Source organism: Desmodus rotundus, chromosome 3 (genome assembly GCF_022682495.2).
Source record: "Desmodus rotundus isolate HL8 chromosome 3, HLdesRot8A.1, whole genome shotgun sequence".
Classification (NCBI taxonomy): Eukaryota; Metazoa; Chordata; class Mammalia; order Chiroptera; family Phyllostomidae; genus Desmodus; species Desmodus rotundus.
The window spans coordinates 5389142-5454697 of record NC_071389.1 but is presented as its reverse complement, the minus strand read 5'-3'; the positions used below and the strand labels follow the sequence as shown (position 1 = coordinate 5454697).

The 65556-nt window shown below is 46.0% G+C and overlaps 3 protein-coding genes and 1 long non-coding RNA gene across 4 annotated transcripts; 2 read left to right on the top strand and 2 right to left on the bottom strand.

Moving 5' to 3' along the window:
- Positions 1-6564: 6564 nt before the first annotated feature.
- Positions 6565-14060, bottom strand: RBP7 (retinol binding protein 7). The gene is made up of 4 exons (XM_024554861.3): positions 13928-14060; positions 9096-9274; positions 8878-8979; positions 6565-6804 (listed from the first exon to the last, which is right to left on the bottom strand). The coding sequence occupies exons 1-4, from the start codon at positions 13998-14000 to the stop codon at positions 6754-6756; spliced, it is 405 nt and encodes a 134-aa protein (XP_024410629.1). The 5' UTR covers positions 14001-14060; the 3' UTR covers positions 6565-6753.
- Positions 14061-20680: 6620 nt separating this feature from the next.
- Positions 20681-43434, bottom strand: NMNAT1 (nicotinamide nucleotide adenylyltransferase 1). The gene is made up of 5 exons (XM_024554206.3): positions 43276-43434; positions 28281-28451; positions 27234-27417; positions 24993-25135; positions 20681-24675 (listed from the first exon to the last, which is right to left on the bottom strand). The coding sequence occupies exons 2-5, from the start codon at positions 28393-28395 to the stop codon at positions 24263-24265; spliced, it is 855 nt and encodes a 284-aa protein (XP_024409974.2). The 5' UTR covers positions 28396-28451; positions 43276-43434; the 3' UTR covers positions 20681-24262.
- LOC139440779 (uncharacterized) lies at positions 34810-37255 on the top strand. Its single transcript, XR_011650942.1, has 3 exons — positions 34810-35042; positions 36049-36179; positions 36599-37255. It is a non-coding gene; the product is annotated as an uncharacterized lncRNA (long non-coding RNA).
- LZIC (leucine zipper and CTNNBIP1 domain containing) lies at positions 43375-54896 on the top strand. Its single transcript, XM_071220836.1, has 8 exons — positions 43375-43444; positions 44048-44205; positions 46667-46775; positions 47824-47959; positions 48283-48381; positions 49660-49755; positions 50185-50266; positions 50749-54896. The coding sequence occupies exons 3-8, from the start codon at positions 46675-46677 to the stop codon at positions 50805-50807; spliced, it is 573 nt and encodes a 190-aa protein (XP_071076937.1). The 5' UTR covers positions 43375-43444; positions 44048-44205; positions 46667-46674; the 3' UTR covers positions 50808-54896.
- The last annotated feature ends 10660 nt before the right edge of the window (positions 54897-65556 follow it).

The following is a 65556-nucleotide window of genomic DNA, read 5'->3' as shown; positions in this document are numbered from 1 at the left end:
ATTAAGTTAGGTCATGAGGGTGGGGGCCTAATCCAATAGGACTGGTGTCCCTACAAGAAGAGGGAGAGACTCCAGGGAGGCCCACTCACAGAAGACAGCCGTGTGAAGAGGAGGCCATCCGCAAACCAAGAAGAGAGGCCAGCGGATGCCTTGATCTTGGACTTCTCCCCTGCAGAACTGTGCGACAGCGAATTTCTGTTGTTCAGCCATCCAGGATGGGGTATTTTGTTATGACAACAATAACAAACTAATACATCAGGGGACACGCTCTTCATCTTCACTGAACCTGGAGCAGCCGATGGCTGCCTCTTTCTCCCCCAGTGTGGGGTCACCTTCCTCTTCAGTCCCCACTGCTACCCCGTTATCATCAGTACCCCATTATTCCATAACCCTCATTCCCTTCCAGGTCCATCTTACTCTGCTCTGCTCACGTGTAGACATCCTGTTTAGTCCCTTCATTTACTGAGGGCGTTGGCCCCTGGAACCACCATCTCTCTTCTTTCCATCGAGACAAGCAAATTATTCCACTAAATGTTCTATCAAAGTCTGGTGCTTGACAGCCCAGGGGTTTCAAAGTGTGGTGCTTGACGGCCTATGTCAAAATCCCCTGGGCCGCTTGTTAAAATGACAGGTTCAAGGGCCCAGCGTCTGACCTACACTCACTCTCTCGGGGGAGCTTTTCTGTAGGATGAGGTGTAAGTAAGAACTGCTGCTCCAATAAGAGTGACGCCTCCACGCTCTAAAAGGTGAAATTCACACAATAAAATCAACCATCTTCAAGTGCGCGATGCAGGGGCCTTCAGTACATTCATAATGTTGCACCACCTCCTCTAGTCCCCACACCCTTTCGTCACCCCAGACAGACACTCTGTATCCATTAGGCAATGACTCCCCATTCCCCTCTACTCGCCGGCCCCTGGCAAACTCGAATCTATTTTCTGTCTCTGAGTTTTCCTATTCTGGATAGTTCTGTATGAAAGTGGAATCATATAATATGTGATGTTTTGGGTGACGGGCTTAATTCATTTAGCAGAAGATTTTCAAGGATTATCCACATTGTAGCATACATGCGAATTTCATTCCTTCTTATGACTGAATAAAATCCTATTGTATGAATATACCATTTTAAAAAATATTTTACTTATTTTTAGACAGAGGGGAAGGGAAGGAGAAAGAGAGGGAGAGAAACATCAATGTGTAGTTGCCGCTTACACGCCCCCTGCTTGGGACCTCCCACGCAACCCAAGCACGTGCCCTGACTGGGAATCAAACCAGCGACCCTTTGGTTCACAGGCCCGCTCTCAATTCACTGAGCCACACCAGCCAGGGTGAATATACCCTTTTTGTGTATCTAGTCATCTGTCAGTGGACACTTGCGTTATTTCTGCTGTTAGGTTACTGTGAGCAGCACTGCCATGAACGTTTGTGTAAAATAATTTGAGTTCCTGCCTTTAATTCTTTTTTAAAAGATTTTATTTATTTATTTTTAGAGAGAGAGTAAGAGAGGGAGGCAGAGGGAGGGGAAGATCAGTTGGTTGCCTCTCATAGGCCCCCAACCAGGGACCTGGCCTGTAAGCCAGGCATGTGCCCTGACAGGGAATCAAACCTGTGACCTTTCGGTTTGCAGGCCAGCGCTCAATCCACTGAGCCACAGGGGCCAGGGCCCAGCCTTTAATTCTTTTGGGTATAGTATCTGTGTCTTCTCTTCCCTAGTCTCCTGCAACATTGTTCACTTTTTCCTGTTTGGGTGTTGGTCCCTTCACTGTGTCCTGAAGAGTTGGGGACCAGCCCGTGGTCAGGCCTTTCTACTTGGCACAAGTGCTGGTTTGCACGTTTTAAGAGGGAAAAAAGATGCAGCCTCAGGCAGCCTGACAGGATCCAGAGCTGCCTTTGAGCTTCCAGCCTCTAGTCCCCTCACTCTCTCCCCTCTTCCTCAATCCTGTCATGGAAGGCCCTGCTCTGAGGCCTCTCCTGCTGCAGAAAAAGGAAAATTACTCACGCTGGGGAAAGGTTCCATTCTGACTGTTTGGAGAGATATCGATTTAAATCTCTTCCACTTAAAAAAGAAAGCTCCCCAGCCTCTGCCCCTCCCTCCTCCTTCAAGGTAAGTAATTTGAAGTTGCTATGTCCTTGCTGTCCAAGACAGACAGATAGGAGTTTCCTGGATCCTTTCGGGCGTCCTCATGCAGCTTCTCTAGAGCTAAATGGCCTCTCTCAACTTGTCATATGAGATTTTAAAAGACAACAACAAGCCCTGGCTGGTGCAGCTCAGTTGGTTGAAGTGTCGTCCCATACACTGAAAGGTACAGGTTCGATTCCTGGTCAGGGCACATGCCTAGGTTGTGAGCTCGGTCCTGATTGGAGCATGTATGAGAGGCAACCGATCAATGTCTCTCTCCCTCTCTCCCTCCCTTCCCCTCTCTCCAAAATCAATAAGCATTTCTTCAGGTGAGGATAAAAAAAAATTAAAAAGACAAACAACAAAACTATACATTTATGTTATTCTCCCATCCAAGTACTAACCAGGCCCGACCCTGCTTAGCTTCCGAGATCAGATGAGATCGGCACGTTCAGGGTGGTATGGCTATAGACACATTTATGTTATTCTTAGTCACATTTTCTACTAGTTGATGCTAAACGCCTTTCTAGCTGATACAGCTCTCTCTAGTTTCCAATAATATGGTCCTCATTTCTGTCCGAGACCTCGTCAGTGTGGCCGTTAACGTCTGCGTTTCTACCAGCAGTCCCCTCAGAGCGATCCAGGCTTTATCTCTCATGCGCCTCAAAGCTCTTCCAGCCTCCACCCATTTGCCCGGCTCTAGAGCCATTTGCACACTTACAGTACTTGTCACAGTAGCACCCCATTTCTTGATGCTAAGAAGTCAGCTCGGCCGCCACAGCAAAATCCCACAGACCCAGCGGCTTAAACAGCAGCCAATTGTTTCTCTCGGTCTAGAAGCTAGAAGTCCAGATCAGCATGCCGGTGGGTTCCCAGTGAAGCTCTCTTCGTGGCTTGCACACAGCCGCCTGGTACTAACACGTCCTTTCTCCCCCTCTCCCCACCCCTGGGTATGTGGAGAAAGAGAGTGAGAGCTCTCCGGAGTCATTTCTTACAAGAACACTAATTCTGTTGGATCAGGGCCCCACCCTTATGGCCTCATTTAACCTTAACTAGCTCCTTGTAGGCCCCATCTCCAAATACAGTCACATTGGTGGTTAGAGCTTCAACATTCGAATGGCAGGGAGAGGGATGGAGTGTGGGGTGGGGGTTACAGTTCAGTCCATAGCAGCCACACATCCCCAGGTCAAATAAATTATTTAAAAATTTGCAACTTTATTTCATCTATACACCTAATGTTTTGGTTTTGCTTCTTCTTTTATTTTGTGGAATAGTTCAAGGCAAATTTTAAACATATAATTTTACCTATAAATATGTTGGTATGTCTTTTTTTTTTTTTTTTTGAGAGGGGAAGGGAGAGAGAAACATCAATGTGAGAGAGAAATGTCGATCAGTTGCCTCTCGCAGGTGCCCTAAGCAGGGACCAAACCCGCAACCCAGGCACGTGCCCTGACCAAGAATCGAATCGGCAACCTTTCGCATCGTGGGACGACACCCAACCAACCAAGCCACACCAGTCAGGGAAACGTCGGTATGTCTTTAAAAGGCAAGCTAAAAACACACATACAATACCATTAACATGGAGAAAATTGAATCTTTTTTATATTCAAATTTTCCCAATTATCTGAAAGACATATTTTTATGGTTAGTTTATTTGAATCACAAAATTGATATAAACAAGGTCTACCCATTGCGTTTGATTGGCATGACTCCTACTTCTTTGCCTCTTTTTATAGAGAACAATCCTCCTTCCCCGTCTGTGTCACGCCATGCTAATGGGAGAAGCCACCATTTATTCACTCCCCTTCCAGAACTGAATGCTCACATTCCAGAACTGACTGACGGCGTCGTGCAGCTTGCCTTCCCATCTCCCCGTGTGCCCTATAAACAAGCGGTTAGATTTATGGGCTGATTGGGAACCTGTGTCTTGTCTTTTTTGAAAAGGTCTCACAGGTGCTACTGTTGTGCCTCTCATTGTATCACACACAGTGCCTGTCCCCACCTTGAGTGACAAGACTGATCCTTGGTTCCTATGGGTGGTGTCGGCCTGACCCATTCATTCTACAGAACCAATGAACTCTTTGTCTAATGCTTTTAGCAGCCACTGATGGTCGTTGCCCAAGTCCACAGTTTCATTAAGAATTGTAAAATGTTGCCCTGGCCAGTGAGGCTCAGTGGGTTGGGTGTTGTCCCGCAAACCAAAGGGTCCCCATTTCAATTCCCAGTGGGGGTGCATGCCTGGGTTTCGGGTTTGGTCCCAGGTCAGGGCACGCACGAAAGGCAACCTATCAATGTTTATCCCTCATAACGATGTTTCTCTCCCTCTCTTTCTCCCTCCTTCCCCTCCTCTCTAAAAAAAATCACATACAATAAAAAATGTTAAAAAGAATTGAAAGTGTTGATCTTTTCAATCTATTTACCTTTTTCATATCTATTAGTTGGCATTCTTCTATTAACAAGAACTTCCCTTCCTTAACTATTTGCTTAATCTGAGCTATGGTTTGCACTAAATAGGCAGAGATCTATTACTGGTTACTTGTTGCTGCTTTCAGTCACGTCCTAAAAGAGAAGGATGGATGAGAGGCAGCCAGACTACAGCTGGTCAGTCTGCAAGAGGGGGTGGGTAGAAGGGAAGACAGCTTTGCTAAGAGACGCTCTCGTACTGTGACCTGAGCCATAACTTGGCACCTTAAAGGAAAAAACAATCAACTGCTTCTGTACCCTAAACTGAGTTAGAACTTCCAGGGCTACAAAGCAGCAGCCTAGCAGAACAGGTTGCTCAAAGCCCACTGGCTCTGCCGAAGACCAGCTTCATCTCCTCTTACTCTTGACCTTGCTCCCTCTGCCTCCTGGCTGCACCTCCAGCACATCACACACCCACAACCTCAGGGCTTTTGCACTGGTTCTCTGCCCCCATATGTCCACAAAGCTTGTTTCTTCACCTTAAGACTCTGCCTGAGTGTCACAACTTCCTGCGACTTTCTTAACCAGCTTAAAAGGGCACGGCCAACATCCAGCTGCTGCTTCTCTCTCCCTCTTCTTCTTTTTGTAGCTCTTGCCACCTTCAAGGAATGACACCTTGCCTTCTTGGTACCAGGGCATCGCAGCGGTGCCCAACTCTCCCTCAACCCCGAAATGCTTCTTTCCTGGCTTCCCTGACGCCACCCTGCTTCTCCAGGCCTTCTGACCACCCTTTCTCTGCAGGTTTTCTAAAGAAAGGTTCCTCCTTTTCCACTTTAAACACAATGTCCTGGACAGTCTTGTTCACTCGCATAGTTTAGACACTTGACAACTCATATGTGTCTGCGGACCCATCCATCCTGACAGCCTGCCTCTCACTAGGCACAGACACTCAAAATCGAACACTCCAGCTCCACTTCCCCCTTCTGCCTGTATTCCCTTCTTTCTGATTGGCTCCAACCTTCCTGCCCTTGCCTGCACCCCGAAAAGGCATCTTCCTTGATTCCTCCCCCTTCCATCATCCCTACATCACATGATCACTCTGGACCATGGATTCTGCCTCCTAAATAATTGGTGCCTTGACTGGTGTGGCACAGTGGGTTGGGTGTTGTCTCGCACATTGAATGGTCACAGGTTCGATTCCTGGTCAGGGCACATGCCTGGGTCGTGGGCCAGGTCCCCGGTTAGAGGTGTGTGAAAGGCAGTACATCTATATTTCTCTACACATCAATGTTTCTCTCGCTCTCTACCTCACTTCCCCTCCATCTGAAAATAAGTAAATAAAATCTTTAAAAAATAATTGGTTGTTTCCACCCCCAAGAGCCTCGTCCCTCTGTCAGAGACCTGGGCTCCCAGTGTTCCTGACCCACATCAGTTCACACTGCGATTCCCAGCAAGATTTTCTAACAGCCTCCCCGACCTCCCCTCTCTTCCCTCTGCAGCTGCAGTTCCTTTCTAGGAGCCAGAGCCCTTGCTTAATACCAGTTGCTATCTTCCCATTACTTTGGGGACAAAATCTTACCTCTTAACCCTGGCATTCAAGCTTCATGATCATACCCCTGCCTGTCATTCCAGTCCCCTCTGCCACCTCTCCCCACCCACCCACCCACCCACCCACCCACGCACACCCGCGATCCAGCTAAAGCAATCTCTTCAGCTCTTCACACACCCCTCCAACTTAGCCCCAGCCTTTCACCTAGACTGCTTCCCAATGCTTCCTGCCCACCTGTGCTTCAGGTCATAGCTGAAGACCACCTCTACTGCCCCAGAGCCCTGCCACCACTTGCCCATGCCCCAAGGTCAAGCTTGCCCCTCCCACAGCTGCCTGTCCTTAACTCCACTGTGCAGAAGGCTCATTTCATCCATTGTCCTCACCAGACCTTGAAGGCAGGAATTACATCTTATTCACTGGTGTGTCTGTCCACCATAGACCAAATATTTCTTAAAATAGTGGAATATGCTAACATTGAGAGGAAAAAGCCAGAGGCATTGGACAGTTTTATTGAAGCGGAACACTTTTCCCACAATGCAAATGGTGTCTGGCACAGGCTGTGTGGCTGGCTGCTCTCTGACCACAAGGCCCCGTCACCAGGTCAGGACAGATGAACACCTGTTCACTCCGGAATATACCCTGGCATTGAGCTGCAGCCCGCGTGGCTCTGGGCTGATCCGGATCAGGCTCTCTGGAATGTCTGCTTGCACACTTGGCCCTCGCAGAACATCTCCTAGGGGCCAGGAGGGAGGGGAGAAGATAACTTGGCGTGGGGTCTACTATTATTCGCAGCCCTCTGACACCAAATATGTGGGGCTTTTTTCTTCCCGACACCAAACATGTCCTGTCCTTTCCAACCCCCTTCTCCAACTCTTGACACCAACTGCTGTCCAGTAAGTCGACTCAGTTCTGACACTAACAACCCAGAGTGAATGCAGAGCCCACAGGTTAGGGGTTCCCTGCCCCCACTTCAGATGACAATTGCAAGTCCCAGGACACCTCTACTTCTGACCAACCAGTGACAAATTGGGGTTCCCATGGCTCCCTCTTCAAATTCAATAATTTGCTAGAATGGCTCACAGAACTCAGGAGCACACTTCAAATACAGGCACAGGTAGGTGTTTGATAAAGGCTGTGCCTCAGGAGCAGCCCACTGGAGCAGATGCAAGGAGAAGGTACAGGGCGGGGGCAAGGGGGGCAGTATGTGGAGAGCCCACGCCCTCCCCAGGAGTTCCGCCCTCCCAGCACTTCAATGTTTCCACCAACCCGGAAGCTCTCTGAACCCCTTCATTTAGGGGGTTTTATGGAGGTTTCATTACATAGGCACAATTGATTGCTTGAATCATCATTAGCTATTGATGAATAACTCAATTTTCAGCCTCCCTCCTCCTCCTGGAGGTCGGGAGCTAGACTGAAAGTTCATACCCTACTATCATGCCTTGATTGTTCTGGTGATCGGGACCCCTGTTCTAGGGGGTCCCCATTCACCAGTCATCTCATTAGCATACAGAAGACACTCGTGTTGCCCTGGAGATTCCAAAGGTTTTAGGAACCGGGTACAAAGACCGAATGTTTATTTTTATTATATCACAGAATGGAAGAATTGTCCTGTGATCCTCAGAGCAAGGGTCTGCTTGGGCAGAGCTCCTGGAAATGCCCAAGGAGGACTTTGGACATTTAGGCGATTTGAACATTACTCCTTACAGCCAACTAACCTGAATTCTCAAACATATTTGTATCTTCTTTGTGACACTATATTATGTTTTTGTGAAGGCGAGTTTCCTACTTTGTTCTTACTGTCGGAAAATTGAGAGCTTTGTCAATCCAGAATCAAAATGTCTTCAGTGCCTTTGCAATCGAAGCCTCCCCAGAGGCTCCAAGACCACCACCAACGTCAAGATTAGCTCTCTAATTCTGTTTGCACAGGTTTCACCGAGATTTCACACGTGCGTTCAGGTGAACAAGGCGTAGAGTTGAAGGCACACATTCTGGTCAGACCCAGATGTGAGTCTCCCCTGTGCGGCCTCGGGGAATTTCTAAGCCTCAATCTCTCGATCTGTAAAAACAGTGTCCCTTCCACGGGACTGTCTTGAGGACTAAGTCAGATGATCCGCTCAGAGGACCTACCACAGTAATTGGAAACAAAATCATAACTTGAAAAATGTAAGCATCGTAACCTACACGGCAGGAAGGAATTCTCATTGAAAAAGCTAGCATTAAGCCTTGAGGTACAATATCATACCTTCAAGATTATATTTAGAAATATTGCATTAGGTTGAGCTATAATTTGCATGTTCAGGAAGGGCTCGTGGGAGCATGGGACTTTGGTACCCATTTTGGAAGTGAGTAAAGCAACAAAGTTGCACGAGGCAAGAATGTGTGGCCTGGGACCACAGGGACCCCCTCTGTGAATTCTTCCCAAGGGAGTAAGACGTGGAGGAAAAAGCTCTATGCGCACAAATTTAAGCAACAGCAGGAAATGCCCTGAAATACAATACTTCCGGACATCTGTAAGAAAATGTTTTACTAAAGTGAGATTTCTTTAACCCAATGGAATGTTAAGCGGCCATTTTGCTACCTTATTATATGTATTCAATTAATATATAACTTCAACAGGAAAATTATTTAGAAACCTGGAATATGCTTTTATATGAAATGAAAAGGCCGACTATTCTGACGGAGACTGGAAGATAACACACCAAGTAGAAAGGGTTGGAATAATGGAATTGCTGGTCGTGGCTTCCCATTTAACATTTTCTTCAATATTATGTCACCTTACTAAAAATAAGAACAGTGTGGCAAGTACCAGGTGGAGCTTGTCGCCTTCAATCCAATGGGTCCAGCCTCTGTTCTTCTTTTCCCCCTTCTGGACACAGGTGAGTCTGTCATTGTCCCAGGTGACCAAGCTCTGTGCGATGGAAGGGAGAAACCTTAGCTTGTTCTGGCAGGATCCTCGCGTATTCCTAAGTAGAATGCCAATTAACGTGCCCAGTGAAGAGCTCATGTTATTACTTCAACTTTTACCTTGCATTTTCTGTTATCCAGCCCTTTGGTATCTTCATCAAATTCTTCTCCAACTTTAAATTGAACAAGGTAGTTCCTTAGGCTGCTGTACGTGTGGATGGTGAAAGAATCCCCACTTTGCTCAATCACTTTCTGTGGCTTCAGCATCTTGGCTATCTTACGAGTGGCAAAGTCAATACCTTAAAAATAATAATGATAATAATAATAATAATAATAAGAAGAAGAAGAAGAAGAAGAAGAAATCTCAACTTTCACTTGAGATGTAAAAGCGAAGAACTTGGCAACTAACTTCAAAATCACTGCATTTGATTGCTAGTATTTCTTTTACATTGTCAATGTCATCTGTCACCGCGATTGGATCTATAAAGAAAGCTATCCCAGCAAATCTCCATCCAGAGGCTGATTACAAAGGTTCAACAGCTGCCCCGGCTGCTGTGGCTCAGTGGATTGAGCGCCAGCCTACCAACCAAAAGGTCGCAGGTTCAATTTCCAGTCAGGGCACATGCCTGGGTTGCGGGCTAATTTTTCTCCCCCTCTCTTTCTCCCTCCCTTCCACTCTCTCTAAAAATAAATACAGGAAATCTTTTTTTTTAAAAAAAAGGTTCAACAGCTTTCAGAAAAGACTCACTAGGCAGCTATGTGTCGCAGGTTGTGCCTCAGGTGATGGATTTGAAGCCGGGCACAGCAGAAGCCGTTCTCAGAATCCCTGCCAGAGGCTGACAAGGGGACAGGAGAGCGGAGGGGACGGGGCTCAGGCCCCTAACCCAGCCTTGATGACAGCAACTCTGCCTTTTTCTGCTTTATGTATTTACCCTTCAGATAAAGACAGAATGTGAACAGTTTCTGAACAACCACTGGGGGGAAACACCCTCAAAAACTGCTGCAATCATTTAGGAATCTTGAATAAGCTTTAAAAAAGAGTCACACACAAAACCATGAAACACGGAGACCAGGGTTTTAGTGTAGAAAGTAGATTTGAATCCCATTGCTTATTTATTAGCTGTGAACACATTCTGTGGCTAGAGATTGTCAATGGCTCTCCCTGTCCTTCAGCAATTTATAATCAAGAAGGAAGGAGAGACAGAGTAATCTATATCTCCCTTTTTTTAAAGGATTTTATTTATTTATTTTTAGAGATAGGGGAAGGGAAGGAGAAAGAGAGGAGGAGAAACATCAATATGTGGTTGCCTCTTGTGCACCCTCTTCTGGGCACCTGGCCTGCAACCCAGGCATGTGCCCTGAGTGGGAATAGAACCAGTGACCCTTTGGTTTTCAGGCCACTGCTCAATCCACTGAGCTACACCAGCCAAGGCTAAATCTCCCTTTCAGAAGAGAATCATAAATGAGTGGATCAAAAAACTGGTACATTTACACAATGGAATACTATGCAGCAGCCAAGAAAGAAGGAGCTCCCACCTTTCACGACAGTGTGGATGGAACTGGAGAGCATTGTGCTAAGTGAAATAAGCCCGGCAGTGAAAGACAAATACCCTATGATCTCACCTGTAAGTGGAACCTAATCAACAAAACAAGCAAGCAAAATAGAACCAGAGACATGGAAATAAAGAACAAACTGACAGTGACCAGAGGGGAGGCGGGAGGGGGGTGACAGGGGAAAGAAGAGGAAGGGTTAAGTCAAGGGAACACATATAAAGGATCTGTGGACAAGGACAATAGGGAGGGGGGTGAGGATTGAAAGTGGGAGGTGAGGGGTGGGTAGGGCAGGGGAGAGCAATGGGGGGGGGGAAAATGGGGACAACTGTAATTGAACAACAATGAAAAGAAAAAGAAGAAGAAAATTGGCTCCCATCAAAGGAAAATGGAAAACAATCTTCTTGAACCTAAGGACACTTTGATTATTTGAGTTCCGTGCTATAAATCCCTCTATATGCCATACGCTGATTTTAAAATGAATCTGAATGTAAGACATTGAATAATTCATGAAGCACTTGCTTAACTAAAATATTTAACTGGGACAAAGACTTCAAGCTCTGTTTTCGGCTAAAAGGAACCTATCGCCTGGTTGTACCTTCCTCCCATCAAATGAACAAGATAAAGACTTTCTGGTTTTTATTTCAGGAGCTATCTTTATTCCCCTGAAACATAAGCCTGTGTGTTTAGAAAAAGCATGTTTTAGTTCACTGTGTAAAGTCATAAGACATGGCTTAGGTCAGAGAGAATGCTAGCTCACAAAATGTGCTTAATTCAAACAACTGAATGGAAAAGGAGCTTTCATTTTTTAAATAAAAATAGGATTTGTTGTGTATTTTCTACCAAAGTCTCCTTGTAAATTTTTTTTTGGTAATTTTTTATTGTGGTAAAATACACACATTTTACCATTTTACCCATTTTTAAGCATACAATTCAGTGGCTTTGTACAGTCACAATGTTATCCAACCATCGACATTATTCATTTCCAGAGTCTTTTCATTATTCCAAGCAGAAACTGCGTCCCTGATAGGGTTCAGGACACAGTACCTTAAAACACGGCACCAGGCATAGTGAAATCTATCTCAGTGGGCTGAGGGCAGGAGAGATGGAAAGAAGAGGCTGCCCACTCCGGTCTGGTAGTTAATTGAGGTTATTAAGGGGAACTTACACGCGAAACATGTCTTAGGCAAGATGAAATCTTAGCAAGTGCCGAAATACCACATAGGGTAAAGGCGGGGACGGTCACAAGGACCAGTACCTAAACGCTGCCAGGCTCGGGAAGTTACATTACATGCCTGACTGGGTCGGGACCACACCGGTTCCAGGGCAGGAGGCGAGGGAGGGGCGCTGGTTTTTGTCAGGATGAACACTGGGTACGACCAGACAGTCTCGAAGGGGGTTGCAGAGACTGACCTCTTTCTGGCCTGGCCCAGCGTGCCGGACAGACGTTGGCCATGACATGAGACAGTCTCTCTCCCGCACTCCCCCTCCCGTCTGTACCGGGATGAACAGAAGTCAGGAGACAACTCTAGGTTCTTACCAGCCTAGAAATGGTGCCAGAAGAATCTACATAATCTAGCCCTTATTTTCCACGAGTTTTCCCATATATGTACTTTCCTATTATTTGTCACCCTGGAAATGGAAAGTCCTTTTGTCTTGTCGCTTCTCTACAAAATCATTACTCTTTGCTAAATGCTGTACAAGCTCAAGTTCCGAGTACTCCTTTGCAGTACTCATTGCTGAGTACTCCTCCTGAGTGTATGCAGCATGCGTGTTAAGCTTCTGTTTGTCTGTCTCTTGTTAGTCTGTCCTTTGCTGGTCTAATCTATGGGGCCCGGGGCAAAGAAACAGATGGGTAGAGGGAAAAGTTTTTCTCTTCCTTACAAGGTTTTGTGTCAATATACATCAGATTTCACCTGAGAAGTTCCAGACTTCCCTACTCAGTGTGAGAAAGGGAAGGGAGGAGAACCCTACGACAGGCTCAGAGATCTTAAAAACACACCGGGGCCCCAGAACTGTACATTTCAAAATGGTTAAAATGACCAATTTTACGTTATACATATTTTACCACAGTAAAAAATTGCACTCCCATCTTAACTTACAGATGGGGAAACCGAAGCCCCGTGTCAGATCGAAAGAGACGGAGCTAGAGTCGTCCCCAGGCCCCCATACCCCGGGCAGCTCTGGCTCATCTGTCAAAAGTGCCACCGACTGGCGTCTTTTAGTGAAAAGCACGCGGCACAAAGTAGGTGCTCAGACCCCCCAAGTCTAGAGAATGAGACCACGGGCGGGACAAACTCTGCCTGGGGATCCGTAAGGAAGGACGGCTTCTACCGTCAGAGCGGGAAAACATTCTCCAGTCCCCCCGGGAGGCAAGGACCTTGGTCAGGCCCCCCTGCCCACGCCACACCCCCGGCCTGACTCAGTGGTCCCTCCGCTCACTAAGCACTCGGGGCAGCGGGACAGGCAGACAGAAGCGACCCTTCTAGGCACCGACCGACACCCCCTCCGGGCTAGAACAGCGAGGAGGGGGAAGAGGCCTCTAAGGGTTTCTTGACACCCCCGAAGTCCTCGAGGGAAGAAGTGGAAGTCAGAAAACGAAAGACTTCAAACCCGGTTCTGAATCCAGCGGCCACGGTCCCCTGGGGGCGGGGCGGGGCGGGGCGCTCCTGCACGGGCTGGCTGCGGCTGGGAGCTCTGCATGCAGTGTCCTGGAGAAGCCCCGGGAGACGCTGGTGCTGCCGGCCCGGACCTCCCTGGGGGCGCCCCTGCGCTCAAGGGATCCGGGGCCCGGCTGCCCAGAGCCCCGCGTTAAAGGGGGCTGCGGGCAGACGGCCACCTGCGGAGGGGCTTCGGCAGGGCGACCACGCACGTGGCCGAAGCCCCTTCGTGTCCCTGGGACCCCCCCGCGAGGCATCCCACGCCAGCTGCCCCTCCACCTGGTTAGAATCCACGCTGGGACAGGAGTGCTGGCCGCCGGGCGGGTAGAGGGTCAGTGGAGGGGACAAGAGGAGGGTGGAGTGGGGGGCGAGGCAAGGTCAGGGGGATCATGGGCCCGGCGAGGTGACAGGGAGTTGGCGGAGATGGAAGGATGGGGAACAGACGGATGCACACGCGGACTGGCAGACAGACTGGGGTGGTGGACCGACGAGCAGACGGAGGACTAGGGGACAGGAGAGACAGCAGGACAGGGGGACGAGCAACCAGGGAATGAGTGGACGGGCAGGTGGAGGGGGGGACGCAGGACAGACTGGGGAACCGGCAGACGGACGCGTGGGGGGACCAACACGCGGAAAGAAGAGGCAGGGGCGTGGCCGCCCCGGGAAATAGACTGACAAGCCCTCGTCCTGACCCCAGACAGGCGCTAGCACCCGCAGCCCCTCCACCGCCCCTCCGCCTACCTAGGGCCAGCATGTAGCCCTCGAAGTTGTCGCTGGTGAGGAGGTTCCAGGTGCCGCTGAGGTCGGTGGGCATGGCGGGGCTGGAGCGACAAGGGGGGCGCGCAGTGAGCACCGCTTGCTCGGCCCTAAGTGCGGGGCCTGGGAGGCGGGACCAGGCGGCCCGCGAGGGGCGGAGCCTTGGGGGTGCCCTCGACACTCCAGCAGAGAAGCCCATTCCCTCCTGGCTTCCTTCGCTATGGCCCTGGGAAGCTCCTGTTCTCCTTGGGGCTGCCTCCTCCTCTGGCTGCAAACGTGTGCGTACCCAGGCTGTGTTGGGGGCCACACTTTTTTCTCTGCCTGCAGGCTAAGGACCAAGGGATCGCCTTCAAGCTCATGGCATTCATTTCTGTGTCCGCTGCAAACAATGTATTAACAAACCCACCTCCGGTGATCTCAGTAAATACGGGGTTGTTTTTCTTATCTATCAAGCCGTCCTGGGCTAAGTGATTGCTGGTCACGATTTGGCAACTCCATGTCATGGAAGTGGCATCTCTGTGATTCTGTGGCCTTACCTCACTATCATGAGCTGGCCGCTGGGTCTGCAGTCAGGACATCCTCATTCAAGGTGGGAATCGGGAGGGAAAGCAGCACCCAACATTGTCACTTCAGGTTTTTCTTTACACTCATTAGCCAAAGCTGTGTCCTATGCCACTTCCAACTGCAAGGGAATCTGGGGGCTCTAGTGTCTAGATTTAGTAGAGAAAGGCAAAAGAGAAAGAGTTTGGGAATGTGGAGTAACTTGAAACATTAGCCACAAACACTATTTGTCAATGTACAGGCCACCTCCGAGATGTACGTATTAATTTCTGACCCCTCTCATGAGCTCTAGACTCAAATATAGTAACAGCCAAGATGTATTAAGTACTCTGTGTATTATCATTTGGCACAAACTCCTACTTCTCCAATAGTTACCTTATTATCTCCATTTGACAGAGACAAAATCAGACAAAGAGAAGGTTAAGTAACTTGCTGAAGGTAATGTAGCTGGTGGACGAGTCTGGATCCAAACCCAGGCGGCCTGGCTCCTGAACTGGCTCTTGAACTGGCTCTTACTGCCTACTTGATGTCTCCACTAGGATGCCTTAAAGGCGTCTCAAACTGAACACATCCAGGGCAGAAAGCCTGGAACAAAAGTATTCCCCACCTTCCCTCATCGCTGTCCACTGCACCACTAGTCGCCTGGTTGCTCAAGCCAAAACCCAGTGCATGGGGTGGACTGCTCCCTTCTCTGCTCACCTGTTTCCAGTCCATCAACAAGACTTGTTGGTTCTACCATCCTAACCCAAGCCTCGTCTGTCACATCTTGCCTCCTCCCTGGACTTGCTGCTTGGGCTCTAATCTCGCCAAACCATCCTCCATACTGCAGCCAGGGCAGTTTCTGAGCAATGTAATTCAGATCTTATCACATCCCGGTTTGAAGCCCTTCAGTATTGTCCCATTTTTCTTTTTGCTTTTCTTTTTTTTTTAAGATTTTATATATTTATTTTTAGAGAGAGTGGAAGGGAGGGAGAGAGGGAGAGAAACACCGATGCAAGAGAAAAACATCAATTGGTTGCCTCTCATAAGCGCCCCAGCTGGGCACCAAACTGGCAACCCAGACATGTCCCTGATAGGTAATCAAACCAGTGACCTTTTGCATTGCAGGACAATGCCCAACCAACTGAGCCACATGAGTCAAGGCATGATTTTTATTTTTACTTTTTTGAGAGAGGGGAAAGGAGGAAGAAAGAGAGAGGGAGAGAAACATCGATTGGCTGCCTTTCATGTGCGCCTGACTGGGGACTGAACCTGCAGCCCAGGCACATGCCGCAACCGGGCATCAAGCCAGTGGCCTTTCAGTTGGCGAAATGATGCCCATCCAACTGAGCCACCCCAGCCAGGGCCCATTTTTCTTAAATGGAAATTCGCACTCTGCCATGGTTTGGCTTCTGGATTCTTTACCGACAGCAGTAGTACATTCTGACTCGGGACCTCCACTCACACCAGTTTTGTTGTGGCCGTGGTTCTGTGCAGAGGTCAAACCCTGTCCTTTTTCAGGGTCTCTATATGATGCTCTTTCTTCCTGGGATGTTTTTCTCCTGGTTTTCGCATGGTTGGCTCCTTTGGCATCCAGTTGCAAAGTTACCATCAGGGGTACAATCTTTTCTAATAATGCTCTCCACAGAGAGGAGCGTCCCCTGAATACCCTGGCCTCTTTCCAAATGCTCACTTCCTGCTCATGGAGGTGGGATGAGTTACCTGGGGGAGGGCGACGAGGACGACCACTTCCCTGGTCTCCCTAAGGCAGAAGGAGTGCTCAGAAACTTCTACCGCTGAAACTGCAAAAGTTCCAGGAAAGCCCAAATGAGTTGCTTGCCATTGATCCACTTTTATCAACCTGGCAGTGAACCTATCAAACATTTAAACACAGGGTATTTCTTTTTTTTTCTTCTCCCCTTTTAACATGGACTTGGGGGTGCATCTGTCTCACAGACCCAGACTTCCCTCCCGTAGGCTGCTCCAAAGTCTAGACTGGGGGAATTAGTGTATAAGTTACTACTGCCCCCCACCCCAATGTAGTGGGTGAAAAATAACAGAAACCATTCATCTGCTCCCAACTCTGTGATGCGGGCAGGGTTCACAGGAGAAAGCTCATCTCGGCTGCACGAGGCATCAGTTGGGGTAACTTGAGTCCAGTTTGGAGGGCCGGGAGATTGAGCCACTTCCCAAATGGCTAGATCTCCTGGCTGGTACACTGGTGCTGGCTGCCCTTATCTGGGTGCCCAGCCAGGCTGGTGGGCAGTGGGCCAGGTTCCTTTTCACACGGGCCTCACCGTGGGCTGCTGGGCTCTCTCGCAGCACGTGCGACTGGCTGGGCTCTGAGGGAGTGTCCCAGGAGCAGCAGGAAGATGCTGTACCACCTTTTCTGACCTAGTCTCAGAAGTCATGTAACATCACTTCTACCAGAATCATAGACCTGCTCAGGTCCAAAGGGAAGGGACCTCGTCTCTCGATGTCACATTGTAGGCATAGCAAGTGGATGGGGCCCTCAGAAAAGCCACCTTTGCAAACACCTAGCCTCCTTCACCCTCACACTGTTAGGACTTCCAACCCAGACCTGATCAGTGGTGAAGGTGCCATCTTAGTTCTCCATGTGCTGCTTTTTCCACCTTAGTTTCCAGTTGGTTTAGAACTTGGACAGAGAAAGATTTGGATCTCTTCAAAAATCTCTAAACATCACCTTTTCCGAACAGCCTCTGATATACTTCCAATATACATTTACGCTGTATCACAACTCTGCTCACTACCCTCATCATTAACGTAATCCTTAAGTGCCTTTTTTGGTTTGTTTGTTGACTACCTTTTCATTGAAATTTCAAGGGCGGAGACCATGCTCATCTCCTTCACCACCACAGCATCCCCAGAGCCTGCCACGGCACTTGGCGAGGGTTCGATGAAAGTTTGCTAAATGAATGGCTAACACTTTTTTTTTTTAATCGATTTATTTGAGAGGGAGGGGAAGAGAGAGAAAAAGAGGAAAGGAAACACTGATGTGAGAAGGAAACATCAATCAGTTGCCTCTTGAACATGCCCTGAATGAGGACGAAGCCTGCAACCCAGGCACGTGCCCTCCCCAGGAATCGAACTGGTAACTCTTTGCTTTGTGAGACGACGCCCAACCAATGAAGCCACACCAGCCAGGGCTACCACTTTTTCTAAAGGAGAAATGCCATTTTTATTGAGGAAACAGAGGCTTGCCTTACATGGCGTTGCCTTGCCTTGCTCAGAATGAGAATGCTGATTCTCATAACTAGAAGACATTGACTCCTTTGGTGGACTCCGAGAGGCTGTTTCCAAAGCCTGGACTTGGCTGTCGCTTGCCACTTAATGGGCACAGAACTATGAACTCTGACCAGATTGCTGGAGCATGAAGCCTGTTTAAATCCCAGGCAAACAGGAAATGGAGAAATCATACTTACTTCCTGCCCTTAAAATCTTATTGTTCTAGATCTTGGCCTGAAAATGGAAGTCACGGAAATAACTAATAATGACTTTAGCATTTGTGCTGGTTGGTATAATGGAAATAACTAATAACAATTCTAGCATTTCTGCCAGCCTGGGCAGGGCCCATCCAGTAGCAACAGGGTTGAGTTTCAGTTCAAATACCATAACTGGGACTTGCCCACGGGATGAGGAGCCATTTTTCTCCTTTACAATTCTAAGATCTCTCTTCTAGACAAGAACAAAATTTTCTCTGAGAAGAAAAGAAGGGAGACCCTGGCTGGTGTGGCTCAGTGGACTGAGGGCTGGCCTGCAAGGTCACCAGTTCAATTCCCTGTTGGGGCACGTGCCTGGGTTGCCGGCCAGGTCTCCAGCTGGGGGTGTGCAAGGGGCAACCGACTAATGTTTCTCTCCCTCTCTCCCTTCCTTCCCCTCTCTCTGAAAATAAATAAATATTTTTTTTTAAAGAAAAAGAAAAGAAGGGAGAACTTTGGCCCAATTCGAGCCCTGTCTCCCCTTCCATCTGATACCAGCAAAGCAACATGAGATGAAATAACATGACAGGCAGAGGGTCCTGAACCGGTACAGACACTGCTCCTTCTGGACAGGAACGGGTGAGAACTGACAAGGGGGGTTCTGTCGGGGAACCACTTGTCTGTCACTTGATGGAGCCTGATGTTCGTCCAGCAAAGAATGGTGTGGACACTGTGGTGACCCCCACGCCATCCGTGCCTGCCCTGCCCAGTACTGGGAAGCAGTGTCACCGAGGAGCCCGGCCCAGTTCCAGGGGTGAGGGCTGGAGTCGTGGAAGGCTTAGGCAATCACAGAAATCCTATCTCCTTTGCCGCTGGTTGATTTTAGGGACTAGGAGGTTCAAAGGAATTTGAACCAGACAACAACATATGAGAAATTTGATGGGGCTGCTGAGAAAGATGCTTGACTTTAACCGAGCCTTTCTCCACTTCTGAACACAAAGAAGGAAGACTTGCCACCAGTGACCGTCCTACAAAGCAAGGGGCACCAGATGCAGAACGCTGTGACCGGCAGAGTAGGGAGATGAAAAGAACGGGGGTCCTTGTGACACTGTTGATTCACTGTCCCCGTGAACCCTGAGTCCGGCCTGCCCTCTGTCTCTACTTCGGGTATAAATGTCCTTATTGTTTAAAACACTTGGAGTTGAGCTTCCTGCTTCTTGCAGTGGAAAACATCCTGATGTAGACGGTAAAATCAAGGTACGCATGTCCCTTTAAGCAACTTGTTTGCCTTTTCCAACCTGACTGAGGGCATAAGCTAACTATGGTTTGCTGCTGAGCATACTTAACTTGCTGAAGGTCCTTAACAAATGTTAAGTGAAATGCTTACACTTCATGAGTACTGTGCTTCCAGTGGGAACAGTGTGGCGGGAAACGGGTCTGCTGTGGAGACACTGACACTTTTAGCTGCACTATTAGGCAGCCTGGGATTGCAGGAAAATTTGGGCCCCGAGAATGCACCCTGAAGAAGACGAGTTAGGACTGCGCTTCCATGAGCTGGGACGGACAAAGACTACCAGGCCCCGTGGCCTCCCTCCTCTGTTCTGCATCACAGAGGGGAAAATGCTGGCGGGGCCACCAAAATCTCACTGATTTCCCGCAAAGCTGTTTTTCTTGAGATCCTGAAGCAGATTGAATAGGGCCACATGATTTTTCTTTCATCCTCACCCGAGGATGTGTTTATGGATTTTAGAGAGAGAGGAAGGAACAGAGAAACATCCACGTGAGAGAGAATCATCAATCAGCTGCCTCCTGTACGCTTCCGACCAGAGATCAAACCCACCACCTAGGTACATGCCCTGACCAGGAACCGAACCCATACCTGTTTGGTGTATGGGATGACGTTCCAACCAACCAACCAACGGAGCCACCCGGCCAGGGCCCAAGTGAGTTTTTTTAAAGAACACCTCTTTCTCATCACACACACTCGTGCACACACACAGATTTTGTGACTATGTGTGATGACGGATGTCAGCTAGACTTGCAGTGGTGACCACTGTGCAACAGGTAAGTAACAAACCCTGCCGTACACCTGGAACTAATATAGTTACATGGCAATACACCAAAGAAAATCAAAATAAATCCCGAAAGCAAAACAAAAACCGCCTGCCCTCCTCCTCGACCGCCCTATGCTTCTCAGTCCCTCCTGTTAGCCTTTAGTACAATTGTTTTAATGTAGAAATGAGACTCATGCATTCCTCACACTGACGTATCTGTAGATGAAATCACACATCTGGGCTTTGCTTTCAAAGATTCCAGCAAAACAGAAACAGTGGAGGGGCCGGTGAAGCAGGGCTGTCGGAATGCGACGACTAAAGCTGGGTGACGGCTACATGGGGGTCTGTTCTACCGTTACCACTAGTTCGATGTTCTGTATTTTCCTCAATGTCTGAAAATGTTATCTTTGGTCATGTTATCCATTGGTCTGGGCAGCTTCACGGGAGGAGCTGCCCCTGGGACGGCCTCGGTCCTGGTTTCCTGTCCTGTGGGCCCGTGGGTGCTCGTGCTTAGGAAGCCTTTGGATGTGGCTCTGGAGAGCCCCTTGCTGATGCTCAAGATGCAGCAGGTTTTCCTCCCCACCTACCTGCAGGCAACCCCGCAGCAGTCTCCATCTTCTGTGTGGCTCCCCGTGGCACTTAATGTAACGATAGTGTCCCAAGACGTGCCCCCTGGTCATGCAGCAGGGAAGGAAGGGACAGGCGGCAGCGCAGAGTGGTGAGAAGCCAGTGTGAGTGCCAACCCTCTACCAGGTCGATAGCATTTCAGAGCTGGAAGGGGCCTCAGAGGTCACTGTGTTATTTTAGAGAAAGGGACACAGAACAAGGGGTGCCATCCACAAGCACCTGACTGACAGGCCTGGCACTGAACACCCACCTCCCAGGCGGAAAGACGCTGCCTTGGCTGTGTTCTCGCGGGCGGTGTTCTCCCATGCTGGCAGTACGGTGCTCCTCATGTTGGGGTGGGTGCCACGGGGCCTTTGGGAACAATTAGGAACATGGCAGAGGAACAGGTGTCCATGGCACCCAGAAACAAGCGTTAAAGGGGCCTATTTCCTAACATGGTGACTTCTGGGCTCCCAGAGAAGGGACTCAGAGGTGGGGGTGGAAGACAGCAGTCCTCGCAATGGGGATGCTTGCTTCTCCCCAGTGGCGAGATCCTCACAGGGCAGAAGAGCCAGCTGACTCTGATGCACGGAGATGAGCCCAAGCCACCCCTTTGGTTCAATCTCTCTGTCCTGATCACCAAGGAGAACCTTCTTTTTTTCCCCCTTGAATTTCCATAATGTGACTTTATTATTTTGTTAGAAACTTTATATACCCCCAAATAGTGAACAGCACAAATGTACAAAATGCAGATTCAGCCCAACATGGTTCCTGTATGTTACCTACAATATCCCTTGTCTCAATTTCCTTGGCTAAGGAGACTGGTCTAGGCTTTTCTGACATTGTACTTGATCTCTAGGGGGTACTAAGTTCTGGAGGTTGGGAATCTCAGATGAAGGTGCCAGTGTAGTTGGCTGAGGGCCCTCCTGGGGGTTGCAGACGACTAGCTTTATCCTCGCATGGCAGAAGGAACCCACTTCTCTTGTCTAACAGGTTTGCTGTTCCCAGTTGTCCACCAAACAGGTAAACGACAGCAAAACAACCTCTCCACGTGCTGTAGCTTGGACTGAGTGAAGCTGATGGAGCTGCCGGTGAGGGACTTGCTGCCAGCTTGTTTGTGGCGCTTCAATTACACCATGCAAGGGCGAAAGGACCACAACCCGTAAAAAGACCAGCAGCAAACAGGCAAAATACCAGCTTTACACACTTCCCAAACTCTCACATTGCGACAGAAAATTATGAAAAAGGCGTGGAACAGAGTAAACAATGGCACGTTTTCTTCCTCCTCAATGGAGGTCACAGCGGTTAGTAACATTTGTTCCCCTGTGAAGTTTATTGTTCTGATTTCTATTATCCAAGGAGGAAGCTCTGCCCTTGAAGACACCCAGAACTATGCTATTATGCTGTGACATTAGCAGCATCCGTGGTACTGGGACAAAAAGCCAAGCCAGCCAAGCAGCTGGTTCAACGTACAAAGGTTGATCCCTAATGAACACAACAAAGGGCCACTTCATGGGTGCTAGTCCCAGTGTTCCCGGGAGGGTCTCCCAGGCCGCCTTACCCCACGGGGCCTGACATCAATACACTCATGGCTGAGCAGGGTGTGGGCACTGATAGGTGGGGAGGCAACAGGGTAGGAGAGAAATCTCTAGCACTGGAAGCCTTTCTGCAGTTCACGCAAGACTTCAGATGCACTAATTATAGTTTCCAGGAGAAGAAGTCAAAGTTAAACCTTGATAGCTTCCTGTACTTCTAGATCGCTATGCTCCAGCACTGCTCCGACTCTTAAACTCCACAAAGCTAAGGAGGGAGCATGACCCGCATTTCCACGATCCGAGATTCTAACTTTTCATTCATTTAGCAGATGGAGAGAAAAATGACTGGGTGCCAGGCTTTGCACCCCTTCCTGTCTGCAAGGCGTTAGTAATAATGGCAGGAGCTGTAGGGTGTAATTTGAACGTTTTATTTAATAATTTCCTTTAATAAGCTATGGGTTCAGATCTGATGATACAATTGCACGATTTAAAGTATTTTTTCTTAGCAGTTGTACAGCCTTTATCTAGAGTGATGTAGGTATGAAGTATAAATTGCAAAAGGTAAATTCTTCTATTTTCATTAAAATTTTAACTTTAGTCCTGTTTCTATCACAGAACAATTTTCATAAACCATAAAAAACTATTCTGTAAAAAGCTATTTCTGGCCTTTTTGCTTTACCAATTGGTACAACTTCCACAAAATTTTAATCAGTATCCCATTCTATAACAAGCCTGTACTTTTAATGTAAAGCTATGACTTTATTATTTGGGGGTTCTACTCTGGTTAATGACCATACAAAAGGACACAAAGAGAACAAGTGTTTTAAAAAGGACCCATTTTTGCCCTGACTGGTGTGGCTCAGTGGGTTGAGCACCAGACTGTGAAGCGGAGGGTCGCTGGTTTGATTCCCAGTCAGGGCACATGCCTGGGTTGTGGGCCAGGTCCCCAGTGAGGGGAGCATGAGAGGCAACCACACATTGATGCTTCTCTCCCTTTTTTTCTCCCTCTCTAAAAAATAAATAAAGTCTTTTTTAAATAAAGACCCCTTTTCTGCTTAAATTCACAAAAGGCAGATTCACAGTGGGCCGGAAGAGACACAGCAGGACTCTTCAGAGACAAGGTTTGGCATGAAATGAGGGCTTCCACACGCTAGTCATCAGCGCCCAGAACCCTGAGCTGAACCTGCTGGGCTGGCCCAGGGGGGCATTTCTCCTGATTTTAGGGTCTCCGTTTGTCTTTTGGTTAAGCTATCAATAAAGGCTTAGAGCGCAGACACTGAATAAAATTCTTGAACAAGACACCTCATTCTCTGGGGTCCTCTCTGTTTCGGGTAGTGTGATGTCATCTCTGAAGTGGCTCCTGAAGGCAAAGCGATGGCAGATGGCCGGGGTTGGGACATGCGCTGCCACAGGGCTGTGCTGCGGGCCGTGTAAAGTAGGTGAAGCAGAGGCTCTCCCCTGGGGTGGGCGTCGGAGACGTCAGTGCACCTTTCTAAACATTCTGGCGCTGGGACCCCACTCCGTGCCTCCCAAGGCGGAGCTCCAGGCAGGTGTGTGTCCTGGCAGTGCTGAACTAGCCGTTCCAGCGGGTGCCAGAGAGAACCAACTATTGGCCTGAAGTTCCGGCCAGGCTCCTTCACAGCCTGTCTCTGCACAGCTGGAGAGGCCTGATCAGCGGCGTCCCATGCAGGATGGCCATTTTAAAGCTTATTGCTCTGGCCACGCTGGGTGACAGCTGCCCAGAAAGAGGCATGCCTAAATGTTCTTTCCGTCAGAACTCAAGCTAGGGTTTTAAGTGGACTCTGGCTTTTCCTACTTTGCTCTTCTTATGTAGCAAAGCCAGGATGTCCTTTGTGATTTCTTATTTGTAGTTCGCTTGATTAAACAGTCTTCCGGTTTTAGCGCTGCTGATTTAAAGATGAATTTAAAGGACTTGTACATTCTAGAGAGGAAAAAAAAGGCTGTCATACTGAAAACATTCATCTTAGCCACTTCTGATAAAAAGAAAAATATAAACCTGACTTTCATTTACTACTGATTTTTACCACACGTTTAAGCTTTAGTTCATGAAACAGGCTCGCACGTCCTTTCCCCAGCCGCTAACACCCACACTGTTTCAAGCCCCCAAAAGGGAAGTCTGGAACTTCACGCTGTTGTGTTTGAGTTAGCGTCTGCCGTGTTTCTCTGCAAAGGAGCCAAGATGACTCCAACATTCCTCTCCTCACTCTCGGAGCTGTACAAACCGTGCTTTTCGATATAGTCCCCAACGGGGTCTGGGACCAAGTAGCGGATGCTCTGGCCCCGCCGGAGGGCTCGCCGGATCTTGGTGGATGAGATGTCATTGGCGATCCATTCGTTCACCAGGTGGATGTTGGCCCGGTGCTTCCACAGCATGTCGGATTCATAGATGAACTTCTGGGCATCGTTTCCCACCCGGGTAACACATATGAGCCCGTAGTCCCCCACGATTTCAGCGATGTCCTCACTCTTCCACAGATTGGGAACGCCAAAGGACTCCAAAATATCCTCCCCACACAGCAGCTTTACCTTTGGCACACCTGGGAGGAAGAAGAGGGCCCTGCTTCAGGGTTTGCTCTTCTAATAACTCCCTGAGTCAAAATGAATGTGTGTGTGTGTGTGTGTTTCTGGAAAGAAGGTTCATAGTTTTTATTGGATTCCGATTCTCAGAAAAGACCGGGACACCTAAAAGTTAAGGACTAGTGCAGGGGAATGAGCTCGGGATGCTGTTTCCTCCCTTGCCCTCCGTCATCAAACTCTGAGGGGCATTTTCCAGGCACCCACGTGTACTGAACAGAAAATGAAAACAGGAGTGGGGCTGGCTCGGCTCTAGAAAGTCCTGGTAAAACATACAGACCTTTTGTTCTTGGCTCTAGGGATTTTTTCTGACTAACTTCTGATGTTTGTTCAGCCCACTTCCGCTTCCGCCCAGGCCTTTCCAGCACAGGTGAGTCCTGCTGGTGATCACAGCTTCTGGCCTCCAGCTTCTCTTGATGGTGTCTGTGAAACAGCGAAGCAACAGGACATTCCTCATTCTCCCCATGCCCACCTGAAGGGTCGTCCATCTGCAGATGCCCAAGAGCCTCCGATGCAATGTTAAAGGCGGGTGATAGTAAAAACTCTTAACTGCAGGTGTACACGGTGCCTGGGCAGTCGGAAGGGATGCTGGCCAGTGCCCTGGAGTCCTGGCTCCTGGCTCCTGGGACTGGAAAGCAAGGAGAACCCTGGGAGCGCAGCTCACGGTCGCTATTCCAGTCTAAGCTTTATGTGTACAGGTCTTAACAAGAGTTAACATTGTTTGCTCTATGCAAAGCACTACACTCAACCCTCTGCGTGGACTACTTGAGTAAATGTGCTCAGCATCCCATGTCATAAATAATAATAATTATTATTATTCTATGAATTCTATTCTATAAAAATTCTCTCCTATTATTATTATCATCACCCCATAACGGAGGAGGAGGCTTAGAGTCCCTGGGACATGGGAGGCATCCAGTAACTCCTGATGGAGTGAATGGTTTGGCTGTTAAAAGCAACTGTATTATTGCTGCTACCGCACCAGAGTTGCTTATTATCCACTCTGAGAGAGGACACTGACTGGCCCAAGGTCATCTGGCTTGTAAGTAGCAGAGGCTGGACTTGAAACCTCAGCAGTCTGGTTCCAGAGCCCACACTCCTGACCACTGAAGAGTGTGGCTTGACCTGGGAATGGAGAACCGCAAGACCACAGGTAAGGGCCTGGAGCGGGGCAAGTGCCCGAGGCCTCAAGGAAGGGCCTGCCGGCAGCATCTGTGCATGACTTCGTTCTGGCGGGCAGCCAGGTGCCCAGCGATTTACAACTGTGCAGTGATTCAAGTAACGGGAGCCACCCTATGGAACAAACTCTGGGTCCTTGGGTCCCTACATCCCTTCCCTCTTGAATTCCTGAGTTGGAGACGTAAGGGGCAGTAGGTTAGTAGGAGCCAGGGGGGCTGGGCAGGGCAAGGAGGCAAGGGAGCCTCTCCTCTCCCCACAGAGCAGGAAAGGACAGGTCCCTCCAGAGAAGTCGCTGTGCTGCTGCCATCTGCAGGCTCAGTGTTGAATGCTGCCCTGAACCCCTTTCCCAGGGGTCCTCGCAGCAGCCTCTGGATGTGACCGAGACCCTGCTGAGGAGACCACTCATGAGAGATTTCAAAGGAAGAAGGGAGACAGAGGCCACCTTTCTGCAGCTGTGAAGCTGGACACGCAATATTACAGCGTGAGCATGGTAGCCAGGCTCTATACTCCAGCCTCCCGTCACCGGCTTCGGGAGATGGGGACAGCAGAACAGCAGAACAGCAGGTGGTGGTAGCAGAGGCAGGAGCAGTCTCCTGACCTTCAGCTGCAGCTGAGGAGGTATGACCTTGAACAAGCCCCGACTCCCACTCCTCCAGCCCTTTTAACACTTTGCCTAAACATCTACGTCCCTTTCAGCTTAACACACTCACAGTGGTTTCCAGTTCCTATTTGAACCCTAAATGACGCAGTCAGAACCCGAAGGTTCGGAACTCTGAGAACGGACATTAGATAGAAAGGTTTTTCAGAAAGCCCGTGTATTTTATACTTGAGGAAATGGTAAGTAATAACTAGAGGTTACTCGCTCTGGTTTCTGAACCCTGAGCGGGAACTGCCCCAAAGGTGGAAGCACAGAGATTTGTGACGACCCCAGGTGCGGTCACGGAAGCAGCACGCAGAAACAGGCCCGTCCACTGTCAAGCATCACGGCTCCCCTCCCTTAAATTACCTGCCTCTCGTTCACACCAAAGAAGATTGATGACAAGCACCATCTTACCACCGGGACTTTCTCTGTATATTCTCCAACAGAGGGGGACATGGTAACAAGCGTGCAAACGTCTCAGCGCACCACAGAAGACGCAAAGGCAAAGGAGAGCCAACTGTGTCACACAGCCTCACACAGGAAGGGCACCGCCCCAGTCTTCCCCCCACCCCCACCCCGCCAGGGCCAGCTGCGTGGATCTGTGTGCTCGCAGACCCAGGCAGCCCTAAGACATGGCAAAACGCCGAGAAGGCCCCCAGCCCATTTCCAGAGAACCGACAAAGTTGATTTTACCATAAATACCTGAGCACCTTCGCAGTCTCTGTCCACTCCTTCTGAAGACTTTCCCAGCTATCGACTTCCACCCAGCTGGAATTCTTGGTGGCGAGTTCTGCCATGATAACTCGGTGGTGGGCAGAGATGAGTCCTTTCTTCTTATAGGCATCGCCAACGGGAGAAATTATGCCTTTGATAACTCTGTACTTTCCTGCATAAAGAGTTAGGTTTGACATAAGGTACAAGAAGTTAGATTTTACACACAGGAAATATTACCACCACTATGTTTCATAATCAAAGATTCCCTTTCTTTTTTTTAAACGGGGATTCAGGTTCATTCATTCATTCACTTACAACTGTGGTAAAACAGACATGACATAGAACTGCCTTGTGAAACGGCCTAATCAAGCTGCATGGCCCACCCAGAGTGTTAAAAAGAGCCCAGTCCCCAGCCTCTGACCTTGACCTGAGGAAGTTTTAAAATTTTTGTCCATGGGATGGGGGACATATATGTGATTTTTAATTTCAGTTCCCTGATTATCAGTGAGCGTGAGCACCCCATCTATCAGCAAAGAGCATGATCACTCATGTAACAAAATCAGTCTCATGTATGGAGGGAAGGAAAACGGTTTCCCCCACCCCTCGTAGGGTCCCTGGCTGGGGCTGAAAATTAAACTGAGAAGGAGGCTACTAAAAGAAAAGCATACACATCTATTTAACAGAAGGGTTACACAACACAGGAACCTCCATAAGGAAGTGAAGACCCTGGGGAACAGTCAAACCCGAGTACTTCAATGCTGGCGGACAGGGCCGCAAGCACCAGGTAAGTGCAGTAAACTCAGGGGAACTTAGGAAGGCCCACTCGTCGCGATTCCACTCGGCCTCCCTTTGCTTTCAGAGATGAGGCCGCTCCGCCCCTCTCCCATGAGGGTTTTAGGACCTGCTTCAGGGGGGCCCTCCTGATTCTGCCAGTTTCTCAAATTCCTTCAGCTTAAAGTATCCGATATGCCACGGGGCCACATTGGGGGGTAGTGTGTTCTGAACCTCATCATTGCTTTCAGTTACTGTTCCTACCTGTCCCGTTCATGTAGTCCCTGGCCAGCTCGAACAGCCTGAGGTGCATGTTGGTGATAGGGTTAAAGGAACCGCAAGCAAGGAGAACCACTTCTGTCTTCTCTGAATTCTCCATGCTAAGAATTTGCAGTTGTTGACCTAAGTGGTACCCTCCGACACCTCCCTTGTTGTCTACAAAGGAAAAGAAAATCAGATGTAGATCGTCTGACATCCTTCTGTGTTCTCATTCCAAGTAGATGGATTGCTTCAATGACTATGAATTGCAAAAGTGGCCCCATTTCTCTGCCCCCCCCTTTTCAGTGTGAATTTGCTGCCCCTCCCATAAAGGATAGGGATCTCCTCCCCATGCTTTGTGACTTGCTTTGGCCAAAAGAATGTGGCAGATGTGACAGTATGCCGGTGAGGCTTTGTACACCTCCACTTTCTTTTGGTCTCCTGCCTCTGCCATGAAACTGGCCCAGCCCACGGGGGGATTACAGAGCATGGGGGGGGTGGAGCTGGCAGTCCTGCTGACAGATAGCCCACCACTGCTTATGTGGCGGAGGCCAACCGAAACCAGCCAGACCACAGCTGGCTCGGGTGAGATCAGCTGTGCCCGGCCCAGATCCCAGACCCACAGCTGACCCTAGACTTGGACCAAAAATGAATGTTTACTGTTGTAAGCATCTGCAGTTCTGTGATTGCAGCGTGGGGCCGGTTAACTGACATGGTGACAGTGTCGTCTCCCAAATGCAGCTCCCCAGCAGCCTGCCCGCCAAAGCCGTGTTCTGCCTCTAAGTCAATGTGATCACATTACCAGTCCACTGAATGATAGCTTACAATTACAAACCTTTTTCCTTTTTTAAAGATTTTGTTTATTTATTTTTAGAGAGAGAGGAAGGGAGGGAGAAAGAGAGGGAGAGAAACATCAATGTGTAAGAGATACATCTGTCGATTGCCTCTCACACGCCCCCATACCCCCAAGTGGGGACCCGGCCGCAACGCAGGCATGTAGCCTGACCGTGAATCAAGCCGGTGACCTTTAGGCTTGCAGGCTGGCACTCAATCTACTGAGCCACACCAGCCACGGTACAAACCTCTTTTTCACAAAAATTATTCCTTTTGATCTTTCCATAAACTTAGTAAGTACTGCAAGACATCTGATCTAAAAATGTCATTAAAAACTTTTATTAAATGAATGTAGATTGAGAAATCACAGGGTGATAAAGAAGTCCATAATGAAGACCAAGTCATCAATCACGTCCCACTCACCAAACCCTCCATTCAGCTCCCTAAAGGCAACCACCATTAACTTTTCAGCTGTTTCGTTTGGTAGATTCTACCTTCATTCTGTATTATGTGCGCTTAGTGCTATTCCTCAATTCACCCAGTGTAAAGAGTGGCTATTTACTCTCTCTTATGATCTGTGAGGATCAGCTCTCATACACCCCCACTCTCCTCTCCCAAACTTCCATATCTTCTGGAGGGCAGGCCCCTTGTACAATAGTTCAGGCTTCCCCCACTGGGTGAGTGCTCTGGGAACCCGTCTGGATCAGTGCACCAGCTGGCGTTGTTGAGAGAGGCTGCATTCAGCTTCAGCAAATTTTTGTGGAAGATTCTTTCAACGTGTTTGCCCATTTCGTAATGGGTGATTTACAAGCACCTGCCCACACGGTGCTGAGTGTTGAGCAGTTTTTGACCAAAAAACAGCATGACCCCCATGCCCTATCCTTCCTATTCACCCAATCTCACCCTGAGTGACTTTTTGTTTGTTTCCCTGGGTGAAAAATGTCTTCAAAGCAAAACGTTTTGCTGATGAGGAAGGATGAAACAAAAAACAGCAGAAGCACTAAAAGGCATCAAAATCAATGAGTTCAAACACTGTTTTGAGGAGTAGAAAAAACATCTTGATAGATGTATTGCATCAAATGGAGAGTACTTTGAAGGTGACTGAAGTTTAAACATGTAAGAATAAATACACAATCTTTGAAAATCATCTTCTCCCAGAATTTTGAAGGCACGACTTCTAGATTGCAGTACAAACAGCAAAAAATCCAAAGTCACATTCACTTCTTTAAGTGTGACTTACTTATTTTCTCCCTTGAAGCTTGTAAGGTCTCCTCTTTGTCCCCGTGTCCTGAAATTTCACACTGATGTCCTCTAGTGGGGACATTTGCCCCCCACTCTGGGCACTGAGCAGGCCCTTTAGAGCTCAAAAGCCATAACTTCCGCTCTGAAAACCACCTGTGAACTACTCCACCCGTGACCTCCTGCCTCCCCTTTTCTCTGTTCTCTTCAGAAATGCCTGTTCCTTAGAGCGGAGGTACCTGGACTGGTCTATTGTTCTTATCGTTTCTCTGCTATTTCTAGCACATGCCCACATTTCTGGGTACTGAGTTCATCCTCCAGCCCACGTGTTGAGCTTTGCATTTCTGCTATTACATTAATTTCTGAGTGTTCCTTTTTCTGGTATCCTGGTATGAATCTGGTCTTGATTCATCGAGGCATTATCCTCTCCTATCTCTCTACCACGAATGGTATAGTTTAAATTTCCTTCAACGTTAGCTGATAGGCAGCTCTGAGTGTGTAGGCAGGGCTTCACCAGGGGGCTTCCCTGGGGGTAACCTGGCTGCCAATAGCGCAGTTCTTTCCCTAGGACTGGTCAGAGTCCACAGAGAAGTGTCGCCCAGTCTCCCGCTGGGCAGCGCAATGGTTGTGAGTTTACACTCCCAATACTTACGTGCACTGGAGGACCCTGGGCAACCTGACCCTGACCTCTTCTTCCTTGTGTCCCAGTTTTTCTCAGTCTTAGAACAGAGGAAATAACAGAGCCTACCTGATGAACGTGAGGGTTGAAGGAGGCAACATGTGTGCAGCACGGAAAACTGCTTTGGGGGGGCAGTGAGCACACTGAAGACAGCTACCGAGGTTGCATGTCGTGTTGCTACACTTGAGCTCCTTTGGATCTATAAAAACACCAGTTTCAAACAGTTCGACCAAGCATCATTAACTCTACCGAATCTGGATTTTCCTGGAACGCTCTCTCTGTAATCTGCACTGAAAATCTCTACTCCCCTGTGCAGGTGCCGATCTGAAACCCTTCTCCCGAGTCAGACCCCCAACTACTTAAGGACAGCAGCACGGACTCTCGTGCTTTCCTTCCTAAGTTCTTCTGGAGCATGTCCTCAAGTAACCTCGCAATGAAGAGCACGTGGGAGGTCAAACGTTTGCTTGTGCCTTTATTCGTTCTTCAGTGATGAAAGCCTACGAGAATTCTAGGTTTGTATGCTGTAATGAATCATGGGCCAAAAGCTTCTGTGACAATTTTGGATAAGACCAAAAGTCCTGCAAGGGGCAAACCAAGACAGGACAGCCAATTCCAAAGTCCTGAGTGCTTTGGTTTAAGTAGTCATGGGGATAGACATAAGAAACATCAGTTCAATAAATATTTGAGGCCTTCTGCAAACAAAGCACAGGGGCAGGGACCACAGGGACACTGCTAATCGCTGACAGTAAATAAAGGAGCAAAGGGTCAGTAGTGCTGCACGTGGCGTTAAAAAGTGAATTCACAGGTAAGAATGATTGACATGTCCTACCTTCAGACACCTCAAGGACGAAACCAGGGTTCACTTGGGGCTTGTTCCCACGCATCCCCTCCCTAACCCCACCCTGTAACTCTCAGACAAAGTACCTGTGGTACTGTGGGGTGGGGGTGAACATAACATCCCTGCAGTACACTGCACAGCGCACAGGAAATCAGGGTACCCTGCGGGCTACTGAGCACAATCTCCAGGACTAAGGTGGAGGGGCTGGGTTCAGCCTGCCCATCTCAAGTTTCAGGTACCATTTCCCAAGGGAGACTGAGCTGTGAGCTGTGGAACAGGGAGGCTGAGATCAGGAGGTGCTGGTTCCCAAGGGAGCTGCTTGCCCACAGGCAAGGCTGGAACAAAGAGCTTGAAGCCACTCCCTGACCTTGGGGATGAGCTCAGGTGTCCAGGTGCTCCCCAGGGGAAGGGTTGGGGGATGGGGTTGGAGAAGCAGATCTCTCAGCTTAGAGAAAGCTTTCACCTTTGTCACATTCACGGCCTGTCTCAAATATCTAGCTCAGTCCTATTACTTCACTGTGAATACAACCAACCTGAGCTCAGACTAAACTTTAGACCCTCAGAGCCGCAGAAGAATCAAGTTACAGTGGGCACTAATCATAGCCCAGGGTGGCTTTAAAAAAACATAAGGATCTGTCCCTCTGCAAGGGAAGGGGGACAGGACAGGTGGGGAACTGGGGAAGAGGTTTGAAAGCTCTAACAGGACTGTTGGGCATCCTCCTTGCCTGCTCCAGGCGCTCAGGACCGGGACACCATGATTCACTTCTGTCTGGCCCACACGGCCTATCACGCGCGCTGCGTGCTGCCACCATCGCATCGGCGCCGGCTGTAAGTGCCTCCTCAGCCCGCGGGGACAAACACATCACTTCTTTCTGAGGTCGTCTAGAAGTTTAGCTAAAATTTACTTTCAGTTCCCAAGTTCAATTTCACTGACCTTCTTGGGTTTTAAAAACATTGGTGCGTAAAAGTTAGTCAAACGTTTTGTAAACATTCAGTTTTTAAAACATTAACTTTTTCAGAAAGAATAGGAATCGTTTGGCTTTTCTTGTCACATTTCAGGATGTCCCATGAGCTGACATAAAGAATGTGGTTGACTTGACCACCTCTGGACTTTATACCTCTAAAAAGAAGATATGCCTTTTAAAACAACTTTAAGCATGTAACTACATTCTAGTTCTAACAATGTGCTATTGATTTAAATAGTATGGGAGTATATTTTGAAGTTGCCTATTTTTTTTATTTTGAGTGCCCTCAATGGGATAAATATTAGTCCTTGGAGGGTAAGTTTGATTTCTACAAATATCCTTAAGTCATTCGGTGCTAGACCCAATTAATAAAATAATCAAAGAACTAATAGAGTTTATGGTGAAGAAAGAGACACAATGGGGAAGATGTTCTTGTATGCATGGAAACTACATACACGTAATCTCAACAAAATTTCAAAAATGTTTAGGCAGTGACGGCAGACTTCACTTGGCTGTAACTTGCGGTCAGCAGGTTAACCCCGGGTTTGTAAGTGATACTCCCTGTGAACCATCAGCCTGGAGGCAGCGCTAACACTACCCAGGGGCACGGTTCCGGCTCTCTGGCTCTGCCTCTGCCTCTTACTACCAGGTGTTTGTCCTTGGACAAGACACTTAATCTCAGGCTTAGTTTCCTCATCTGTAAAATGGGGAACCACAGCCCCTACCTCATAGGACTTGTGCACATTAAGTGAGAAAAATGCATACAAAATGTTTGACACATTTGTCTACTGATTATGTACACGTATATTAGTAACTCATGCTATTACCTGCAGATTGCCTTATAGCATTAATTCCGTCCTGATAAAGGAACCAAGGTTCCAAAGGTTCCTTAGAGACCAGTATCAACAGTGCTTGCGACACAGCAGGAGCTGAACAAGCGGCAGCCACTTTTCATATTTTTATTGGAGCATTCTTAGATATAATTTTGCTCTAATGGGGTAGATCTCAATTCATCTTCGCTGTGTTTAAAACTTTACCTCTGCAGTTTAAGGTTACATTATCCTGAAACAGAACCTGACTGGTTTCTTGAAGTCATTTTACCACTGAACAAATGTAAAATGTACCTCACTGCGTCCCACACAGCCAAGTGACAGTGTACTTGTTTGGGATCACCGCTCTGCTCCTCCAGTTTTATGTTCTGCTCAGGTAAGCGCTTTCATCAGCCCGCCCCGCACCGGGCAGCTCAGCCGCCTGTGTCTTACCCGTGGAGGTGGCTCGGGCGCGCTCTGCAGCTCCCGTTCGGTGTTTAACTGCAGCCTGCCCCATGTGTTTGCCTCTAGGATGGACAGTTGTGACCTGCTTCACCTCTTTGAAAAGCCAAAAATCTCAATACAGTGAGAATAACTGGATTTGGGCAGATGGGGGTTTTCAATCAACACTTACTTCTTCTAGTATAAGAAGAGCCGAGGAGGGCACCAGCGTTTCACTTTAAGGGTTCCCTAGAGACCAGTCCCAGCAGCCTGGCTCCAGGGCTGAGAGCGACAGAGGCACTCTCAACCAGATTGTGACTTGATGTGTTATTTCAGCTTCTACGTGGGAGATTAGTTTGGGCAGGAAAACCCAGTCAGCTAACAACTTTCTAATGAGGCAAACGAGGCAAATGCAGTTTGGTACATCCCAAACAACAAAATCGCAGTTTGGAGAACACTGATATTCTAAAAGAAAACGGAAGCCGCACTGAAGTGGCAGAGAAGGAGTGGAAACTGGGACCTCACTGTAACAGCCTGCTTCAAACTTGCCCGCTGCCGTTGCGGGAGGCTGGTGTGCCGTAGCGCTTATCTCTTTACTCCAGACGGCCAAGGTTTCCACAAAATATTTTTCACCAAAACAGCCAATTGACAGGAACTAGAAAAATGGCGAACTTTATTTGCCCACCAATTATGAATATTTACAACTCTCAATATTGCTTGTGCTAAAGGGACAAGGTTCTTAAGTGAGGTGCCTAGAGCCAGACGGACCTCGTGCCAGGTTGGGATTGGCATTCAGAGGGTGCAGTGCCTCCTGGCGCTCTGCTTGGAGCGGATTTCTTCTAGTCAGTAACATGTTAACTACAACCCAATGCATTATTTTTAGGCCCAGTTCTTCCCAGTACTGCAGTCAACCGCTCCTTAACAACTTGGTCGGTAATATCATCTTTACCTACTTCACAATTGGTAAGTGGGCAGTCACTCTGCCCAGCGCTTAAGTGTCTACTCAGTGGGGAAGACAGGACTTCCAGTTTTCAGGAGCTCTCAGGCTGAAACTTAAGAAAAAGTCCACATTTACAATTCAGGTGAAGGAAATTCTTAAAACCTCCTTAGTCACTATTTTAGTTGTTTTGTGATTTGAATATGAAACCAAATTAAGTTTATTTTTTAAAAAGATTTTATTTATTTATTTGTAAAGAGAGGGGGGAGGGAGAAAGAGAGGGAGAGAAACATCAATATGAGGGAGAGTCATTGATTGGTTGCTTGCCTCTCATATGCACTCCGACCTCGAACGAGCAACTCAGGCTTGTGCCCCAACCAGGAATCGAACTGGCGACCTTTTGCTTTGTGGACGACGCCCTACCGACTGAGCCCCACCAGTCAGGGCCCAAATTAAGTTTAAATACAAATATTTCATGTTGGTGTTATAAATTCTTTACAGTCATATAAACAGAGCAGATCTATTTGATTAGTCAGTAAATAGTTACCTAATGAGTAGAAAAACAGGGATCTTGACGACCTGAAGCCAAAAAGTGATGAGATTTTTTTTTAAAAAATGAAGATCTAGTTATTGAGTGCCTTAGGCCCTGGTCTAGAAGGCCCCCCCCCCCCAAGATCACGACTCCACCATGGGCAGCATGTGCCATGTCCAGGGGCCCCCCGCATGACAGGGAGAGGGAGGTCAGCTCCCTCACCCGCCCACGGCAGCAGGAGTCCCTAAGCCCCTCGGAGCAGCCCTTTCCTCGTCCATAAAATGCAGACCGTGCCTGCCTCAGTTCTGCTGTGCGGTTTGAATGAGGTCATGAGGACGTTACTCCTAAAACAGTCAAAGAGTCATTGTCACCAGCCTTGCCCATAAGAACGCAACCTGTCAGAAAGGCGAGGAAACACGTTCCATTTAGGTTTGCATTCAAGAACTTACTTCTGGGATGACTCAGCCCGGGAAACTGAAGCTGTCCTCCTGTCCCACCAGGTTTCTCTGTGCTGCTTACTCACATGGAACCGGTCCCACGGGCCCTGAAGAGGATGCTTTCTGTGTTTGGTGTGGGGTCGTTCGGGGAAGGAGTCTGCACTGTGGTGTTAACAGTTTTGGCGGCTGACTGTGTATGCTTCTAAATACTGAGTTTCTAAAGGTTCAGCTTAATCTGTCAGCTCGGCTGCATACAATATATCATTAGTTTTTGATATTTATTTTCTATTTACACTAAAAATAAAGGTATGTGGAGATAGAATTCCTAATTAGACACATGTCACAGTTAAACATTTCACCAGGGAAAGTGAAAACAATTCCACGAGAGGGTTTTCTTTTTGTGTGTGAATTCCACTTTACTGGAAATTGTCTTTAAGTTAAGATGTTAACCGACAGTGGAACTGTTGGACTAGGTTTGGCCCTTCAGCAGCAAGCCTTCCGTCTCTTGCTAAGTTGGTGTCTGTCTCTGTTTGAATCTTTGGGGCAAAAACATGTTAAATATATGTTCCAATGAAAAGCAGTCTTCCCCACAGTGCTTTTTTCCCTCCCACAGGAAAAAACGACTCCCGAACTTTACTACTTGTCTGTGCTGCTATCAGTGAGCAGCTTGGTTTCTACAGGTAAGCAAAAACTTCCCAAGTAACCTATCTTTGTCCAAGGCTTATCATCAGTCCTTCAAGGGAAGGAACTGTTCAACTAGGACTGTCACATTGCAAGCAGAAGTCCAAGAAGCTAAGGAGTCTGAAAAGCATGAGAAAAGCAGAGAGGGTTAGAGAGGGATGTAAAAAGCCACCCATCCCACCTTATTCCACTCCACTGAATGCAGTCCCATTCTTCACCCTACAGTGCTTTTCTCAGGCCAGGGGCTGCTCTGGTTGGCCAGTGTGACCTGTGCAAGACCAGAAGCTAAACCAACAGTCTGAAACTGGTGCCGGAGCCCTGCTGGTCTCCTGCCTCGGGTGCACGTCTCCAGCAGGCCAAGCCTGTCCCAGCAGCTCTGCTCCTGACCGCTGCCAGCAAGCACACGACCATCTCCTGCCCTGCTACTCCGAAATGAGAGATGCAGCACTCAGCTGAACATCAGAGCGGCGACAACAGGAAGCACGTCAAAACCAGTCGTTTGGAAGAGCGTTGTCCTTAAGTATTAACAAGCACTAACCATGGATAAAAAGGAAGAGCTCAACCAAAATCACAGGGTTGACAGCACACCCGAATCCACCCCAAATAAAGGAGCTCCTATCAAATTCTTTCAAATCATTACTTTGACTTTCTGAACCTCCTCTGTTACAATGATGTTAGTAGCATCAGCTGGATGAGTGCTATAGAAATAACTATTTAAAAGGAAGAAGGAAAATATTAATCTTCATAACAAAGGTTTAGTTTCAAAAGAACAGTGATTCACATTGTGTATTTAAACAAGGTCAATTTATTGCTTGTTTAAAAACACAGCGGGGAATTTTAGATCTTGCTGGGTGGCTCAGTTGGTTGGAGCGTTGTCCCATGCACCAAAAGGTTGTGGGTTCCATTCCCAGTCAGGGCACATACCTAGGTTGCAGGTTCGATCCCCGGCCAGGGCATGTTCAGGAGGCAACCAATCAATGTTTCTCTCACACGTCAATGTTTCTTTCCCTCTATTTCTCCCTCCTTTCCCCTCTCTCTAAAACTAACTAACTAACTAAATAAATAAATAAATAAATAAAATCTTTAACAAAAAATAAAAGCATCAAAAATTAAACTTATTAAATTTACTATAAGAAAAATAATACTTGATGGTTGACATCTACTGCCTTCTATTTAAAATTTTTAAAAACTGAAATTTAAAATTAAACTCCAACACTACTTTTTTCACAGTTGCTTAAACCCTAGAAGTGAAAAACTTCTAATTACTAATTGAATTGAATTGAATATTGAATTTCTAAATGCTTAACCAGAAAACTTGGCTGTATACAATATACCATTCTATTTACATAAAAATATAGACATATAATAATGGAATTTCTATTTGGATACATGTCATAGTTAAAACATTTCATTGGGGAAAGATGAAAAAATTTCACACTTTTTCTTTTCCTACTTTATTAGAATTCTTTTTTTAAAGTTAACATGAAATGACTGGAAGATAGTTTTTAGGGCATCCCCAGCCTCAGATGCAATATGAGGAGTTTGGCTTTTATTCAGTAATGAATGGGGATGTATTAGAGGGTTTAAACCGGGATTAATGAACCAGTGCACTTAGGAAATAATTCTTACTTATTCATCATGATTCAGCAGGAATTTCTTGAGCAACGACTGTGCTGGGCGCTGGGAATAAGGCAGTGAGCAAAGCTATCAAAATTCTCTACTCATGTGGAGCTTCCATTCCAGTGCTGGAAGACAGACAATCCTATATAACGGGCTCTCAGGAAAACAAAGTAGAGCAAGATTAGGAGTGCCGGAGTTCTAGATGGGGCGGTGAGGAAAGGCCTGACAATTCGAGCAAAGAGTGGAAGGAAGCGAGGGAGTGAGCCAGGCAGATGTCTGAAGGAAAGGGAACGATGCAAAAACCCTGAGACAGAAGCACGGCTGTCATGTCCCAGGAGAGAGAGCTCAGCGTGGCCGAGGCAGCGATAACAGAGGGAAGGGGCAGTGGCAGATGCAGTCAGAGAGGCAATGGGGAGCCAGGGCCGGGTTTTGAGCAGAGGAGTGACAGGACCTGACATATCTTTGAAAATTTCTCTGAGAACAGAATATAGGGGGAATTAGGGTGAGACAAGGAGACCAGACAGGAAGCTACTCCAATCATCCAGGTCAGAGTCGATGCTGACTTGGACCGGGGCCGTAGCAGAAGTGGTGAGAAATCATTAGATTCCAGATACCTTATAATGGTAGAGCCAATGTGATTTGCTGATATATGAACACAAGCCATGAGAGAAGGAGGCGTCAAGGATGACTCCCAATTTTCCTGGCTTAAGCAACTAAAAGAACAGAGTTATCTCTGAGAAGACAAAGTGGCCACGGAGTAGTTTAGGAAGATCAGTACTTCTATTTATAAAGTAGTTAGATCTGGGATGTCTATAAAGTACCCTAATGGTGATGTTAAGTGGACAAATGGAGAACGGAGCCAAGTTCAGGGAAGAGGTCCAGACTAGAGATTTACCAGAGAGTTGAGGTCCTCTGATATAGACGGTATTGAAAGTCACGAGACTGGATGACGTTACCGAGAGAGAGAAAGAGAAAGCAAAGATCCAATGGACCAGCAGTATGAGTATCACCTGGGAACTGGTTACAAATGCAGAATCACAGCCCCTACCCTTGACCTACTGAGTCAAAATCTGCATCTTAACAAGATCCCCAGGTGATTTGTGTGCATCGTAAAGTTTACTAAGCTTTGGAGCACTCCACCAGTCCAGATGAGAGACAACGAAGGGTAGTTAACAGGACGGATGGTACAGGGGTTTACAAGTGGATCAGGTGACTGAATGGAGGCAGGGAGGGTGGGGGCACATTTCTGACTCAAGTGACTGGTGAGATGCTGTGCTACTAGGCAACAGAGAGTGTATTGGGGGAAGCACAGGCTGGGGGTACGAAGGGAAGGCATGAAGAAGCAGACTACCATTTTACAGGTGTTGAGTTGGAGGAGCGCACAGGACATCAAGCAGAAGCAACTGGTGGGCAGACAGGGATTGAGAGACAAGAGCCTGGCAGAAAAACCTGGAGATACTGAACACTATCTTCAATGGGGTGTCATGGTTAAGAAACAGTTGTTTGTTTGATTTGATTTGATTTTTTTTTTGAATAGAATTAGAATAGTTGGTAGGTTGAAGGGAAAGTACCAGTAGGAAGCAACAGAAGCTGCAAGAAAGTGAAGATGGAGGAAGGTCCTTAAGGAAGCCATAGAGAAGGATTTGGGGTACAAATTCAGAGGATAGCATAACAATAATGGGGAAAATGAAACATATATCCACACAAGGAACTGCATGGTTTGGCCTGATACATAATAGCCAAAAATTGGAAACAACTCAAATGTTAATCAGGAGATGAATGAATGAACAAATAAGCAAAGTTGGTATAGCCATACAATGAAATACTATCCAGCTATAAAAAGGAACAAACTACTGATACAAATAACATGGAAGATTCTGTTTGGGGATTTTTTTTTTTTTTTTTGAGTGAAAGGAGCAAGATACAAAAAAGTACACACTGTATGACTCCAGTTGTATGTAATTCTAGAACAGAAAATTTAATCCACAGTGACAGAGGGCAGGTCAGCGGTTGCCTGGGGCTGGGAAACCAACAGCAGAGGGGCAGAAAGCTGCAGGGTTCCTGCTCGCAGCTTTCTCATTTCATCTCACGGGCTTCTCCCTGAATGGCAATACATTCACACATTCTCTTTGGATGGGCCTGTTCCTTATAAATGCATATACAACAATCGTGCTTATCTGATTATGAGGATGATGGTGATGACGGTGATGATGGTGATAACATTCATTGAGCTCTTCCTGTACACAGAGCGGTATGCTAAACATTCATGTAATCCTTAGAAGACTCCAACGAAGTGGGTACAGTCAATGTAAAAAACACCCAAATTGCAGAGAACTTTAATGAGTTTATTTAAGCCAAACTGAGGACAATTGCCAAGAAGCAAAATCTCAACAGACTGAAAAAATGCTCTGGAGGACGGCAGTTTTGTAGCTTATTTTATACATCAGAATCCAAGCAGTAGACACAAGGGGGTGTGGTTACATGAAATTCACTGGTAGTAGATCAGGAAGGCAGGGAAAAGCAAAGCAGGGAAATTTCTGAGGTTGGATAAAGAGTAAAACAGAGAGACACATACTTCTTTTATACTAGTGGGCACAGGGCAGTTAACAATGAACATTTACAGCACATGGAGATGGACAATGAGGGGTTCTAGGGTCTTGGGTCTGGAAAAGGAGATGACCCTGACATTTCAAAGGTACGTTATCTTAGATGCAACAAAGACAGCAGACGGGGCTCACTGGAGGTAAAGATTGACCTTTGTCAAGGATGTGACTGCCCACCAGGATCTGCTTTTAGTTAGGAATCTTATGTTCAGGCCGTCCTGTGTTACTTTCAGTGTCAGAGTGCGCAGGGCCTGCTATGCTGGCCTCCCCTGAGCTTGTCAGGTTCCGTGCGGGGCCCCTTTTTCATCCACAGTACTACTACCATCCCTTTTAACAGAGGACGGAGGAAACTGACGCTGAAAGAGGGTGATTAACTTGCTCAAGATCTCACAGCTCTTCAACAGCCTTGACTCCAATTAAAAGTTCACCCTCTTAACCGTTACACAACAGTCACAATGCTACAAACTGAGGTCTGCGTGTGCAGAGAGCCTTTGGCTCAGGGTACCTCTTGTTAGTCACTCAAGTGTCGTCTGCCCCAGCATTTTCCCCACCTAGTTGGAGTAACTTGCACTCTAGTTACTCCCTTCCCAAGTCCAAGGTGAAGCACTTTAAACTCCTCCACCTGCCAAGTAGTGTTTACAGGCATACCTCCTCTTACTGGGCTTCCCAGGTGTTGCGTGTTGTTTTGTTTTTTTTTTAAATTGAAGGCCAGCCCCTCCACCAGGAAGAAGAATACGACTCCCTTTACTGCGACCCTCACTCCCTCACAGCGGTCTGCAACCCAGCTGCAGTCTCTCTGCGGCAGGCCCGAATCCCGTTGCCCAGCACGACTCCCAGTTCTGAAGTCACTTACCCCGTGCTCCCTCCGTGACTGCCTACCTAATACGTCTCCCCCGCTCCCGGGGCTTGGATTCTATTTTTGTTTGCGATCGGGAATCCAAACCAATTTCCCTTACTCATGCACTAGGAATACGTTTTTATTGTCCGTGAACTCCAAACGGGAGCCCAAAGGTTGAAGAACACTCCCAGCACAGCACTGCTGGATCAGATTTAGTGACTGAGAAAGAACAGCAGCAAATACAAGGCACGGACGGGAGGAGTTTCGCCACGGCTTCCCGGTGGCACCCACCAAAACCAGCACAAACGCCTGTCTAGAGCCTTGTATCATCTCCGTCGAAACCAGGGGAAGTACAGCGCGAGCAAATGTTTACTCAGCAAGTTCAACCAATGAAAGAAGAAAATGGATTTTTCAGTGTTGTTTTGTTTGGCACTGACCCTGTCTGTCACTGAAAGTTCCATAGCACTCAGAACGTGGACACTTCCACAGAGTCACCAGAAATTAGAGGTAATTACAGTGACATAACCACCACTTACCTTTACAAAAGATAGCCTGTGAATTTGAAGCGTTTTTGCAAGGTAGTATATTAAACTATTCCAACCTGTGGATCAACACTTTTTTTCCCTAAATCCACATTTTTTCCCAATTACAGTTGACATTCGGTTTTAGTTTCAGGTGTACAGCATAGTGCTTAGACCTTTAAATGACTTATGAAATGATTCCCCCAGCAAGTCCAGTAACCACCTAGCACCTCGCATAGTTACTATGATATTAGTGACTCGATTCCCTAAGTTGTAGTTTCCATCCCCATCAACAGTCTTTTCTCAGTTGGCCTAGAACAGTGGTTTCACATTCAAATCGTAACTCTGAAAACCAATTTATGGTAATACGTAAGGAATTCTACCATCCGAACTGACAGAAGTGATTCATTCTGGTAGAATTCTATGGGAATTTCAGCTGGAAGTTTGTTCTGAGCGCCGGAAAAAGAATCACCTTTAAAGCCAACACCGCAAACAATTTTGCAGGAAACCCTACCGACTCTTCAGGGAGATGTCCTGGGAACACCAGGAAAACGGATTCCATCTAATTTCTGAGTAATTTTTAAAGTACTGCCCAACAGCTAGCAGTCTCCTTCTCAAGGGGCGGGAGTGTCAAGTTGCTTCCAGGAAGGCGGGTCTGGTATTTTACAGATTTGGAGAATTCGGAGAAAAGAGAAGTTAAGAATGGAGGACTTCCCGCCCCACCTCCCCCTTCCAAGAAGCCTCTTGTAGAGGAACTTTATTATTATTATTACTTTCAGGGTGAATCCACCAGTTTCGAAGGCCGCAGGCACATTTTCCGAGGTTTTTGGTTCCACAGAGATGCAAATAACCAAGGGACAAGCGAGACTCCTCGCCCCAAACTTGAATATGAGCTTGCCTCGGCAACCGTTGTATTTGACCCTCCAAGACCCCACTCTCTTGGAGTCCCCCGCGCTCGCGACAAAAAGGGACTCTGGGCTGACTCTACCACACAGCGGCTTCTCAGGGGCTGAGGGTTGGGGCTTACCGCGTCCTCAGGGCAAATCGGCCCGAGTCGTCCGACAGACGATCCGCAGCCCGGACGCCGGCGAGGGGAGCACCCGCGGCCACGCCCCCATTGGTTCCAGGCGGCCGGAAGTGCGTACGTCCGACGGAAGCGCTCTTTCTGCGCGCGTCCGCCTGCCCGGGACCCTCAGGTAGGCGGGGCCCCTGCCTCGGATCTTTGGGGATCAGTGGGCTGCGGCTGAGAGGGAGCCCCGAATCCTGAGTAGGCTGTTCGGGTTCTAAGTGGAGAGGGCCGGAGAAGTTTCGGGGGCGGCGGGTCCACGGCGACCTCTGGTGGCAACCGGGGCCTAGTGGAGGCCGGCCGCCGCGGGACACGGGTGCGGGAGCTTCAAGTTGCCCGGTGGAGATAGGATTTGAGGCCGCGGCCGGAGCTGCTCCCTGACAGCAGCCGGATGGTTGGGGTCCGAGCGCTGCTCACTTCCTGCGGGGAATCGGGAGAAGGCGTGCTCTCTGCCCTTACCTTTTCTGTGCTCGTCTGGATTTGACAGCTTCCCTCCAAGGCGTGTCCGGGTGCGGGGTTTTCCTCGGTAACACCCTCGCCCTCGCTGGAAAAAAAATCTCAGAAAATCTGCCCCCTCCATCCCCACTCCCTGCCCCCATGGTGCCTTCCTAGAAAGAGAGGGGTGTGTTTCAGTCGCGGGCTGCTCGAGTGGAAGTTATCTGGACAGCTTTAGGCCAAGCTTGTACATAGTAAAGAAAAACTCCTTGTGCATGGTTTTTCTTTTCCCATCCAGCTCCAAACCAAGGTGGTTTGAACTTTAGGTCCTTTGTGGTCCTGATGAACAATTTTGCTTTTCTCATGACACTCATGACACTGGAACTTCAAGAATTAGAGGCTTATGCAGTTTGAGACCTGTCAGCACTGTGCAGCGTTCAGAGCAATAAGAGACAGGTGAGCATGAATGAGTCGTTTCCACTCCAGATTACAGTTTTCGAGAACCGTTTCTGCCATTTCGGTAAAAAGATGCACCGCCTTTATTGAGTACTAGGTGGAGCCAGCGAGCTCATCTTTTGGGATAAATCTCAATGTCGCGCCAGGTTAAGGCTTTTTATGTGCCTCCATCTTTCCCCGAAATTTATTTAGAGTAGCTTTACCTCCTTAAAACGTGTTGTGTCTTCACACACTTCATCTGGTTATCGAATATGGAGGCTAAGCGGAATCAGACTCATTTTCCGCTGTCAGAGCGTTTACAGTCTGGAGAGGGAAAAAAAGGTGCTATAATGAACTCATATAATTCAAGTAAGAAATAAGTGATAAGTAGAGAATAAAATGTGGAACATGGTGGAAGAAGCAGTTAATTATTATTATTAATTTACCAGTTATTTACCCAGTAATTTATATCTGTCCGACGTTGTGCTAAATGCTGGTGTATAGAGAGAAAGCAAAAGCAGAATCCTTGCTCTCAAATAACTCACAATCTAGGGATTGGGCGGGGAGGCCAAGGAAGACAGTATGGAGAACGTGAAACTTGAGCTAGACCCTGGAGAATGAAAGAGCTAGGCTTGATAGGTGGAAAAGAAGGAAGGCTCACCAGAGAAGGATGAAAGGGCGTGGCAAGTTCTGCAATAAGGAGTCCAGTGTGGTTAGACTGTAGGAAATTAATCCTGAAAAACACTTTGAGTTTTACCTTGGGTTTGCCTTGAATTTTACTGGAAAATTCAACAGATTTAAAATAAAATTTAAATGTGTATTTCTGGGAGAAATTATACAGGAAGAATAGCTATAATAAATTAACACTTCTGGCTATACTCATTCATAATGTATTTATATGTTATTAATGGTTATAAATGATTTAAGCCGGGCCTATAACCCAGGCATGTGCCTTGACTGGGAATCGAACCGGTGACCTTTCACTTTGCGAGATGACACACAACCAACTGAGCCACACTGGTCAGGGCAATTTTAAAGGTTTTGATGAATGGTTATACCTAATACTAACCAAACTGTGTTTCCCGAAAGGAGTGTAAGTTCAATTTTTATAAATAGAAAAACTTAAATGTTAAGGTAAATACATATAATATCAACACCAAAATCAGAAGCTTTTCTCTACCAGCAATAATCAGAAATTGTAATAACAAAAACCCTATTCCCAATATTAACAAAATATACAAAATCTAAGAATAGCCAGTTTTAAGGCCTTTGTGAAAAAATAATATTTTGTTTTTAAAAATCATGAAAGAAAGCCTAGATGAATGGAGAGATATTGCTTGATAGGAAGAATCAAATTTCAAGGGTACAGGTTTCCTCTAATTTAGTCTCTAAGTTTGATGTAATCCCTGTCAAGATTGCAATTGAATTTTTAAGGAAACTTGACAAATTGACTCTTAAATTCAGCTAGAAGAGAAAATGCACACGAATAGTCAAGAATTATTGGGGGGAAAACCCACAGCAATAAAAGTAACTTTTTAACGGTTATCAGTATATAGCAGCTCTAAAGCAATAATAATTAAAATAGCAAGGTAATGCCTTAGGGTCAGAGTATTACCTGTGAAACAGACTTGAGTCTTACCACCGAGCACACTGAAGGTGGCATAAATGAGTACTGGTGAGTAAACAGTGTTGGGGCAGTTTACTATCCACTGGAAAGAAAATAAAAGACCCTCACTTCACAGCATTAACAAAAAAAAGTGGCTTAAAGAGCTAAATGTTCAAAACTCTGTAAGAGTTTTAGAATACAGAACATTTATCTTTAAACTTTGAGGTGGTTGTGGCATGCTTTCATGGGCACAGACCAAGAAGACTTAAAGAGAAGATAGATTTGACCATTAAAAATAACTTATCGTGACAAAAACACCCTAAGTAGAATTTAAAGTCAGGAGATGAGACAATATTTGCAACATAATTACAGAGTCTTCATATCCATGTTATATAAATCAGTGAGGGAAATATAATCCAGTAGAAAACCGAGTACATTTCCAAAGAAGAAATCCGTACCAAAAGTTGTGTATACTCACAGGGCATTAGTGAGTGCGCAGAAGACCAGCAAGACAATGCCAGGAGTGTTCTAAGTCCTGGAACATACTAAGAATGAAGAAGAATATTATAATGAGCCTGTATTCACACTGATCTATTTCTTTATAGATCTGTACTTTCATCGATCCAATTTGTTTAAGATAAACCAGTAGTGACACTTCTAATTAATTCATCAAGTCAATTAAGAAGACTGCCAGGCGGTTTTGTGGGGAGTTATTTCTACATGAGTTTAAACTTTTATGTAAATTGAGATTTTCTTTGCACAGCTCTCTTTCCCACACCTGTCGCTCAGAAAGAGCCTATGTTAACTTCGCCCGGTATGTTGAATCATTTCGAATAACCAAGTGTATACTGTATGCGGGTTTATTGTTCTACTTAGAGATTAAAATGGCTTCCAGAGGAAAGACAGAGACAAGCAAATTAAAGCAGAATTTAGAAGAACAGTTGGATAGACTGATGCAGCAATTACAAGATCTGGAGGAATGCAGGTAACAGTCTAATTGTATGCTGCTGTGCTGTCAGATGACTCTTCTGCAGCTAGATTACAAACTCCCGGGCTGCAGACCCACCTGTGGTGTAGGTTTCCCCTGGAGTGTTCCTCACAGCGCTTTGTCTGTTGGGGAAACAAACCCCGTGCAGGCTTTGGGGCTGTCAGGCTGGGATGTGAAAGTCTTTCATTTAATTACAAAGTGAGTGTGGACTTGGACAAAACACTTAACCCCCTTAAGTTTCCATTTCCTTATATGTAAAGCGGAAATCATAGCACCTACCTTGTCCTCAGTATTTAAAAATTGCCCTGCTTGGCATCAAGCTGAGAAGGTACAACTTGAACTTCTGGTGTGTTTTCAGCCTTAACTTAAAGGACACAGACTGTTCGTCCTTAGTAAATATTACAAGTGAAGGTGCCAACAAAACACTTGGCCCAGAGCAGGTGCTCGATAAATGGTGGCTGTTATTTGTAGTAAATGTTTAATACGTGCTTTGACTGGTGAATAAAAATAGCCTCTGACTCAGATGGCAAGAACTACATTGCTGCTGTATTTCAAGGTGAACAAAATTTTACCTACTTTTAACGATAATGGTAATAACAGCTATTTATCTAGTACCCATTCTATGCCAACCACTTTCCATGTTTCGTTTAATGCTCCTAGCAACCCTGTAAGGAGGGTCCTGTCATTATCTTCAGTTTATAGATGAAGAAACTGAGGCGTGGCTGTATTTAGTATCTTGCCCAAGAATATACCATTGGCTTAGAGACTGCTTAAAAGGAAGTTGTTATGTGGTTTAAGTATGCCTCATTTTGATGAAAGAAAAATGTTTAATTATCAAAGTAACCATATCGCAGAAAAAATGCCCACATTTTTAATATCTGAATGCATCTATCATTAGTATTTTGATGTTTCCTTTCAGCTTTTTTTCCCCCAAGATATTTTTTGTAAATATATGTAACATTTGAAGTCTTAGTGTACAACTACTAGCACTGCTGTTTGCACTTGGAAGCCTGTGTTTTTCTATGTCATGTTCATTGTGCTTCAGAGAGGAACTTGATACAGATGAATATGAAGAAACCAAAAAGGAAACTCTGGAGCAACTAAGCGAATTTAATGATTCACTGAAGAAAATTATGTCTGGAAATATGACTTTGGTAGATGAACTAAGCGGAATGCAACTGGTGAGCATAATTTACTTACACCGGTGACACAGTTAGGTTGTTGTTGTTACTATTGTTGTTATTGGTATTATTGGTAAGTATTTGTAAGATGGAAAATACACCCTTTTTTGGGTTTAACTTTTAGATGAGTGTCTGTTTGTCAGTAAAACAGCATACGCTTCCAGATCTTTATTTAGCTATGTGTTTGACTGCAGTGACATGCACAGCAAAGGAAACTAAAATTGCAACAGTATTTGATAGACAAAGAAGACCCAACAGTCAGTTACTGCAATATCCAATTCATCTGAATATTTTGGTTAGTTTTCACCTTCTTGTATTCCCAGGCTATCCAGGCAGCTATCAGCCAGGCCTTCAAAACCCCCGAGGTCATCAGATTGTTTGCAAAAAAACAACCAGGTCAGCTTCGGACAAGGTTAGCAGAGGTAAATTTTCTTTAAATTGATCCAATTGCTTTGTATATTTCTTTTCTTAGCCCAAGAATTTGCTCATTCTGTTATTCTGGAGTTCAAAAATTGGTCAGTTGAGAATGAACACCACCACGAGGAAGCCCTCATGTCAGCTGCAGACTCTCGGTGATTGGGATGTGTCGCGTAGGCTCAGCAACTGCATCAGGCGTGCCCCACTGGTGGGGGGGGGGGCCGTAATGAGGGGCTATACTCGAGAGGGGGCGAGCTGTGCGTGGGAAATATCAGTCCCTTTCACTCAATTTCCTGTGACCCTAAAACTGCTCCAATAATTGGTCAGAATTAGTCCTTTGAGCAATTTTTGTTGGTAATGAATATAGAGGGTTAAACAGTAAATGGTAGTTTAAATTGCCAATGACCACTTCCACCAAACTCCACCTGTGAGATTTTATCACTTACTTCTGAAGCCCGGAGTTGAAATCCCATCCAGAATTCATTAGCAGCATCGCTTTATGCATGTGTGGCCTTTCTCACCTAAGACTTTCAGGTGTCTTTGTGAACCTGACACTTGAAGAAGTCTCTGTAGACTTGACGTTAATCACAGCATTGATAGTTACTTGCAACCACTGGTAAGTCTGCAGGGTGGTGGTGAAGAGCACGGACTCAGGTCAGACGGGCTGGATTTGTCTTCCTGCTCCATGTGGAGAGGTGTGATCTTGGAGACGTTATTTTGATCAAACTCTTGCGCCCCAATTTCCCCACCTGTAAAAAGGTGATAATGATTGTGTCTACCTCTTATGGTGGTTATGAGGATTAAACGAAGTAATATGTGTAGAGCACATATTACATGTAATATGTAATGTACGTAAAGCACACAGAATAGTATCAGTGCACAATGTATACTATCAGTGCTTCTGCTGGTAAAGGTAATATTTAACCCAGTTCCAGGAGATCTGATACCAGTTGCCTATTCAAGCTGGTAGACCACACTTGAGTTTGCTGAAATGAGTTCTTAGAGGACGGCTTCTCTCTCAAGGAAGCTATTGGCTTACCAGTTCCTGATTCCTGAACTCTGAGTAGAGCTTATAATGAAGACAATGGTTATGATTAAGATTTATTAGAACTTTGTAATAGCATTTTTATCATGTTTGCCTTGAATTGTTTCTATAGTTCCTTATAATATTAATCAGCTTGAGGATCTTTTTCTTTTTAAAGAAGTAGATCTGAAAAGCTGGATTTCATGTATAGAATGTTTTTTAACTAAAATACCATATGCTTTGTGTTCATCTACGTTAGATGGATAGAGATCTCATGGTAGGAAAGCTGGAAAGAGACCTGTACACTCAACAGAAAGTGGAGATACTAACAGCTCTCAGGAAACTTGGAGAGAAGGTACCCGCATTTAATTTAATTTAATATAGTGCTAGGCATAAAGAAAAAGTGTAGCCATGGGTGGTGTGGCTCGGTGGATTGAGTGCCAGCCTGAGAACCAAAAGGTCACCGGTTTGATTCCCAGTCAGGATACCTGCCCGGGTTGCAGGCCAGGTCCTCAGCTGGGGACGTGTGAGAGGCAACCAATCGATGTTTCTCTCGTACATCAATGTTTCTCTCCTTCTCTTTTCTCTCTTCCTTCCCATCTCTTTAAATATAAATAAAATCTTTTTTTAAAAAGAAAGAAAAGGAAAAAAGTGTAGATATTTGGGGCAGAACTTCTTGATCTGTGCTCTAGTTTGTGGTCCTGAGACATCCCTGACGGTGGTTCCTAGAACCGCTCCTGAAGACTGGAACGCGCTCCACTGCACTCTGTTTTGTTTTGTTCAGCTGACTGCAGATGACGAGGCCTTCCTGTCAGCAAATGCTGGTGCTATCCTCAGCCAGTTCGAGAGAGTCTCTACAGACCTCGGTGAGTACCCTCGTGTTTCTGAAACTGGGACGTGAACAACTGCCCGATGGACAGATAGCGTGGCTAAGATAACATGAGAGCCTTTTCTTGAGTTTAGAGGTAAAACCAGAATTCTATTCTTTATGAATCTCTTTTATTGAGTTTATTTCTCAATAGTTTGTAATTAAAAATTAAGTTAATATGGCCTAATGTTTTAAAAATATTTGTCCTCTAAATGTAAATATAAACTAAATTTTTACATAATCTATTTCATATCTGAAGCTAGAGTAAGCACTTGTAACCAATAAACGGCCCTCTGTAACTGAGTTGTTTGTGTGGGGGAAGGAAATTGGGATGGCAGCGGGAGAGCTCAGGGGTAATGCGCTAGTAATAGAAGTGTTTCATTGTCTGTTTCAACATGTATGTGATAGGTTTTTGCCTCTTTACCTGGAACTGTGAATGCATTTGAAATGACCTTTTCATTTATGTGTCTTTCTCCTTAGGCTCCGGAGACAAAGTTCTTGCTTTGGCAAGTTTTGAGGTTGAAAAAACAAAAAAATGACATGGTGTGGAAGCTTGGGACAGTGATCACATTCTTGTTGTAAATGGCTTTTTTTCTTCTGGGGATTTTGAGTCATTGTAAAGAAATCAAGAGATTCTTGAAGTTCATTAGTAACCTAAGAAAAGGTGACATGAAAACATACCTGTGGCTTCTGTCTCTGCCCTTCACCATTGTGCTTTGTGCAGGGCTACCTCCTTGAGTGATCCTGGACTTGGGATGGAGGGACCACTAGACCTCCTTCATCGTGATCTGTCTGTCTAAGACAGAGAACAAGAAATAGTTTCTCTGACTTTTTATTAAGGCTCCTTGTTTTTAGGTGCTGATAGCACATGAAAAGATGTAAACTAATGATTCTTTTCTGCTCATAATTTATCCCCATTTGTTGGAGTGAATAATGTAGTAACATTAACAGATCTCATATGTGTTCATAGAATTTTAGAGTCCTAAGTGATCTTAGGAATCATTTTCATTTTACAAACCAGGAAACTGAGGCTCAGAAAGAGCAAGTGACTTGCTTAAAGTCACATCAGAGAGTTGGGAATAGGACTTGGGTGTTCAAATTCTCGGTTTAGTGTCCATTGAATTTCATTTTTTTATTCTATGCTGTTCTTTAAAAATAATTAACACATATTTGTGCAAGTCCATGTTTATAAAAACTTCAACGTCCCAACAGAAAGTTGTCACTGAGGGACCATTCCCCAGCCTGTAAGCACTCCTGATGAATGGGGCCTATTGTATCTGAGTTTGGGCTTGGAACAATGGGAGCCCTGTTGAGAGTCTCCAGAAGTAACTTAACCTCCTGTGTTGTTTCACCAGGGAAGCAATTGCAAGTGGCAGCTAGCGGCCCTCCCTGTGTGTGACCTCTTTGCTGAAACCCGTTGTGTGGCGAATTACTGTTTACTAGTTGGTTTTGTGGAGGAACACAAAATAAGTTCTGAGGGAAAGCACGTTTCTCTCCTGAGTGTTTACATCTCTCTGTAAGCTCAAATATACAGATTTCCCCATATGCATATATGTTAGCTTCTTTCCTTAGGCGCTGGCTACTTTATACTCTTTCATGTGTTTCTCAGTATTCTTTTTCTTTTCACTTTATACAAACTAAAGACATTTTTAAAACTTCATGTATACTGTAAACTCAACTAGGTGCTCTCTCAACTACAAATTGGGGAACTCAGCTATATTAATGCCTTATTTGGAAATTCTAATGGGCAATTTTTTTTTATATATTGGTTTATGGTAGTCAAAAACTCATTGAAATTGTGACAAACCAAGAAAAAGCAAATTACCTGCTCTTATCTAGGGCTTTGTGGCCAGTCATCATTCTGCATTTTTGCTGTAACCGAGGTGAAATCCACACAACGTCCAATGAACCACTTTAAAGTGTGCCATTCAGTGGCATGCAGCGCGTCCCCGGTGTTGTGCAGGCATCGCCAGTGTCTGGTCCCACAGCCTCTGCCTCGACCCAGGGCGAGGTCGCACCCTGTGGTGCAGTCGCTCCGTTCCCTTCCGGCCCTGCAGCCACCGCCGGTGCACCCTCTCTCTACGGGTTTGCCGAGGCCGGACATTTCATGCAAATAGAACCGCGCAGTGTGTGGCCTTTCACGTCTGCCCTCCACGTGGCATAGTGTTCTCCCGGTTAACATATCGGAGCGCGCATCAGCGCTCCTTTCCTTTTATGGGTGAAAATACCCCCTTGCATGGATACCATGTTGTGTTTTTCCATTTATCCCTTGACGACCATTTGGGTTTTTCCCACTTTTTGGCTGTTGTGTATAATGCTGCCATAAACACTTGTGTGTAAGTATTTGGTTAAATACCTGTTTTCAGTTCTTTAGGATATGTACCTAGGAGTGGAATTGCTGTGTTGTTGTTACTGTTTTAAGCCATAGCAAGCTTTCCCCTTCCCCTCCAGGAGTAGGATGAGGAAAAGTAGGAATATTTTGGATTCAAAAGGGGCCTAGATGAATCTGGAGTCCTTAATTTTGGTTTCCCTTAAACTTTCTATAAGACCAACATCAGTGAAGTATATTGTCATTAACCACATTAACGTATTCATTTAGTAAGTAGTGACTACTACTCAATTTAAATTAATCTTCCTTTAAAAGAGGTCAAGTTTGCAGTGCCTGGCAAGACGCTGCCAATCGTGGCAACGTGACCTTTGATAGGTTACTTCATCTGTTTGAGCCTCATTTTTCTCTTCTGTTCAGTGGGGATAATAGGACCCCGCATAGGATTACTCTGCACTCCCCTCTCTTCCTTAGGACAGAAAGAAATTTTGCAATGGAGTTAATCCACCATTTAAAAGTTCTTTCAAGGGCCATATGATATATGTTGTTTCATAAATTTGGTATTTAATTCAGAAAAATGATATGAAAATTCTATACAGCTATAGTTATTAAATGACCTGCAAACTATGTTTCCTGTTCATATTTTGCTATATTTAATCTTCTAGTTTTTTAGACCTCCTGGGAGATCTCAGACTGCAATAACTAACGCTGAGGCAGCTAACTTTTTACATCCTTGGGTCAAGCTAATATTTTAATGAAAAGAATTCTTGCATTTTTCCCCCAAGACTTGGAGTTGAAGCAAAAGTAAATTCCAATGAACAAGTGTCCAACTGGGCTGTTTAATGAAAGCTAATAATTTAAAACAATTCCTTTTTCAGTGTTTTGTTTTATCCTGTGAGTGGTAAGATAAGTAATCTAGGTGGGTGGTAGAGGAAGAAACCAAGAAATAGAATGAGTTGTTCCCAGGAAGGAGTTGGAGTGCAGACAGATGGATTGTTAACTTTGATTGTTGGGCTTTTTATTGAAGACACTCAGCCAAAGAATGGCCATCTTGCGCAAAAGAAAAGACTGCAGATCCACTGTGGCCAGTGGTATCTTATTGCAGTGAATAATGGATAGTGTGAAATTATTACAGAAAAAAATAAATCCAGGCCATTTTGCTTAGAGCTTTTGAGCCACTTTCCTGTCCATTTTTTCCTTATTCTATTTGTTATTAAGACCAAAGAATGCTTCTTTGCCTCTAAAAATGTTCTCCAGCATTAATATGTAAATTAAAGCTATCAGCATTCCCACTGACCCCTTGGACAAGCTGTAATTGCTTCCAGTCTCTCTGGCCCTGGAATTAAAAGATTTAGAAACTGGGTTAACTAGCATTGAATATTTTCATTGAGTCACAAAAACACAGGTTAAAAATATGGCCCTGCTAGATATTCCCCTAGAATATGGCCTTTTGGCATCCTAACTCACTCTTTTTGAAACCCTTCTCCCTGTCCACCCTCACAGCCAAGTGGAAAGACTCCAGTGCAGAAAGGGCCTCGGACACAAGGGGTCAGCAATGTTCTCAGGAGTTCACGATGGAGAGTCCCTGCCGCTGCAGGCAGAGGACCAGGAGTGTGGAGAGGTTTGCGGCTGTCAGTTGGAAGCTTCCTAATGCGTATCTTCTGAGACAACCACATTCCCTACAGCCTCAGACAGAGGACGACAATTAAAAACAACTAGTAAAAAATTATTTTCTATAAAGGAGGTCAAGGAGAGCCGCAATTTTGAGTTAGAAAAAAGGAAGGTAGGGCTGGTAAGGGTTCTTTGCAGGATTATGCAACAGCCACAGGTCCTCTGCCCCCAACTCTGGCAACTGTGACCGTGAATTTTTGAGGCCTTCCAACAAGAACCTCTGATTTTGTGTCATAGTCATAATTCCAATACATGGATTAAGAGCTTAAATTATCTTAATTATGTCTGTTTATACTAAAATTTCTTAGTAGGTGGGGTACATTTTTTTGTTGTTACTGCTCAATTGTCATATTACATGGGGGTGTTCTTTTCTCTAAGAGGAAATTAATGTTTTTTGGCTTGTGTGTAAACTTGGTTCACTTAGGCCTGCTGTTGTTTCTCCAATACTCACAAACCAAGCCAACTTGAAAACTGAAAGTTATCCTCAGTGATAATCTAAGAGATAGGTCATTTAGGCAAAAGCAAATATTTGGCCTGGATTAGATTATAACTGATTGCCTTAACTCTGATTTGATCATGACCTTGGAAAATGTGGTGCTTCTACTACTTCATTAAAAAATAATAATAATAACTGTGTTAGCATCTTCAATTTTCTGCGCACCAAGTTTATTCCAGGCCTTGGTAAATTGTACCTTAGATTTGATTTATACACTGAGCGTATACTCATTTATTTCAGTATTTTGTTTCATATTTACTCACAAAAGGAACATCCGTACATTTGAAGCGAACAGGTGAACTCTCGGCCCCGTAGCTTCAGCCTCGTGGCATTTCTTTTCGTCCGCCAGAAGTCTGAGTGGCTTGTGGAAGGCTGTGTTTTTGACAAGGCCTTTAAACAAAACTATTGCAAAACAAAAACAAGCACAAAAACCAGGAAGTATGGGTAGTTTGTTCCTCTGCATGAAAATATCGTCAGCAAGATTCCCCGTAAAGGAGTTCATATAGACATACCTAAATTCACTTCGCATTCTTAGAAAGGAAATCATGGGCTTGGAGGAGGGATGAGAGACGTGCTCCCTCCTGTGTGTGCCCCCCTGGGTCTCGGACCGGACCAGGTGCCCCTCGCTCCCCTTGGCACTGGAGACCTCCCACAGTGCTACTCTTACCAGAGTGGGAGGCTGATTGTGCCAGGTTAACTTTGTTAAAATAAAAGCACTTGACAAATTGTGTACACTAGGCCTTTTCGGTTTGAGAAACTCAAAATGTGCTTTTCCCTGGTGGGGATTATCTCTTGCGAAGAAAACACATTCTGGAGAAATTGTAACGACAGTGTGGGAGCAGGGAAAGTTTCTATCTGCTACCTCTTCTGATCGTGCGTTCTTTCATCAGACATTTACTGAGTGCTGATACAGGCCAGAGACATTACTTGGCTTTTTTCGTTAAATTTTCTAAAACGGATATTGGATGGAATTCTTTGTGTGTGTGTGTGTGTGACTCTCAAGTGTTTATATAATTAATAGAAGTTTAGACGTGTAGCTGCATCACCAGAGGCTTATCTTACAAAGATAAAATTGTGTTTTAAATAGACTTCATAAAAAAAGATATCTGTTACTCTATCATAGTTAGCTGGGTTCTTAGAAACATTTCAGATGTATATCTATATATTGTAAGGAATATTATGCTTGGAAATAATCCTGATCTATACAATTTGGTCTAAGAGATCTCTTTCAACTATAATTTTATCTCATCTTTTAACCAGTCTTACAAACTGTATATATCATTAAAATATTTGTGTTATTAAGTTGTTTGGGGGAATATTAAGTGGAAAGTTGGAATACTGCTGTAGGGTAAGGAAAATATCTTTCCTCTACCTCTTGTGTTGTTGGCTGAGACTCCTATAACAAAAGACAGATTAATAAGAGAAAAGCATACACATTTATTTAATATATATTGTAAATGACATGAGGAAATGAAGACCCAGAGAAACAGTTAAACCGGAGTGTTTGTATGGGAGCTTTGATGGAGAGTGGGAAGTCACGGGAAGATGTGATAAGACAAAGGCGAGCTGATGTAGTAAACAGAGGAAAACTCAGCAACATCTGTTTGTTCAGATCTCGGTGTCCCTCGTCTTCAGGGGTAAGGCTGTTCCTCTCCTCCAGGTATTGGGAAGGCACCGCTCCTGGGGGTTCTGTGACCTGCCTCGCCAGTGTCGAAAGTCCTTGCACCTGCCATGTCTCCAATGCCTTTGTGTTAAAGTGGCAAGTGCCAAATTTTGGGATAGCGTGTCCTGAACCCCATCCTCCCATTTTCAGCTCTTACTCTGCCACTCTTAATTTTTATTCCATTTTGTCAAGTCACCTTCCAAGTATTCATGAAGGTATTTTGTGAGGAATGGTTTTCACTATAAGTTACTTTGAAACTACAGTATAAGGAACTGTATAAAAGCTAAATCATACCACTTTATTAAAATTATTTAAAATCTTAAAATATACATTTAAAAATACTAAGTAAGATGGAGGCACTATGTTTAGTTCCACTAAAGGAAGCTTGTGCTTATGTTCTAGATATGTGAAAGAATGGGAAATAAAGATCATACAATAAAAATAACGTGGGGTAAAGCCCACAATTCTGTTCCCGTCTTTTCCTTTCTTGGAGGTGAGATAAATTACTTATTCTGTTACGTTTTTCTCTTAATGATGTAAGTTGTGCTAAAAAGATATTACAACCCAAGATTTTCTAATGAAAGAATGTCACCGGGTGTGGGAACCTGCGTGTTCATGCTGTAGTCTGCCTCGGCAGGGCGTCCTGAGAAGCAGAAACGGACGGCAAATGAAAACTGGCTCCTTTATCTTTCCAGACCCTTGAGCCCCTTCAGCAGGTCTCTTACCCACTCTGAAAAGACATTAAGTGGAAATTGCCTGCTCCGAGTTGCTTTGAAAAGTCACAAGCATCACCTATATGCTTTCTTAAGGACTCCCTCCTCTTCGCTGAGAGCTGTCTTCTGTCCTAAGAAAGCTTTTCTACTTACTGGTGAAATAAGTGTCCCTTTTTTTTTTTCCTGTCTGTATTTAGCCACCAATTAGTAAGATGAGCAGAAATGCTGTCAAGCTGAGCGCCGTGCTAGGGGCATGAAAAGAGGCCGCGCTACATGATGCAAGCTATAAAAGTGCCTTTTTATCTTCCAGGAGAGGTCCTCAATAGGTTAGTCTACCTCCTGGAGCCTGGAGCTATTTCAGTCTAAGTACTCATTAAAGTCCGTCTGAGATATTGCCGAAGCCTTTGGATTCTTCAAGTGAATTGCCTCCACTCGAATTCAGCTAAAAATAGTTCACTTTTACTCCCCACAGGGCTGCTCCCAAATTACATGAACTCTCCCCTCAGCCTCCCATCCCACCAAAAGTATTGATGTCCACAGCAAGACTAGCTTCTTATTAGAGACCCAGGACTATGGCCGTGAATGCCTGCCTAACAGCAAGAAGGGAAGAAAAGGATGAACCCCAGTTAAAGCTGAGCCCAAGAACGTTAGATAAGAAATCAGGACTTTGGGGGGGGGAAACATTTTTCTTTTCCCCTCAAATAATAAATAATTTTTTGAAAGAAAAAAATAACTACAAATTATGTCTAAAAGCTGATGAGAGTACGTAGCAGTGTGCCAGACCCATCCAAATAAGTTGAGCACCTGCTATGTATGCCTTTCCATTTGGAAAGCACTGTAGAATTGGTAGGTAGCCTTGGAGAGACAGGCGGAAGGGCGAGCGTTTCTGGGCGAGCTAGAGCTGGCCCTGACAGGAGGAAACCCCTCTCATGTTTACCTAGAAATAAGTGCAAAGAGGAATTGATCTGTTTCTTAAAACTTAACAATGAATGGTTACAGCATGTGTTTCTGATCGCCTACAAATCATCTACATACTGCATCCACAGACACAGACTCAGTGAACACCATGGGGCCAAGGCCCCTAAACTGGTATGCCGTTCTCGTTCCATTTTAGTCCGTCCTCCATGCTAAAGCCATAGTCGTCTATTTAAATACAAATCCAACTATGTCACATCCTTGTTTAAACCTTTCACTGGTTCTCTTTACTTTTGGAATGAAGACCTATGAAGTCCTCTGTGATTTGGGCGTGGCCTCTGCCAGGCTCACTGGGGCCCCTTCCCCATCACTGCACACCAGGCATCTGGCCTTCTCGCTCAGTCGTTTGCTGTCACCATGTCCTCTTTTCTCATGGTCTTTTTGTGGTCCCACTGTGTGCTATCCTTCCCACTCTTCTGTAGTTAACTCCCACTTACACCTCAAGTATAAGCTTAAATATTACTTCCCCATAGAAGCTCTCCCTGATGCAAGGTTTGGGTCCCCATTATGTGGTCTCACAGCCCACTGTATTTCAGCTTTCAGCCCCTAACTATAGCTGTAATGAATTATTCAGCTCTGTAACTTGTTGGTGTCTGACTTACCCTTCATGAGGACAAGGACAATGTGTGTCTGATTTGTGCTTTATCCCTTGCCTAGCACAGCAACATGCATCTGGGAAGTACTAAACTATTTTTTGAATGAGTGGTTGACTAAAAAGTCTATGCTGAACAAAAGCCAGGGGATACCTAATAGGTCACAGGTGATGTTGCTGAAGACCTGAACTAGTTCAATTAAAAGGTCCTGTAAGAACTTGGTGTAGGCCCCAAGCCCAGTGCTAGCAGCAGCCAGCCTAGATACAGTTTGGCTTCACCTGGGAATCTCTAAGCCCAGCAGAAGTAGCAGCCATCTCAGATTGCTTTATAGCTCAGGCATGGTGTCCCTGGGCAAAACACAGGTGGAGGCTGACCTTGGCCTCCACCACCCAGGAAACACCAGGGACTGCACACCCAGTGGTCTGCTACAGACCGTGTCAGAGCACCACCACTCTGCCTCTGCACAGCTGATCCTCCACAGATGGTGGAGGTTGGCAGTTGGTGGTCAGTGGTCATAGCCAATCTTTGCAGCTGACTGGCCTGAGTGAATCCCACCCATTGACCTGCCAACAGCAACCAAGGCTCAACTACAAGAGGAAGGTGTACTCAGCCCACACAAAGGGTGCACCTTGAGTACCAAGCTTGGTGATAGGGGAGGCTGTGCCACTGGACCCCAAAGGACACCTACTACATTAGGTAGGCCACACTACCAAGATAGGGAGTCATAGCAGCTCTACCTAACACATGGAAAGAAACACAGGGAGGCTGCCAAAATGAGGAGGCAAAGAAACATATCGCAAATGAAAGAACAGATCAAAACTCCAGAAAAAGAACTAAATGAAATGGAGATAAGCAAACTATCAGATGCAGAGCTCAAAACAATGGTTATAAGATGCTCAAGGAACTTAGTGAGGACCTCAGCAGCATAAAAAAGATCCAGTCAGAAACAAAGGACACACTAATTGAAATAAAGAACAATTTACAGGGAAATAACAGAGTGGATGAAGCCGAGAATCAAATCAATGATTTGGAACATAACGAAGCAAGAAACAACCAATCAGAACAAGAAGAAAAAAGAATAGAAAAAAAAAATGAGGATAGTGTAAGGAGCCTGTGGGGCAACTTTAAGTGTTCCAACATTCGCAGAGTTATAATAATAACTAATGAGAGCTAGATTTCTAAATGTTACCGAATTAGAAATGAAAACAATGGTTATAAGGGGAAATGTCATTAGCTGGAGGGGGACTGGCAATGTGGAAAGATTGGACGGTGGCAGGACTACCAATGAGTTTCAAACAAGTCAAGAAAATATGGTCAAAATTATGCCTTTTGGGGTTAACTGTTCAAATAGCATCACAGCTTATCTAGTAGGGAGAATTCCCCGGTGTCGCGGTAAATACAGAGAAAAAGTAAAATCTACCAGGAATGGCACAATGTTTGAAATTTGAAGTGAAAGTCTCTTGAAGGTTTCAGCTCAAAGTACAAAGAGGAAAATCGGGAGAGAGTTACAAGTTTTCAGGCTTCGATGTCCTTACCCGTATGAACAAGAAAGATGCATTCTGAGGCGATGGGAGGCTTGGGATCCACAGCCTCCGGGTTCCCTAGAACCTACGAAGACCCGGGTCTCCTCCTGTCCCACCCCACGTGCTCATGCCGTCACAGAAGGGAGCCTGCAAAAGCCATTTCATTTTCATATTCCGGTTTGTCAGCAATGTACACAAATACAGCCTCAGTTGTCTTTTTTGAAGAGACAATAAGAAGTGGTAGAGAATTTTGAAAACCTCTTTACTCACCAAGCTGGTAAGTATCTTTGGCTGTGTCCCTTGGCTCTATCACTTGTGCTAATTAAAATGATTTCAGCAGAGGATCCTAGAGGGCTGCCTGTGTTGGCGCTCATGTTCTTCGCTTAAATAATTAATAATCATTGCTATCTGTTATGCGGTGTGTGGGAGAAGAGTGAGTGAGCTCGGGATCCCAGGGCATTCGCACCATGCCTGTCCCCCTTTGCATAAGCTTTCATGTGAGGTTCTTCATTAGCTGGCACCAGGGTGCAGATTTTCTGCCCTTAGCCTTCACTGTTTATTAACTATAAAGAGGAACTCCATCTGACTCACCAGCTGGGGGCAAATACTGCTGATGGGAAGTAATTTCCCGAAAGAACAGAAATGAAGAAAATGAGGGGAGGGCATGGGGAGAAGACCAAGCCGCAAAGTTCATTTAGATTGAGCAGCCTCTGCTGCACCGAAATGCAGGCTGTAAGTGTCTGTCACATCACTGCAGGGCCAAGCCTCAGTCTCACAAGTAGCAAAGGATTTCAGAAACCCCCTAGCTAAACACCTGAATGTCAAACAGGCAGGTTTACAGTCTCAGGTAGGTTTGAAATGATTTTACTCTTAAAACAGTGAATGGGAATAACAAAGCTGTAAGTATTTCATAGTAACAGGCCCCGCTACTTGTTTGCAATAAACTCCTGGGTAGTGTGTACCTCCGCAGGGGCGGAAGGCACTGTAGGTCACGCATGGTCTTTTCAGCCTCACCTGAATGCTCTGATAACACTGCAACATCTAGCGATACGAAATGCATTGTGAGTGCAGGGCAGGGGTGGCGGGCGGGGGAGGACAGCTGTTTATCATTTACTCCCAGAGAGTAGAGGCTGTTGGCTTTTGGGACAGTAATGTTTTATACTCAACTGGATGGTGACCAGCAGCAGGGGCTGGGGGGAAGGTGATAAACAGACTACTGTGCTTGAAGGCTAATAGCCAGTGTTTGGATGCAAGTTGAGGTCTTCGGTTGGTTGGCCTTTACTAAGTGATTGGAATGTTGGAGTTGCCCAGACAAATACACTTCTAAGACGTGTCGGTCTATCAAAACACTTGGCCAAAGAAATGAATAATTATTTGTTTATACTGCTCCCAAGCTCAGTACAAGCAGAATTCTCGGATACAGGGAGGATCTACCCACCAGGGGCTGCAGGAGCCGACACTCCAGGGACAGGTTGGCAGAGAGCCAGATGTTCGCAGCTGCACATCCCCACCCATGACACAAAACGTGTATATTCACTGGTCTACAAAATGCTTTCATCACTGGGCTTAATAATTCCTTACTATCTCCAAAGCAAAATCAGATGACAAGTTATTTTCCAAGGCGAAACACAGGAGAAGGGCGCGTGACTGGTGCGCCCGTCTCCTGTGCCCTTGGCCTCTTCATCACTGTCCTCAGAGAAGTCAGAGCCAAACCAGATGTAAACAGGATGACGAATATAGAGACCAAAGCAAAAAAGTAATTTTTTTTACTTTCTCTATTACTGGAAATAATTAATGTTTAAATTTTGGTTCTCAACACAAAAAGAATTGGTTCTCATTCTTTCTTTACTAAGAAATTTCTTTTTGTTCAGTAGAAATTCTCTGCCTTTCTCTCCCATCCTCACTTAGCACCTATTCAACTGGTAGGCAGGAAGGCCCTTTTATGGGGTAAAATTTGAGGACCACAGTTGACATAACTGCTCCAAAATAGCCCTCCTTCTCTACATGCGGCCTGCTGTGGTTCCACCATTGTTTCATTCTGTACTTGACCTGAAAACTTTACTGTGTTGATCACATTGGAATTGGGGAAATGGGAGGAGCTGGCCAATGGGTGGAAAGTCCTGGGTGGCTATTTACCCATTTATACATTGGATTATTCATGCAATAATGTCCATCGGGCATCTGCATGTGCCAAGTACTGTGCTAGGTAGGCGTGGTTCACAGAGACCTCCTTGCCTCCTGGAGTTTAAGGCCATGCGGGGACTGGATCTAGTATAGGTTAAGTCTCCTTGAAGAAGACCAATTATTCAGTCAGGTGCAGGGAGGGAGAAATGGGAGAAATAGAGCCACAGAGGCAGTGGGAACTGCACACTCAATTCCTGAAGCACAAAGAAGTACTTTGTGATCAAGGAATAGGGAGAAGGCCTGTGTGTAGCTGGAGCCCAGTTGGCAAGGGTAGTTCAAGGTCAAGCTGTACCCATGCTAAGGATTTTGAACTTCATCACGAAAAGAAAGAGAACTTACTGAACAGCAGAAATCTGACAACATGGGTATGTTTTTAAAAGATTCTCTAGTTGCTGTGTGGGTAGTGCATGGGGGTGGTTGGGAAAACCTGAATGACAGAGTACTTGGAAGTTGCTGCTGGAGTCAGGATGAGAGCTGATGATCGGTTAACCTGGGACAGACACGTGGAGATGGTGGAAAGTGGGGACGTTCCAGATATGGTTTGGGGATGAAAATAGCATGGACTGGGTGAGGGGGAAAGGAGAGAGTGGTGTCAAGGATACCCCTAACTTTTGGTGTAAGCAACTAGGTGGAGCGGTGCCAGTTACTGAAGGGGGGGCACCCGAGGAGGTGGAGATTTGGGGGGCGTATTAAGGGTGAGATGTAAGATGGCGTGAGCAAAGCCAGTGCAAGGTCTACTGAAGCCGTGGAACAAGCTGTTAGGGGTCTCCCTCTTTTTCTCTCCCCTTCCCCTTCCCTTCCTCCAAATTTTTGTTTCTGTCCAGTAACATTGCCTCATTCTTTCAGAATTTTCCAGGTGGTGGGTGGAAGATGGTGCTAATACGTTTGACGTCTCATCCTTATATCTCCTGATCCAATAGGAAATACAGAACTTCTCTCTATTTCTAATTTAGAAATTTTCAGGGAAGAACTCCAATAGGCGTAGCTCGGGTCACATCCTACTTAGCCATAGTCAAGAGAATGCAGGGCTTGGTCCAGACTGAGTTCTGTATCTTCCCTGTTTTTTGTGTGTTTGTTTGTTTTTCGTTTTGGTGGAGGGGAGAGAGTAGGTACTGCAACTGGGAGCCTCATTAGCACCTCTGGGAGGTAGAAGGGGGCAGGGAGGAGCAGTTCCCCAAGGAGGAAGGATGGTGCTGGGTAGTCAGGACCAACAGATGTTTCCTATCTCCTAAGCCTTCAGTGTTTCATTTTAAGACCCTACAGATGGATGGAGCCTGAGTTAATCCTGAAGTAGTACTGCTATCTAGAAATGCAGAATTTTCCAGCTCTGAGCTCATAGGGTAGTTGAGGTACTGGCTGTGTTGAGAATTTATTATAATTTTGATCTGTAAAAAATATATTTATGAAAATTTGGAAAAAAGGAAGAGAATCCATTTCACACTGACACATTTTTTTACGCATTCCTTTCCCATCTTTCTCCCTTAAGCATATATCTTTTTGAAAAATATAATTTATATATTGTGTCTTGAATAGCAAGTGACTTGTTCAATTTTAGTTCATTTGTTTAACTATCAATATTTATGTAAACATAATTTGCACGTGTAAGGTTTTTTTTCACATTGGCGTGCTCTGGAAAACTGGAAGGAACAACTGGTGCCTTGTATTGGCCAACGCTGGGCGAGCTCTTGCTACAGGCAGTGTAGTCTGGACGTGAGGGGGTACAGACATGATGAAGACCTACTTCTGGTCCTTCAGAATTCACAATTTCATGACTTCTGAGAAGCTTAAAGTATTCCTAATAGTAACTATAATACAAATCAAAAGAGTAATATGGACATTTCAGAATATAAACAAAGTAAAGGAAAAAAATATCTCGTATCCTTCTTGCATAGGGCAAGGGAAGAAATGTCTGGAGAATGGAAGAGGATGGGACAGAAAAGAGGTGAAAAGAAACATTAGGAAAGCAGGGCGGGGGGCCTTTTAAATTGCAGTTTGTGTCACACTACATAGCTGTTAAGTTAAAACATTGAAAATGAGACCACACTTAAGTATACGCATCCCTTTAAAAGGGAGGGTGGACATTCACTCCTGGCTGGTGTGGCTCAGTGAGTTGAGCGCTGGCCTACAAACCAAAAGGCTGCCGGTTTGATTCCCAGTCAGGGCACACGCCTGGGTTGCAGGCCAGGCCCCCAGTTAGGAGCATGCTAGAGGCAACTGATTCACGTCTCTCTAACACATTGATGTTTCTCTCCTTCTGTTTCTCCCTCCCTTCCCCTCTCTCTCTCTCTAAAAAATTAATAAAATCTTTTTTTAACGGGAATGTGGGTGTTCAAAGCAATTCACATTTTGCCTATAAAGAGCTGTTTCTCCCTGTACTGTCTCCAGAGAGTGCCAGATAGCAAAGTCAGACTTTCTATAGAAACATTCTGATGAAAGACCCCTTTCCTCGACAAAAATGCACTCATTGGTATTGGTAAATACACACGATATTCTAAGTTTAGCGGACCCACGGAGGCCTATCCCTGGGCTCTCTGGGCTCCGTGCATTCAAGAGCGGGCCTAACTGCTTCAAAGGTAGTTCCCAGCTTCAAGATTCAGGAAGACCACGCCTCTAAACGTCTTACAACCTCGTCCTTCCAGATTTTTCGGGGGCCCTGGGTATACCAGTCTCACCAAGGATTCCGCCCGGACTGGCAGTTACCATTTTTAAACACAGACCCATGTACGGGAGAGGCCATTATTTTTACGGGATCACTGTGCTCTGGGAGCAGCTAACGACAGGCAAAGTTGCCGTACCTTGGCGACAGCTCCATCCATAACCCGGGCTCCGCCTCAAGCCACCTCCTCCTCCGAACCCCCGCCCCTTCTTTCCAGCCCACCACCGGTCCCGCCCCTAACCCTTTGCTCTCAGAGCAGCTCGGCCACTACCCGCGACCCTGCTCCACCCGCCCTTCTCTTGGCCCCGCCCGTCTCATGGCCCCGCCCCAGGGCCCATGGTCCCGCCCCTTTCTCGAGGTGCCTAATAAACGTCCCCGAGAGTCCCGTAGCTCCCGCCCCTCAGCAGGAAGCCCCGCCCCACATGCCAATGTAACCAATGATGATCCCCGAGCGCACCAGGGCCCCTCCCCCAACAGGTCCCGCCCCT

Excerpts from the sequence above, each read along its gene's own strand:
- RBP7 (XM_024554861.3), bottom strand. The coding sequence starts at position 14,000 with ATGCCCACCGACCTCAGCGGCACCTGGAACCTCCTCACCAGCGACAAC. Across the intron at positions 9,275-13,927 it reads GGGCTACATGCTGGCCCTAG|GTATTGACTTTGCCACTCGT; the intron begins GTAGGCGGAGGG and ends ATTATTTTTAAG. Across the intron at positions 6,805-8,877 it reads AAGGCGACAAGCTCCACCTG|GAGATGTTCTGCGAGGGCCA; the intron begins GTACTTGCCACA and ends CCTGGCCCCTAG.
- NMNAT1 (XM_024554206.3), bottom strand. The coding sequence starts at position 28,395 with ATGGAGAATTCAGAGAAGACAGAAGTGGTTCTCCTTGCTTGCGGTTCC. Across the intron at positions 27,418-28,280 it reads GGACTACATGAACGGGACAG|GAAAGTACAGAGTTATCAAA; the intron begins GTAGGAACAGTA and ends CTCTTTATGCAG. Across the intron at positions 25,136-27,233 it reads GAGACTGCGAAGGTGCTCAG|ACACCATCAAGAGAAGCTGG; the intron begins GTATTTATGGTA and ends GCTGTTTCACAG.
- LZIC (XM_071220836.1), top strand. The coding sequence starts at position 46,675 with ATGGCTTCCAGAGGAAAGACAGAGACAAGCAAATTAAAGCAGAATTTA. Across the intron at positions 47,960-48,282 it reads AACTAAGCGGAATGCAACTG|GCTATCCAGGCAGCTATCAG; the intron begins GTGAGCATAATT and ends TTGTATTCCCAG. Across the intron at positions 49,756-50,184 it reads TCAGGAAACTTGGAGAGAAG|CTGACTGCAGATGACGAGGC; the intron begins GTACCCGCATTT and ends TGTTTTGTTCAG.